The 72,089-nt window shown below is 39.1% G+C and overlaps 5 protein-coding genes across 5 annotated transcripts; 1 reads left to right on the top strand and 4 right to left on the bottom strand.

The window, feature by feature from the left end:
- Positions 1 to 15,138: 15,138 nt before the first annotated feature.
- Positions 15,139 to 16,908, top strand: ACRALDRAFT_1048768 (uncharacterized protein; the record flags this gene model as incomplete). Its single annotated transcript, XM_071015557.1, has 3 exons — positions 15,139 to 15,228; positions 15,319 to 16,242; positions 16,358 to 16,908. The coding sequence occupies exons 1-3, from the start codon at positions 15,159 to 15,161 to the stop codon at positions 16,906 to 16,908; spliced, it is 1,545 nt and encodes a 514-aa protein (XP_070878234.1). The 5' UTR covers positions 15,139 to 15,158.
- Positions 16,909 to 17,237: 329 nt separating this feature from the next.
- ACRALDRAFT_2047245 (uncharacterized protein) lies at positions 17,238 to 18,309 on the bottom strand (the record flags this gene model as incomplete). Its single annotated transcript, XM_071021531.1, has 8 exons — positions 17,238 to 17,257; positions 17,292 to 17,343; positions 17,399 to 17,537; positions 17,586 to 17,763; positions 17,817 to 17,943; positions 17,984 to 18,048; positions 18,088 to 18,175; positions 18,241 to 18,309. 8 exons carry the CDS (start codon positions 18,307 to 18,309, stop codon positions 17,238 to 17,240), a joined length of 738 nt encoding a protein of 245 aa, XP_070878235.1.
- An 87-nt stretch (positions 18,310 to 18,396) lies between these two features.
- Positions 18,397 to 18,661, bottom strand: ACRALDRAFT_2041173 (uncharacterized protein; the record flags this gene model as incomplete). The annotated part of the gene is made up of 2 exons (XM_071021132.1): positions 18,397 to 18,538; positions 18,612 to 18,661. The coding sequence occupies 2 exons, from the start codon at positions 18,659 to 18,661 to the stop codon at positions 18,397 to 18,399; spliced, it is 192 nt and encodes a 63-aa protein (XP_070878236.1).
- Positions 18,662 to 42,127: 23,466 nt separating this feature from the next.
- On the bottom strand, positions 42,128 to 45,058 carry ACRALDRAFT_1040994 (uncharacterized protein). Its single transcript, XM_071015205.1, has 4 exons — positions 44,630 to 45,058; positions 44,412 to 44,507; positions 44,276 to 44,352; positions 42,128 to 44,162 (listed from the first exon to the last, which is right to left on the bottom strand). The coding sequence occupies exons 1-4, from the start codon at positions 44,762 to 44,764 to the stop codon at positions 42,872 to 42,874; spliced, it is 1,599 nt and encodes a 532-aa protein (XP_070878237.1). The 5' UTR covers positions 44,765 to 45,058; the 3' UTR covers positions 42,128 to 42,871.
- Positions 42,231 to 42,817, bottom strand: ACRALDRAFT_2018067 (uncharacterized protein; the record flags this gene model as incomplete). The annotated part of the gene is made up of 6 exons (XM_071019918.1): positions 42,231 to 42,299; positions 42,335 to 42,397; positions 42,458 to 42,558; positions 42,625 to 42,682; positions 42,716 to 42,757; positions 42,797 to 42,817. 6 exons carry the CDS (start codon positions 42,815 to 42,817, stop codon positions 42,231 to 42,233), a joined length of 354 nt encoding a protein of 117 aa, XP_070878238.1.
- Positions 45,059 to 72,089: the final 27,031 nt, after the last annotated feature.

The raw sequence follows: 72,089 nt of genomic DNA on the forward strand, positions 1-72,089 counted from the left end.
CCCTTCTAATAGGTTTCCTAGTCCTTACGATCCTCTTTATACCGGCGGTAGTCTTTAGTGTAGGCTGCCTTGCCTATAACCGTTAGCTCGGAGATATTAATAGGTTACCTGTTAATGTTAGCGATGGGGGCGTAGGAGGCAAATTCCGGATAGGTGGCTTATAGCGGCCTTAGGACTGGATCGTTAGGGTATAAGAAGTCCTAGACTCTGTTGCTACGGGCCCTGACTTTATAAAGGCGTTGCTATAGCTCCTAATCTTCGTGGCTTATATAGATAGTCGTATTTAAGGTTATGGTTATAGCTATAGGTAGCTCGGCGTAAATAGCTTTAATGGGTTATTAAGTAAATAAGACTCTAAATTATTGTATATAGTGTATAACTTAATTGCGTAAAATAAGCGATCGATCTTTTTATTTAATTGACTCTATGGAAATCTCTGATCGTAGTGCTAAGTTTCTGCCCTTATTCCGGCGGCAGATCTACTCTTATTTTCGGGCCTGGAATAACCCGTTCCGGACCTGCTTTGGGCCAGCCTGTGCGATATCGAGACCTCGAGCCACTACGAGACGAAATCTGCCGTAGATACGAATAAGGTTGGACTAATTGGGCGCTATGCACCTTTATCTAAGAGTAAACAGGCTTACCTATTACGCGTTAAACGCTTTAGCATCGTTATAAAGCATAGGGCCTTCGAAGAGAGAGTCATATAGTTATTACCGACGTTCTTATTCGCCGTATCTACACTCCAACCCCTGTTTAATTGTTCAAAGTGTACTTGCGAAGCCTGAAGAAACCAATACTATCACGACAATCAGCGGAGTAGGGTATAACTAGATACATTAAGAGCAGGGCTTTATCTATGTAAAATACAGGGGTTTAGATATACCAAACCAGGGTAACTCAGTATTCTGTCAATCCACCTTATAGCTCCTTAACAAGCTGAAGTCGTTAAAGCAACAGCGTCAATATCTCTATAGGAACTAACGCAGTGTACGTTGTATTGTACGTTATACGGCTGCTTTAAAGCGTAAGGCCAGCGTTGTGGATAGTTACGTTGTACTATAGGTAGGTACGTTATACGTACGTTATAATCTTATCCAGACCCATACGTTCTTAATTAGATTATATAAGGGCTGGGTGGCTATTAGGGCAGGTACGTTTCCCGAACCTTTAAAACTTTCCTATTTAGGAAGGTTTAGAATGTACCCCATTGTACAATTAAAGAGGTGTTATAGTGTATAAGCTTTTCTTTGCCGTACTACACGACGATTAAATACTTCTTTAGCTATAAACTGAAGGATTTTAAGTAATAAAAAACGGCCTCGAGTATATTTAACGAAATCATCGCCTATAGAGGTGCTAAGATATAGCGTAAATTAAAGCTAAACGATCGCGTATCTAATAATTCGTTAAGCGATAGGACCTGAATTCCTTATTTATAAGAGGACTCGGGTAAGTCTAGCTCTATATATATATAAAATAGCAGGGCTTTATTATTAGTATAAGAGAACTATATCGCACGTTTTTAGAACTATTCCCGGAAGAGGTTACTGCACGGCATAAAGAGATACGCTACTATAGAAAGGGCTAGAGGACGCCGGGACCAAATTTTATCTAGTCAGTTAATACGTACGATAAGTTACTGCCGTTTGGATTTAAGGTTTACGCGGGAATCGATGCTTATTCTCGGTTTATAATATAGTTGTATATTAGCGTTTTAGCTTATATATCCATAAACGTTCTTATATAGTATATTAAGATTATACGACAGGTTAGCTTTATTCCTTGATTAATACGATCGGATCGGGGCAAAGAAACTATACTTATCGCCGGTATATACTAGTTCCTTTCTGCTGGGTCTTATACGAAAAAGAACGGCGCTGGAGAAGAGGTTCTAATTAAGTTTAAGGATTATTAGGTATTTAGTAAGAGTATATATAACTAAAGGATTAAATCCTGGTGGAATAGACTCTGTTAGTCTCGCGTAGCCTTTTGGCGTGTAAGTATAAAGCCTTTTTGTTTTTTATTTAATAATATACTAATTATATCTAGGAATTCTTTATTTATCTTTCCGAACACGACCTTTTCGACTCCCTACTTATAACTAATAGGATTACACTACTCTATATACATATACCTCTTATAGGTGAGGATTTTACTCGCTTTATATAAGTTTATAACGCCTATACTATTCGCGTATAACGATTAAGGCTCTATATTATTACCGGTAAACCATAGGCGCTTTATTACTAGATAAATCGCGACTTCTACGTACTGGTTAATACCATACGACTTTATATACTCAAGAATCTTCTTTTTAATAACCTTACGAACCTAGATATATATCTTTTATAAATAAGTATAGATATTTACGCTAGAATTAAAACGACTATAACTGGCCTTTAAGAGATCCTTATTATATAAGGAAAGGAATACCCTGGACTGCCTTTATATAAGTATATATAGAAGGGTCTGCACGTATATACTCGTGAAAAAAAGGAACCGCCTATTTTATTACTTCCTACGCTATAGGGTGGAATTACTTCGATTAAGGAATTCTTATAAAGGGAAGGAATAACTCCCGAGGAGTTATTTATAAAGACAGATAAAGATAGCATAAAGACAGGCTATCGGGATAGTGATTATAGTAAATAAGACGAATCTGAATTTAATCTTCTAAACTGCTCTTTTCCCTCTATTTTAACTTTCGAGATTATACGCTTTCGCCTAATAGTCTACGATATTAATCGGTCACAAAGATCTATTATTAGAGATAAAATAGTAATCTTCCGAGGTTACTATAGCTTTTTCTACACGGTTTCCTTCTCTTCCTTCTATTAGCCTAGCTAGCTATCTTCTACCGTATCAGAGCTATACTGCTTTATATCGCTAGTACTTATTCTATCGTTTTCCTTTTCCGTATAAGACTGCTTAATAATTTCTTTCTTTATCGTAATTAGAACTTCTTCGTCTACTTTAGTCTCTTTTTACGTATTTATTTTCCGCCCTATACGTTTTCGTGAATTATTTAGATTAGGCTGTTTAAAGTCGATTTTAGTTATACGAAAAAAGCTAAGGTAGTAATCTTTTAATAGCCTAATATCAGACTCGTGTAGAAGGGCTTAAAGGGTGATAGTCTTATGCGTCTTACTACGAAATTATAAAACTTTTTTCGGATTCCTATTATCATAAGGAAATACTATAAGTTCCTAGTCGAACTATTTAGGTTATATATTAAACTAGGAGACGATATATCGGACTAGATCTTAATACGTTTAGTAAGGTAGATTAAGTAAGATAGCGACTCGACCTATGATTTTTTACCTAAGCATATTCGTAAATTAGCGAAATAGAATCTCCCCGATTAATATTATATAGTATTCGCCGCTATATAAAACAATACTTATTTCCTATATAGGGCTTATATTATAGGTATAATTTATTAAAGCCAGGGATAGCCTGAATAGGAGGAAATAATACGTTTTAATAGTTATAAAGGGGATTGGATAGGGTGTGGTGTTCGGAGATAGGTGGTCGAGTCGGCTCCGGGACTAGTATTATCCGGGCCGGTCTAGTATAGTATGATAGGGAGGACTACCGGCGATAGATTATAGTCTTAGGAATAACTTTAAGGGGATTCTATAAGGTTCTAGGGAAAAGGCTCTGGTTATCTATAAAAGGGATAGGTAAGGCTAAACACCTAACTTAGAGGTTTAGCGAATAATTTAACTCTTAACTCGACCTATCTATTTATATTGCCTTTTAATTATCTTATAACGTTTCTTTACTCTTTATATAAAAACCCCTTAACATATTATTCTCTAAACCGTTTTAACGGGTATAACGACTATTAAGAGTTATAAGTATAATTCACCTTTACTAGTTAGCTAATAAATAACTATACCTCCTTATATACGCTTTAGTATTACTCCTCCTAAGGACGGAGATTATAAATCGGTTTATAAGCACACGCTATCTCCTAGTCCTAGAAGCGACACCACCACGCCTCTACCTAGCGAATAAGAGACTATTATCCCGTAGGGCCCTTTAGAGCCGTAGCCAGAATTATCTCTAATATAGCGTAAGCCTCCTATAGCCCCTTAGCGTGAAATACCCGCGGCTCCCCCGGTTAATACTATAGAGCCACCGTCTTACCCTTAGTCGGATATACGTTTTAATATTAAGGAACTAAAGAACTATCCTCCGGATTAACTACTTCCCGAGGAACTAGACTTTCTCCTAAACCACTATAAGGAACGTAAGCAGCAAGAGCGTAAGTTAGAGCGTCTAGAAGCTATTTATTATAGCGAGGACTCCGATACTACCCTATACCCTTACTCGGCAAACCACTATTATCCCCGAGGTAATCACGGCGATCTATTTAAGGTAAACCTTCTTACCCCGAAATAGGATAGTAAGTCGTATAACTAGTTTAGAACCTTTATAAAGGAGATTAAGGAACGCTTTTACCTTAATCTAGCTAGTTTTATAACGGAGGCGAAGAAAGTCTACTTTACTACTAGTTACCTTTAAAGGAATATAAAGTCCTATTAGTAAGCTTACTAGAAGAGGACCTATAGTTCTTTAATAAAGGCGATATAGGCTAAACTAAAGGCCTTACTGACTAAGTAATTAGTTAATAGTAAGACCCGCGAGTTATTAGTTACGGAATAAATCTTTTTAGACCGGACCTTTTAGTAACCCGGTTAGACCTATAATTAATTTCTTAATAAGTTAGATTCCTTATTTAACGAGGTGTCTATCCCCCTTCCCGATAAATAGCGTATATAGTTTATTATATCTAAACTAAATAAACCCTAAATAAACCTTTACGCGATTAGATTATTACTATAATTTTACTTAAGACCTTCTAGGAGCTAAACGTTACGGCTTACTAAGCTAAGGTTATATTATCTTATAAGGGTAAACCGTCTAATTAGGATCACGGCTATTACTTATATATATCTCGTGATTAGGGTTATAAGAGGAAGCGCAGAACTAGTAGTAAACCCTTATTATCCTAAGCTAGCGGTTCTTACGAAAGCTTACCTACGCCCCCTACTACTATAACCGCGGCTATTACTACTACTCCTACCTAACCGCGGGATAACCCTAACAGAACCTCGGAATTCTTAGGCCCTCGGAAATATTACGAATACGGAGAGGAGGGCTATATTCGACCTTTTTACCCTTATCTACGAAATAAGCGGGCCGGCTAAAGTTCTACCTCGGCTACTAACCCTAATCAGGAGGCCGTGGCTCCTAGTCAACCCACTTTAGGTTAGGTATAGGCCTTACCCTAAGCCTTATAGGGTTAGGCCTAGGATAACGCGCTATTAGAGTCGGACCCTCCCCCTAGTCTAATAAGGGCAAAGCTTAATATACGACTAAATAATAAATAGAACCGTTAAGTTATAATTTTAGATAGCGCTACCGACTTTAATATTATTAATAAACGCGTAGTGCCCCCTAATAAAATAATTACTAGACCCCCTAAGGAAGTTAAGTAATTAAATAAGGAATATATAACGTAGATACTCGGATCGATCTTATTTATAGTTCGGATTATAGATAGTTAGAATCGTACACGGATATAGTGTATAGAGTTATATATTATAGATTTAGGTAAAGATAGGTTAGAGGTTATCCTCGGGATCCCCTAGTTAACTAAGTATAATCTAATAGTTAACTAGTTAAAGAAGAGTTAGACGTTTTGGATTTGGAAGGAGGAGTTAAAGTTTATAAGTTTATAGAAGGAGTTAAAGAGGGCTACGAATAGGGCGAAGGTAACCGTTAGACTTATTAGGTCTTAGGTAGCGCGGGTTAGCTATATTTAAGCTTATATCTCGGAGGACACGACCACGCCTACTCCCCTATCTAAACCACTACCCGAACCCCCGGAGGACCCCTTACCCGCGGGTTAAGAAGAGTTATTAGTAGCCGTGCTAGAGCAGTATTATAAGTTCTTAGATATATTTAATATAAAGGAGGCCGGTAAGCTGCCTAGTTATTATTAGTAGAACCACGGAATCGAGTTAGAGGAAGGGAAGACGCCCCCGTTTAGGCCGATTTATTTATTAGCGGAGGAGGAGTTAGCGGCGTTACGGGAGTACCTCTAGGGCGCCCTCGCTAAAGGTTAGATCCGTTACTCTACTAGCCCTACGGGTACTCCTATTCTCTTTATACCGAAAAAGGGTAGGAAGTTAAGACTATATATAGATTATTAGGGGTTAAATAAGGTTACTTATAAAGACCGTACGCCGCTCCTATTAATATATAAGATTATAAACCGGCTTTTATTATTAAAGGTCTTTACTAAGCTAGACCTTAAGGACGCCTATTATTAACTTCGTATATAACCTAGCGATAAGTAGAAGATAGCTTTTAGGACTCGTTATAGATATTTCGAGTACTTAGTTATACCTTTTAGGCTTATTAATACCCTAGCTAGTTTTAAACGGTATATTAACTAGGTATTAAGTAGGATATTTAACACGATTTATATAGTTTATCTAGACGATATCTTTATTTATAGTAAGGACCTTAAGGTCTATTAAGTATATATTAAGGAGGTTTTAGAGAGGTTAAGGGAGTGGTCGTTATACGCGAATCTAGAGAAGTATGTATTTAAGACTTAAGACGTGGAGTTCCTAGGGTTTATTAGTAAAGTGGATAGGGTTTATATAGATTAGTCTAGGGTTAAGGCTATCCGCGATTAATAAGAGCCGAACTTAGTAAAGACTATCTAAATCTTCTTAGGTTTTATTAGGTTTTACTGGCGTTTTATTAAAAACTACTTAAAGATTACGGCGCCGCTCTCGGACTTAACGAAGAAGAGTAGAGTAAAGGGGGTGTTTATATTATCTATAAGGGATAAGGAGGCTTTTAATAAGTTACGCTAAAGGTTTTAGGAGGCTCCGGTTCTATAGTATTTTAATCCTAAGTTACCTATTCGACTAAAGCCGGATATATCGGGGTTTATTTTAGGGACGGTGATTAGTTAGTATATAGATCGGGTATAGTATCCTATCGCGTTCTTTTTAAGGAAGCTTAGGGGTATAGAGTTAAACTATTCGACTCCGGATACGGAGTTAATAGCTATTATTAAGGCATTCCGGTACTAAAGGTACTACCTAGCCTATAGCTAGACCCTAGTAGAAGTTCTAATAGACCACCTTAATTATTAGTACCTAATAGATAAGTTAAAGATTAAGCTATAGTATACGAGATAGCTAGATAAGCTATCGGTATTCGACTTTAAGATTAAGTATCGACTAGGAGCTTAGAATCCGGCTAATAGTTTATCGCGGAAGCTATAGTATATTTCCGATTAGGCGGACCTAGACGCGGAGCGTTAGAAGCCTATTAAGAGGTTTACCCGTAAGTTTATATTAAGAGTGGTAGAGAAGGCGGGTAGAGTACCTAGTATTTCCGAGGACTTATTACTAAGTTTAAAGGAAGAGGTAGCTAATACCTAAAAGGATAATCCCTTTTATATTTCTTTATCTAGGAAGGACCTATTATCCGACCCGTGGTTAAGGGATAAAAAGGGCCTAATCCTTTTTAAAGGTCGCCTCTTTATCCTAGATATATAGGGGTTAAGGAAGAAGATCCTATAGGCCTTCTATAATAAACCCACTACTAGATATTATAGTTCCGGTAAAACGATTAAGAGGATTTCGGACTCGTTTTATTAAGAGTATATATCCCGGGACGTAAAGGAGTTTGTGCCTACGTGTAGGGTTTATTAAAGGACTAAGGGGAGGTAGTATAAGCCTTATAGCCTACTAGCTAGTCTTCTAGTTCCGTCTTATCCGTTCTAGGAGATCTTAATTAATTTTATTATAGGTCTCCCTCCTATTAATTAGGGCGGAAAGAAGAAGGATACGATCCTTATAGTGGTTTACCGTTACACGAAGTATTCCCTTTATATCCCTTATAGTAATATACTAACCGCTAAAGGTTTAGCCGATATTATATAGTTAAGAGTTTTTAGTATTTACGGGTTACCGGATAGTATTATTTTAGATTAGGGTTCTTTATTTACGAGTAAGTTTTAAAGGACTCTATATAGTCTCTTAGGCGTTTACCGCCGGATATCTATTATATTCTATCCTTAAACCGATAAGCAGACTAAGTATTAAAATCAGAGTATTAAGCACTACCTTTATAGCTATTACTCGCGGGAGTAGACCGACTAGGTGTATAAGCTATCCCTTATATAATTCACCTATAATACCGCGTAGTACTCGGTAATTAAATAGACGCCTTCCGTGGCGTTAATAGGCTATAACCCTTATAGCCCTAATAACGTCCGGCTACCTAAGTTATTAGATATTAAGGCGATATCCGCTAAATAGCGGGTAAAATACCTAATCGCTAATCGTTAAGTAATAGAAACTTTTATTCGGAAGGCTTAAGAGTCTTATAAGAGGTTCTATAATATAGGGCGGACTTAATAGCGGTTTAAGGTAGGGGACTATATCTTAGTCTCCTCGAAAAATATTAAGTAGAAGCGGCCTAGTAAGAAACTCTTAGATAAGTACCTTAGGCTATACCGTATTATCTTAGTTATCGGTTACTATAGTCTCGCCTATAAGCTAGATCTCCCGTAGTCGATAAAGATTTATAATATTTTCCCGATCTCCTTATTAGAGCCCTGGCGGTCTCGCGATAGTTAGGCTCCTAAGCCTATAAAGGTGGATATAGAGCCGTAGGAGTCGGAGGAGTATAAGGTAAAGGAGATTTTAGCTTATCGGTTTAATAGGAAGAGGAGGCAGTATTTAGTTAAGTGGGCGGATTATAGGTATAAGGATAATACCTAGGAGCCGAGGCGTTATATCCCGGAGGAACTTCTTTAGGAATATTATAATCGGTAAGAGGAGAGGGCTCGGAAAGTGCAGAAACTGTTATAACCCTATAGGGCCCTTTATTAGCATTATTAATTTATCTTAGTATAACCCCGGAGGGTCTTACTATTATCTTTTTTAATTTATTATATTATATCCTAAACGCTAAATAAAAAAGGAAAATAGGAGGCGGTCGTATTATATATATACGGTGCCCTTTTAAATTAGATTATTAGATCCGCTTATATCTATAAGCCTATAAACTAGTAAAATATTCTTTATCGTTACTATCACTACTAACTTTAATACCGCTAGCTACCCGTAGTAGATTACGGATTTGACGGAGGGCTTTTATTTATTTTTAGGCCTCTTTGGCCCGGACCTTATAAGAGGCTATCCGAGCCTTTATAATTACGTTATTATAGCGACGACTATACTAAGTATTATTAAAATCACGGGAATTATAATACTGGTTATTAGCGTATACGCTGCGTAGCTCTCCCTAGAGCTTATAGGCAGCGCGCTGTTATAGAAGAGTTAGTATAGGGACGCGAAAGAAACTAAGGAGGGATAACTTATAAGCTTTTTATCGGTAAAACCACTATATCTTACCGTGTCCACGAGGGCCTTTTATATAGCGATAGTAGTATAAGTAGCCCGGAGATTTATCTATAACTAAGTTAGTATACCGGGGCGGTCTATAGCGGACAGGGAGTATAACTATACCTTTTTATACTTCTTACTATTCTGCTTATACTAATAGTAATAATACTTAAAAGACTATCGATTAGAGTTATAGTATAAATAAAAGATAATAGGGCCTTAACTATCTAAGATAATATTAAGGAACCCCGAGTAGCACCGCTAATAGGGAGGGTTATAGAGGTCGCCCCCTAAGACCACTTCCTGGACCGGGTAAAGGCCTAGGGGATCGCCGTTATTAGAAGGCGTAGTATCGCTATCGCCCTTATCGGCCACCGGACCTTTATAAGTAACGTTATTATTACCGAAGATATTATTATCTAGGGAGCTCTTATATTTACTAGGGATAAAGTTATTATCTTCGCTCTTATCGCTATTAATATAGAGGATACCGTCGGCGCTACCCGATATAGTTATATCCCTAGTATAGTCGATAATACTATCGTTAATATTATCGTTATTACTATTATAGTCGATTAGATATCCGACTAGAGTCTTCTGGTTAGCGGTAGACGGACTATTAGCTAAACCATTATCCGAGTCAAACGCTAAGAATAACTATTCTAGTACTTCCTTAGCCTTATGGCCAACCCTATTAAGGGTATTTTTATTAGGGAGGGTAAAGCGCCTCGCTTTAGTAGGAGTTATAAGTGACTCCGTACTAGGTGCGGTTAACCCCTTTATTTTAATAGGTATCTTAGATACCACGCTAGGCATGGCGGGCCCTTTATTATTTAGGCGCGCTTTAGTAGGAGTTATAAATAACTCCGTACTAGGCGCGGCCGGCCCTTTTATTTTAGTAGGCGTCTTAGATACCGTACTAGGTATAGTTAACCCGTTATTAGTGCCGCCTTTCTTAGTGGTCTTTTTAATAACGCCGTCCTTAATAACGGGAGACTTATTAGTGGCGGTGTTGAGGCTACCGCTAGCCTTTTTACTATTCTTTAGCGGAGTAACGGGCTTTTTAGCTAGGGAGTTATTAGCAGGCTTAAGTAGACGGGCTAACTTATTAGCCGTATATAACTAACGCTTTTAAGGGGCTATACTAGAACACGGGGGTTAGCTAAGCTTAGGGAGCCACGTATAATAATCACTTATATTATTATTCTATACGGGATTAAGGTATATTATTAGGAGCTATTATTATTTATATAAGAGATAATCATAATAAGCTGCTTTAAGTATTAGATTAATAGAATTAACGAACCGCTAGGAACCTTACGTAACGCGATAAGGAGACCTTTAAAGAAGTTAAGACGAACCACTAAGATAATGCCTTATAGCTAAGATACGGTAACAAGGATTAACTTATAGATACAAGCTTTAGATAAGGCTATTATTATAGTTACTTAAATAAGTAAAAAGAAGAAGAGGAAAATAATAATAAGCTAGGAGGACTAGCTAGGATATATTCTATAATAGTCACTAGACTTTAAGTAGAGCCTATATAGTTACTCCTGCCTACTCTACGATCTAGGTATACTTATTATATTAGGAGTATACCTATAGTTTATTATTTAGATAATAATAAAGCATCGTGTATACTCCTTTAAGTCTATAGGCTTTATATATAGCTAGGCGATCCGATTATTCACGGATTATTTACGAGGCCTTTAACGATAGTTTAAAGGCGGAGTATTAAAGGATCTACGAAGCTTTATTTAGGCTTTATTATAATAGTTAGAGATTTAGGGGGATTAGTCTTTATATTTATATTTAGTTCTGGCTTTAATAGGTTATTTATAAAAGGCCCTATAATAGGATAGCTATAACCTAGATACGAATAGTGGCTTACGAGCCAGAAGCCTAGTATAGGCTAACTTAAGCTATTCGTAGTCGGGTACTATCCCGGGCCGAGTCGTCTTTTTCGGGGCTATATCCGGAGGATATAGGGGACGGGAGAGGGTCCTTATAAGGATACCCGGTTAACTATATTACTCCTAGGGATATAAGCACTAGAGGAGGGGGCGTGATATTACGGGTATAATTTATTAAAGCCAGGGATAGCCTGAATAGGAGGAAGTAATACGTCTTAATAGTTATAAAGGGGATTAGATAGGGTATAGTGTTTAGAGATAGGTGGTCGAGTCGGCTCCGGGACTAGTACTATCCGGGCCGGTCTGGTATAGTGTGATAGGGAGGACCATCGGCGATAGATTATGGTCCTGGGAATAACTTTAAGGGGATTCTATAAGGTTCTAGGGAAGAGGCTCTGGCTGTCTATAAAAGGGATAGCTGAGGCTAAACACCTGACTTAGAGGTTCAGCGAATAATTTAACTCTTAACTCGACCCATCGGTTTACACTGCCTTTTAATTGTCCTACAACATCTCTTTACTCTTTACACGAAAACCCCTTAATAGCTTACTTACCTTTCCTTTTACGTTTATATAATACTCGCTTTATACTCTGCCTCGCTAACTCTAAGCGCACTAAATAGCGTATAACGTTAAGCCCTAGGAATCTATAAAGCCCCTGTTTCTTTTGCCTTTCCCTTTTAATTATTTTAAGGCGGCGTTATATCTATTAAATTAATAATAGATATATCGGAAAAGGTCGGACTTATCTCTTTTTGAATCTAGGCGGTATTATTTTAAAGTAACTAATAGCTTATATAACGTGCCTAATATAGATTAGCTTCGAAAAGAATTAAGTGATCGATATTTAATACTAGATAAATTAAAAAAACGTTGCCTGCTATTATATTATACTATAGGAAGTTATAAACTCTTTACGAGAAGCGTATATAACTTAGAAATTCTCATTAAAATCACTAAGTTATATATAATATTATACGCCAGCATATAATAAACTTTATTTATACGCGATATATATAGCAGTTATATAGTGCTGTTAAGTGTTTATTTTTTATATTATAATAAATTACAGTATACCGTATTATTAACTCTGCTATCGGCGTATATATAGTCACGCAGTGTTATTATTTTTAGAAGTTATTATAGTCCGTGCTGTGAATTGCCGTAAAAACGTCTAAGCCCGCTAAGATAATATACCGAGTACCGGTATTTATACGCCCCCGGTTCGGTATTTGCTATCCACTTAACCCTAAATAAGAAGGTAACGCGAGCGCGTGCATAAGTAAGATCTTAGCTATAGATATTATATACCTATACACGTTAAAGTAGGTAATCAGGATTACGTGGCGTGTATAATAAGGTTATATAACTAGGGTATTAGGATTATATAGTGTATAATAAGGTCACGTGACTAGGGTATTAGGATTATATAGTGTATATAATAGGGTTATATAACTAGGGTATTAGGATTACGTGCTATATAACACGGTACCTAGTATAAGGATATTATATATTCTTAATGCCTTAGGGTTAATAAATACAGAGGCAGAAACAGTAGTGATTTAGTGGCTTAAGATATCTGGTTTTAATTACAGAGATTGAGGTTTGTCGTGAGGTACAGGTACGCAGCATATACGGCCAAGATCTTACTTATGCACGCGGTCGCGTAACCTTCCAAAAATGGATTGAGTGGACAACAAATAGTGAACCGGGGGCGTACAAATACCGGTACTCTAACATACCTACCATAATTGCTACGAGATCGACATATGTCAGGACACTAATATCGTACGAAGTGTGACTTATGTTTATTATAGACTATAAAAGAGTATGAGTCCATGATATCAAATAGATAGGCAAAAGAGGGGAAAAAGCACTATGATTTATCTAATAGAAGTACCGCCGTATTCGGAGCAGTATATAACGTGGCTCTGCGAATATAACCTATCGGGCTTATCGGGCTTTTCGGGGACCTTGGGCATAAATGCCTGACAATATGATTTGCAGACTCCTCCGTCTATTCGTATAGTAATTGCGACTAATCCCGCCAACCCGATAGCCACCAAGCCCGACATCTTCTCGCCGACACGTCAGTAACAAGTGTATCGTGTTATTTCCATGAATAGAAGATAAACCCTTTCGACATATAGTGAGCAGGTTTGTGGTACGAAATACGTAAAGCGAGCGTGAGGAGAAGGGGCATAGCGGCACCGGAAATAAGGCAGGGGTGAGCTTTTCGGGACGGAGCTTTGATACGGTGCAATGCCCAGGTAGCTTGGGCAGTTCTAATACCGCAATGATATACGTTGACAGGAAGTTGCTGAGGATGGACGTCGACCAGTAAGAGTGCTCAGTAGCACACCTCCCCTTTTAAGGAAGACTTGAACAAGAGTTTTTACGAACATTTACGGTACGTACTTTGTGACTTTTGTACCTGACGGGGCGAGACACAGTGTCCTCACAAGAGTTCTGAGGCACTTTACACTACCAATGCGCACACATTTCTTCGCAACATTTGTGAAGTGACGAAGGTTCTAAGTGCCTGGCAATTACATACCGTACAACGTCGACGAACCCGAAACTCTCCTTATCTGTATCTGAATGTCCCGACCATACTTCGTATTTCTTCAGCTGCTTGCTTTCTGTCCTCCGCCCTCCCCCAACCCAAACGAAACGGGGGGAAAAATGATTTTGGCAGTGCTAAGCTGTTTGTGACACCACGACACAGAATACCAACTTTCATTTATGTACTTGCGTCTGGCCAGTTCATATCGCTTTGAATACCTAGGTAAGGTGGCTCGTGGTCGATCCTGCCAAGTTTCAGTCCGTGGACACCACCTGCATCCATCGACGGAACATTTTGAACCACACACGTGGAAAGGGACGACCCCAGGCAGGACCTTCTCCATGGAGTGAGTTATGATAAAGACTTGAGACACAAAACGAAGACGCGAAAGGCACAAAACGAGATACGGATACCTATGTACTTGAGTACGATTTGGAATTACATTAGTACTTCGTTTCTGTTTGCTTTTCGTTTCAGTTCAGTTCCCCTCCGTCTCTCACCCGGCTTTTTTTCTTCGCCGTCACACCTTGACATATCTCAAGGAACGGAACAACGAAACAACGGAAAACAACAGGAAGATACAAACAACCCAACAATCTCCACCTCCAAGTCCCCCAGTCCGTCATACTAGTACTTATTATCCTAGTGTTTTAGATCCCACTTCGCCCCCATTATAGTCCCTCGCGCATATCAGCCAGTCACAGCTGTTCCCGTCGCTATCTTTCTCTTGATCCCGGAGTGAACTCTATCACCATCCCCCCAACTACACCACTGACGACATACCCCTCCAACTCCTTATCATACAATTTGCTTGTAATTCGAAAAGTCAACGCCATCGAGGCTTCACCCGTCCCATCATCACTCATCTCGTTATCTTGGTCGCATCTATCACGGCGGCCCGGCGGCCCCATACCATGTCCATGGAGGATGACACCATTCGCGACAGAACTCGGCCATGAATATATATCTAATCTCTTCCCGTCTCTCTCTCCTTTGTCTGTGTTTGCGCACATTCGTTTTTTCTCTTCTCAAGACGCCAAGATTGGTACACTCCCATAAGACGTCTCTGATTCATGAGCTTCCTCTGCCTCCACTTCACTCCTGAGAAATAAAAAACGGGGTGGGGGTTTGACGTCGCCACACGATCTCTTCCTAATTGAATATTTTCCTGCATTGGACCTCGTTTCCTGAAGCTTCTGTACCACGCTGCAGGAGAGGACTCACCATGCCGTACAGTTGGATAGGGGCTCCCACGGTCTTCAATGGCACCGACCCGGACTTTGGTGGCAATTCTGGTAAGCCTCACTCGGGTCCTGGCGTGCTGTTCCTCGACATGGACCACAGGCCAGAGACGTCGGATTAACATGTCGTCGTTTCATCTATAGCCACCGAGAACCTCAACCAATGGTACCAGGCTGGTGACCAGGCCTACATTCTCCTTTCCGCCGGCATCGTCCTCATGATGGTCCCGGGCATCGCCTTCCTCTACTCGGGTCTCGCCCGCCGCAAGTCTGCCCTTTCTCAGCTCTGGGTCGCCATGATGACCTTCTCCGTCGTTGTCTTCCAGTGGTTTTTCTGGGGTTACTCCCTCGCCTTTAGTGAACGCGCTACCAACGGTTACATTGGCGACCTTAAACATTTCGCCCTCATCAAGACCCTCGCCGCCCCCTCCCCGGGCTCGCCGCTGATCCCCGCTCTCCTCTACGCTTTCTACCAGATGATGTTCCTCGCCGTCACTGCCGCTCTCACCGCCGGCGCCACCGCTGAACGTGGCCGAGTCATACCTTGCATGGTCTTCATCTTTTTCTGGGCCACTCTCGTCTACTGTCCCCTGGCATGCTGGGTGTGGAACGTCAACGGATGGGCCCTCAAATGGGGCGTCTTGGACTACGCCGGCGGTGGCCCCGTCGAGATAGGGTCTGGCCTTTCCGCCCTTGCTTACTCCTGGGTCCTCGGTCGCCGCAACGACAAGATGATGCTCAATTTCCGCCCCCACAACGTCGCTTTCATCACGCTCGGCACCATCTTCCTCTGGTTCGGCTGGCTCGGCTTTAACGGCGGTTCTGCTTTTGGTGCCAACTTGCGCGCTGTTGTGGCCTGCTGGAACTCGTGTCTCACTGCCATGTTCGCCGCTATGACTTGGTGCCTCCTCGACTTCCGGCTCGCCAGGAAGTGGTCCCTCGTGGGCTGGTGCTCTGGTACTATTTCCGGCCTCGTCGCGGCAACCCCTTGTTCCGGCTTGATCCCTCCCTGGGCCTCGGTCATCCTGGGTATCGTCGCGGGCATCGCCTGCAATTTTGGCACCAAAGGTCAGTTCTCCCCTACCGCTCCTTTGCTTTCCCCTCCGTTCTCTACAACACCCCATGTCACTCCGTCATCGCCCGAGGAGGTACACTGGCTGACATCGCTCTTCTCGCATGACAGTCAAGTTCATGCTCAAAATCGACGATTCACTGGACGTCTTCGCGGAACACGGTATCGGCGGCATGGTCGGCCTCATCTTCAACGCCTTCTTCGCTACTGCCGACATCATCGGTCTTGACGGGGTCAACACGGGAGCCCAGGGCGGCTGGCTCGACGCCAACTACCGCGCCATTTACATCCAGATCGCCTACATCGTGGTAACCTCAGCGTATGCCTTCATCATGTCAGCGATCATTGCAAAAGCCATTGACCTCGTACCGGGCCTCAAACTGCGTGCGTCGGAAGAGGCCGAGCTCCTCGGCATGGACGACGACCAGCACGGCGAGTTCTCGTACGATTACGTCGAGGTCCGTCGCGACTTCCTTGCCTGGACTCCGGCCCATGCCGATCCTGGCTCCGACGCTGGGCGCTTGGTCCCGCAGCACGGTATTGCGGGGCACCAGCACATGGCGGATGAACGTTGCGCGCAAAGTGTGATGACCGAGATGAAAGAAATGAAGGACACCCTACCCTACTCGGAAGCGGAAGTCGCGTCGAAGCCGACGGGGTAGGGAACAAGAACCGATACAGCCCCGTTGTTTTCGCATAATCAATACGTCACATGTATCGTTTTAAGCAAGGCGTTCAGGAGTATATAAAGGCTGAAGCGACGACTTAACGTAATTTGGTTGTTGTTAGGGCAGAACATACACCTACCCGGGTTTGGGGGTTTGTAGGTCAGAGCCCGATGGCTGGCCAGACTCTCAACAGTCTTAGAACATCATGTTGGCAGCTATATCTCTGACCTGGTTCTGGTCAGAGGAAATCCTCTGTTCGAGCTCTGACCTACACCTATCCCCTCCCGCGTAGGTAGGTTTAGAGCGAGATTATAGATTGCTGATTAAGAAGAGGGCCATACCCCTGAAACACCCGGTCCCGTGAACTATCCGTACACCCCAATCGCATATCCATTGCTGGATGGCATACCTTCGCGTCTCAGCACGGGCCTTCGCCCTCGTCCCGCATAAACCTATAATATAGGGCAGGGCGCCCGTCGTTCACATATCCATATGGAAGAGTTTTCAGTGCACCGAAGCAAGAGCGGTCGTAATCCGCCTGAGCCGACATGGCTTCCTGCACCTTCAGAAACGTTTCGAGCTCGCGCCACCCCTCAACTCGCTCGATGCCACACTCCGGGAAGCTGACTCAAAGCGGCAGCGTCCGCTGATTCAGTACAAAGTGGATGCACTTGGTCTCTCCTCCTACCTCGAGGTATCCGGGCCGGTCGGCCGCAAGGGTTTTCGGGGTACGAATGATCTCCAGATCAAGGCGGGCGCCGAAAAGTGTGACATGCGAAACGGTGAAGTCGTGAGGGCCTGGGTACGTATCGGGCTTGAGGAGTCCAGTGAATTGTTTAAAGCCGAAAGCTGTGAGGACAGACAATGTTAGTGTCGTGCAAAAAGTCGGAGTACATACAGACTCTGATTCAGAGGAAACGTCTCTTCGTTACCGTCGAGCGTAGCGTTGGTCTGAGAGTGCGAGTATCCGAGCGTGTGGTGCTTGATCCGATCGACGACTTCTTGCGGATATCCAATTCCTACGGTGCGCTGAACCCAGAACCCCCCACAAAACCACTACGACGTCCACAGCTCCTGAGTGGCAATGAAATGCGGGGTGGGCGAGAACCTCGTCCAGCATTCTCATGGTATTCTCTCAGCTTACCCCGGTAGAATTCTGGAAGGCGTTGTTACCAGCGAAGGCGAGGTCAATCGAGTGCGAGAAGCCGTTCCATTCTTCGTATGTAAAGAGTTTGCACCAGGAGCTGTAGCCATAGGCGATCTGTTTCGTTTGTCAGTAGGGCCATTACGCGTACGGTCTGCTAGTAGCATTCCTTGGAAAGGAACCGCAGCGTCTCGTATGGACATATGATCCGCGTACGTGTCCTCCAACGTCCAGTCGAGGCCGCCAATCATACCCTGTATGCGTGCCGTCGCTGCCGAAGAATCAGCTATGAGTCACCTGGATGCATTGGCTGTCTTATGGGGAAGGAAGTTGCACCATTATTTAAGTAGTTTCTGCCAGTCCTTGGAGGCTTCAGACCCGCCAGTCTGTCCCCGAGAATTGGGACAGTTGAGGTAATCGGCAAGCGAGTTATTGCCGTGGTGTTGGTCGATGATGACCTCGTTTGTGGCATTGTTCGTCCTTAACACTTGTCAGCTCACAAAGCTCCTGTTTTCCCAAAACTAGTGGCGACAGCAGTACGGGGGATACTCACCATTCTAGACCAAAGAATCCCGCAAGGAAGTACTCAGCGGATTTGAGCATTCGATCTTGCGTCTTGAACACCGCTCCCCGCCAGCTCCAGTCAGATGCGGCGAATCGTGTGTGCCGGCATTCCGCAGATTGCGCCACGAACAACGTACCGTCGTCCGAACGATCATCTTGGTACCCGGATCATATAGATGGGAATATATGTATGAAAGCAAGACACCTGTAACGTTGAGAATATGAGCCGAGACTGTGCGCACGAGTGGAGAATGAGGACTATGGGGCCAACTTGCCGGATTCGAAGAGTTCGGATCGGCCTGAAAATATGGAGTTAGCTCAGGGAGGGGAAGTGCGGCGTAAATGTAAGCTCACCCTTCAGGTCCAGAATCGTGTCCGAGCTCATACCTCTAATGGTTCAAAAAGTCCAAGGCTGCCTTAGAAGTGAATTTGCCGCCAGCGTTCTTGATCTTCTTGCCAAGTTGAGCACCCTACAGCCCAGCGTTGGGTATCGAGCTCCATGACGCGAGAGCATGTATTTGTGATGGTAAGCCGCCATCACACTCTGTGAAGCGGTATGCCTTACCGCTGCCGTCGAGTTGCATCCATCAGTCTGGAACCCACCTGACCTTCAACGAGCTCAGCGCCCTCGAGGAGGGAGTATTCCCCATCGCCGAAACCAGGAGCCGGTCCATACGGGGACAAGTAGCTTCAGGCAGGAAGTGAAAGCCAAGTCGTCAGCCACGCACAGAGGACCATTACGAAATACTACTGAACCAGAGAAAATAGCTCACCCCATAAGCCTGAAGATGCTGTCGTTGTGGCTCCACATCCCTTCGATCGGCGCTGACGTCTGCAACGGTACACTACATAGGTTCCAGTCGGCAATACTGCCGCCTAAGGAGTGTATAGTTTGTAAGGGCCTCGGGCTAGTTCGCAGGGGCCTCGAAAAAGTACCCACTTTAAGTTTGTAAGGGCCTCGAACTCGAAATGCTAAGGAAAAGTGACTTAGGTATATGTCTAAGCAGCCGTATATAATGTATCCTTTTTATCCATATAGTATACGCGACGCATAGACCATGCCTATATATAGTATATACTACGCTTAGTAAGTATTACTATATAAGTAATTTTTTCGTGGAGGCTATATATACGTAGGAGATATAGTGACCGCGTAAAATTTTTCTTTACGTACTAATATAGTATACGTATAGTATACGCATAACCTTATAGTATATAATCGCGATTAAGATATCTACGGAGCTGGATTAGCCTTTGCCCGGATCTATAGGATCCGGTTACTCTGATTCCGATATAATAGATCCTTTTCGCGATACTCCTACGCCTAATCGAGACCGATTAGGCTTTAGGGCTATAGACCTAATCTATCTAGTAAATCGATGGGTTACTGGTAGCTTGAAGACCTTCTAGCGGGATGCCGTTAACCGTATAGGTATTAACCTAGAGGAGGGTGGTCGCGAGGTGTTTCCTGTGTCCGGGTTCCTACGTATAGGACTATAGGTAAGTGATATATAGTGGGTATCTACGGCGTATATACGGGGCGTATACTAATAGGTATAGGCTAACCTCCCTACCACCTTTATTATTCTCTTAAGACAGGGGAAGAATATAGTTATAGCGACCGATTTCCTTAACTATTAAACGCCTCCGCTATATCCTATTACGAAGAATTCGGGTATATTATACTTTATTATAGCGGGGTACGGTTTTAGGGTGGTTAACTACGATTAGGCTCTTAATATATATTAAGACGTGATTAAAACGGTATTTAACGTATATACTATATTAGTATAACCTAAACTAATATCTTTTAGATCCAGTACTATACTCGGAGGGATCGTTCTGCGCGTAAGCTTTATCTCGAGATACTAAGGTGAGTATACTATATGCCCTGTACATGCCCCGTATAGGGTAGTATATATTACTAATAGTAATAGTCTAAATTATCGTTATAACGCTACCTAGTATTTTAGCTATACCTATCGCGGTATAAAGCATTGCGAGTATGTTAATAGGCGTATACTAAGCGTATGCCTAGAATAGAGTTATATCGACTATCGTGTCCTAGAATAGAGTCTATTAAATCCTAGGAATTAACCCTAGCGGTCTTATTCGCTTACCGAAGAACTAACCCAGGTAATAGAGGCGTAAGTTAGTAATATATCTAAAGGGAATATAACTAACCGAATCTAGATTCTATTAAGCGATTAAGGCATAATTCTAGCGTAAGCAGTGTATATGCCCTGCTTATAGATACTATAATAAAACGGTTACCTACGAGGATACCGAGCTTAAAGTGCACGAACCTTAACCTGGCGTAAGTGCGTCCTATCGTATAAGCCCGGTATATACTAACTATATATAGGTATACTTTATAGGCTGTATATATTAGTCTAAGGAAAATAACTAGTATCGAATTAATTCTATTCGCCCTATATAAGATCGTATCGACTTTAAGTATTTAAGGACTCTTATTATTTATAGTGGCGCTACTAGGCCTATTAAGGACTATGGTTTTATTAGCCGTGTCGAGGTAGCTCGACGGTTTTATAGTATATATATACTAGGTATATACCCCGTATATACCGAGTATATATCCTTTAAATTAATCGCTAATAAGTTAGGGTTTAACTATCTAACTAGGCTGGGGCGCGTCTAGTCATACCCCTATAGGGCGAAGATCGATATCTATATCCCGTTTAACCTGAAACGGTTCCCGTTTATTATATGCCTTACCCATGGCGAGTATACGTATACTCCTCCACCACCAAGCCACGTTCTATAGAGGTTATAGCAGCAGTTACTCCTTGGTCTTAGCGAAATCCCTAATATATCCGCTTTAATAGCGAGTAAATATATATATTTATATTAGGGGTATATATACTATATAACTAATATATATTTTAGATTATTTACTTTTAAATCCGGGACTAATTGCTATATATCGACGATTTAGTATTTAGTTACTTACCGATATTTACTAGGCCTTTAGCTCGTATAACCTGGTTTATAGCCAGATTTATAAGGCTCGGTTATTACGGTATCCGGCGGGCTATAATCTTTAAGGTAGGTAATATATAGGGTATATACCCCGTATATATATATATATCGTATACTAATATTCGATATTAGGAGTAACGCGGGAGTTTACTTACGAATAGGACTACCCTCCCGAAAAGCGCTGGATACGGGCTATTAAAGTAAAAGAGAATAGTATATTCTATATTATATACTTTGTATATACCCGGGTCTAGGAATTCTATAAAGCACGATGCCTCTAAATGGACCTTTCTTTTAAGATAGTCTATAGGAGGAATAATAACTGCTATGGTATTAGCTACTAGAGCAACGAAGTCGAGCGTGAGTCTAGTCTATATACCGTATATGCCCCGCGTATACTAATAATAATCTAGGTGTACGAACCCTTACCTATGTTTTTACTAATATCTTAAAGAAGAAGGGATATTAGCGTCTCTTTATACTTCTTTTTCGGTATATTAACGATATAGTGGAGACTCCTATTCGGTTTTGGTATATCGAACCTATAGTCGAGAATTCGATTTAGGTAATTACCTTAGATATATTAGACCCGTAGTGGAAGGGTGAGTTATATATATATATAGGGTATACGCGCGGTATATACGGGGCATAGGCTAATATATTTATAGGCTTTAGTGACTACCTATATTCTATCGATACTAGCCGAATATGCGACGCGTATCTCCTATACCTCCTAGCTTTCTACACTATCTATTTAAAACGGAATATTAGTAAAAGCACTAGGGATAATAACTATTAGCTTATAAAGCTTATCTTTAAGCTCTTCGAGGCCCTATCCTAGTTATAATATACTATGCACCTGCAGGCTATATACGACTAGTAGCCGGACCTAAAGGCGTGGGCTAAGTATAAGTCTAGGCCCTGGGTTACTGCCGCGATCTGCTTAGGCCTAAGTAAGATCCCTGCTAACGTATAGCGTATCCTTCGCCGCGATATAAACCTAGCAGAGGTATGTTATACGAAGGATAATTAGAACGTGGGCCGGAAAAAGACGCTTTTTACGGGTATCCTAGGGTAAATATATATCCTGTATATACGGGGTATATACCAGGTATAGGCTAAGACCTTTACTAATATTCTTTAGTGTTTAAGACCTTATTTTCGAAGAGCTAAAGCAGGATTATATAGAGCTCCGCTATAGTATATGTGCGTTTTATAAGGATAATAGTAAGATAGCGCGTGCGGGCAGGGTGCTACGTAAACAAGAGACGACTCTACGGCGATAGGCAGTTATAGCTAAGCGGAATACCGGAAGTCCGTATAACCCACGAAATCCATATACGTCGTATATACCGGGTATAAGCCCGGAGGATACGATTAGTATTACATCAGGTTCGGATACTAGTTATACCGACTACTCGAACAACGATAAAGATTACTCTGGCTTAGATCCGCCTAATAGGCCCGGAATATCGGAAAGCGACTTAAGCTTTAATTTACGACTATACTCCTTGCCCTCTTAGGGCACTATATCTCCCACGTATATACAGGGTATACGTCCCACGTAAACGCCGGCTAATACTCGATATATCTCGCCGGGCAACCTATCTACGGGTAATACCAGGCAATACCAGCTAAGTCTACCGGGGGGGCCTATACTAAAGGCTAAGCGCCGCCGTAGTTCTTCTATCGCGTCCCCCTTAGTAAGGGCAGCAAGAATACGATAGTAGGTATATACGGCGTATATAGAACGTATAAGCATAGTATATACGGAGGAGAGGTATAAGTTAGAGATTCGCGTACAGGAACTATAGTATTAGAGGACGGTATAGGCGTTAGAAAGGTAGATTAAGGAGCTTAAGAGATAACTAGGGCAGGGATAGTCGGTCGTTTAGTTATTTTATTATATATACCCCGTATATACAGGGTATAGTATAGTTAACTAGTCGTTATCTATAACCACCTTATTATCGTTATCGTCCTTATTATCTTCCTTATTATTAGCTAAGACGTCGGGTAGGATAATGGCCGGCGACTTAGGCTTATTACCTAGGGTATATTAGTAGACTATTATATATATGCATAGCATATATTATAAGGCAGGGGAAAACGTATAAGCCGATTAACGTAGGCCCTACGTGGCCTTACTAGCCCTTACCGCACCTCCCTTAGACACACCCTTAGTAGCCCCTTAGATAGTTAGTATCACCTATACGGGGCATATACTAGATATAGGGAATATACTTACCACCCTTTCCTTATTTAGAGGGCGTTAGCTGCTCTTTATAATCATCTACCTCGATAATCTATTAGTTATTAGTATATAGAGTCGGTATATACGTGGTATATATATAATATATATAGACTAATATCCTACTATTCGCTTAGTCGTGGCAGAGGCGGTGGTAATAGCCTAAAACTAGTTAGCGGAGTCCGTTTATATATATAAGGTATATGCATAGTCTAGCTATTCTTTTTACTAAATAGGATTTCTCTGGCGAGCTAAACGTCGTAGCTCTATTATCGGAGCGGAGACCTTTTAATAAGGTCTCCTAGTAGGCGGCTGCTTTAGACTAGGACTCGAAATAGGCGGTATTAGATTACCCTGGGTAGGGACTATAGACTAGTCAGATATATCCTGTATATGCTTAGAGATATCGGAGAGCTTGGTAAGATCGGAATTAGTTATATTATGATCGTTATATATATCCTGTATATACTATATAGGTGGGTCGATAAGGGGATCGTCTCGAGAATTAGGGCGTCTAGGGTCGTCGTACTGCATAGGGGCTATAGCTTTAGAGTCGTCCCTTTTCGCTTTCTTATATAAGTTAATAGTACGCGTGGAACCCGTAGTATATACTGGGTATATACCACGGTATAGGGGGATAGGGGTATATACTCCGAATATACCCCTTCTTATAGGGGAAGACTAAGGGTATACACCGAACTAGTATATATCCTTAGTTAAAAGAGATTACTGTATACCTAGTATAAAGTAAAAGGAAACTTATATCTTAATAGAACTATAATCTATATTAGCGGCGGAACTTAGTATTATTAGTATTATAGATATTAGCATATACCCTACTTATCCCGTATAAGGGTCACTTACGTAAGATACTCTTTTTCGTCTATAAACTTAGTAATAAGTCTATTAACAGGACTGCGGCTATACGCAAATCTTAGTATATATAGTATATATGCTATATTCGCGACTTACCCGGGCTCGTATCGATACTCGGTATCCCCCCACCCCCTAGACCGGACCTATAGCTTAATAGCATTAGATATATATTAGCTAGCACCGTATATACAGCGTATATACTTAACTTACTTAATTCTAGTAACCGACTCGGCCTCCGACATATTAGTTTGATTAGTGGCCTTTAAGGCCCCCGGATATATATTCCGAATATAACGGCATAACTAGTAATATAAGATATATGCATAGTATATACAGAGAGGATAGACTTACGCTAGGCTGGTCTTTAAACACTTTGCCGTATATTATAATATTTCTATCGATAATAATATTGTAACTTCTCTAGTTAGTTTATATATATACACCGTATATTCGAGTCGAATTACTTATATAAGGGTATTAGTCTTAGATATTATAACTATAGGATTAGGCGCTAGCTAGAATTAGTATATACCTAGTATATATAAGGATATATAGCGGGATTATACCTTAGCTATCGATATCCTCTTATAGGATAGTAGGACAAGCTAAAATACGTTAGCTAGGTATATATATAGTATATACTAGATATCACTTATATCCTTTAGTAAACCCCTATAATTAACTTAGGACCTAGTCGAAGTTATTATTTAGAATCGGCCCTAGACTTATTAGTATATAGACCTGGTATATGCTACGTATATATATACTAGAATAATAACCCTATCCTAAAGATAGATTCTTAGCGTTATTAACGCTATTACTAGTATAACTCTCTGCCTTCGGAGCCATATCTGCCTATATAAGCTTGGCGTATATATATTCTATTCTAATCTGCCCGATTTACCGCGATTAATTACTTACGTCTCTGTATTATTAATACTAGATATAGTATCAGGATATGCGTCGTATGTACTATATAGAACGGACTTACTATAAAAACGGCTCTAGCCACGGGTTAGTTTAATAATAACGATAAGCTTAAGCAGGGCATATACTAGCAGATTCAGAATAGCTAGGGTAGCTAGCTTACCTCGAAAATAGGGTGGTTATAGAAGAGAGGAAAGTTTTTTACTTATAGTGCTGGGGTAGAATCTAATTACCTACTAAGGGTATAAGTCATAGTACGATCCACTTTATTCTATAGTAGCTAATAATATCGAATAATCTAGTAGCTAATAGAAATCGATTATTGTTATACCGTAACTACGACCTTTCTAACTGTATAGAAACACTGTGTATAATCAGAGTATAGTCCGTGTAACGTATATGCTAAGCATATACCGTTCGAGGCCCCTGCAAACTTTAAAGTGGATACCGTTCGAGGCCCATGCAAACTCGCCCGAGGCCCCTGTAAACTGGTTCCTCCCGCCTAAGATAATCATCTGCTTCGGCGATAGATTTATTAGTTGATTAAGGAAAAACTCCCTAGGCTACGCTAACCGCGTAATTCCTATACCTTAAGTGGCCTACCTAGGGTAGGTCACGTGACCTACCTAATAACCTGCCGGACTTAATAATAGGCTCGACCCTAAGCCTAAATACTAACCACTATAACAAACATAACCCTTTTTCGAAGCCTTATTATAACCTATAGGATATAACCTTATATATCGCGAACTCGATCTTAAATATTCTTATCCTTCCTTTATTCCCCTTTCTCTAGCTTACATACATAGTAAGTTAGGGATGCCTTTAAATCCAGCATTTTCTTTCCTTCTCCGCTCACTACTTTTATTATCTTTAGGTCTAGCCCTTCCGACGTGATATCCTACGAATATTCGATTAAGTAAGGCGGTCTTAGGATCACCGGCTTTAGGTAGTTCGAATATATCTTTCTATATCGTTCTTTAGTTATTCCACTTAGCGGTCCGTCTAACTAAGTGGAAACCCACCATAAAGAGTCCGATACTCGTTAATATAGATGAAACGATCCTAACTATATCGGGAGAAACTTAGATATCGATTTTCCCTGCTTATCCGCGAGCTCCTAAATATAAGTTCCCTCCTATATCTGTACTCGGGTTCCTAAGAGGGGTATTTTATTATATTCTAAGAGTCTAGCGTTAAAACGGTAAATCCTTTTATATCTCTCTCCTCGACTTTCCGTTACTAAATCTAAGGCGGTATAGTAACGTAACCCGTCTAAATTCAGCGTAGATTCTAGTGGTTTATCTAGGTTAAGTACCGCGGGTAGTGGTCTTCCCTTATAATAATATCGGCGTAATATAGTCGTTATAATATCTTTACCGTTATCCCGGAGTTCCTAGGCTTATATAATATCCTTATCCTCTTCTGCTACGTTATCGCCGTATAATAGAACGAATCCTAATATTACCTCCGATAAAGACGTCCCTAATAACGCTATATTTCTCGCGTTTATCTTTTAAGCTATATTAGGGATTTCTATATACCACCTAGTTATATTTCCTCTACTCACGCCGTCTAGTAATATTACCACTACGTATTTTCTTATCTATGCCTTTACTAATTTTACCGCGCTCTTAGGGAGCCCCGTAGAGCCTAGGTAAGATACCGGGCCGAAAATTATATAAGTACTATAATACCGCGAAACGGCCTCTATAAAGGTATTCCGGAAGAACGAACTATTATCGGAATAGAAGAACTTTAGCTACCCGAAAACCGGGGCTATACGGTCTTATAAAGCTAAGTATACCGTTTAGGTATCCGCCTTTAATATCGGGTATAATAGTATAAATCTTATTATATAATCGATTAATACCAGGATATATTTATATCCTTCCGATAAGGATAGGTTAATCGGCCTTATAAAATCTATTCCGACTAACTTAAATAAGCGGGATATAACGATTTTCCCTAGTAGTAGCTTAGGGATCCTCGGTCCGGTCTACTAGCAGATTATATATAAACGCATATAACCTATTAAATCCTTAACACGATCAGGCTAAAAATATCTACCCTTAAGATTTACTAATACGATCTTAATACTATAATAACCTCTATTATCGTGAAATCGATATAGCACTTTAGGTATATCCTATACCGGGATATATAGTACTAATAGTTCGTCTTTCTTAATTTTATATAAATAAATACCGTAAATATAATACTTCTTACTTATATATCGTATTAGTCTCTTTTTAGCTCTCTTTTCGTTCTTATACCTTACTAGTTCTAGAATATATTAGTACTATACCCAGAAAATAAATATAACTGTATACGGTATAGTACGATATACGAAACCTCCTGTAAGTCAGAGACTTCCTAAGTCTGCCCGAGTCCCCTAGGGACCTCCTGAGTCCTCTAGAGTCCCCTAGGGACCTCCTGAGTCCTCTAGAGTCCCCTAGGGACTTCCTAAGTCCTCCAGGGACTTCCTAAGTCCTCCAGGGACTTCCTGAGTCCTCCAGGGTCCTCCCGAGTCCCCCGGGACCCTAGGTAGACCCACGGACCTCTAGGTAGGCCCACGGACCTTTAGATAGACCCATAGACCTCCAGATAGGCCCACGGACCTTTAGGTGGGCCTATAGACCTTTAGGACCTCCGGAATAACCCACGGACCTTTAGGACCTCTAGACACTAAATCAGTAGCTTAAATAAACTATAGGAAAGGACTATATATACCAGGCTACCCGCCTCCCTCTTCCTTTCCTTTTTCTCTCTCTCTCTATATCTTACTTCTATAGTCTTTATAGTCTCCTATAATTCAAACTGCCTCTTTTCCTTTAGATCTTCCTCTTCCGTTCTATCTTTTCGTGACCGTTATAAAGGTTATAAGCCCGGGAAAGCAAAGGAATTTCTAGATCCCCTCTTTCTTCCACCTTTAAAGTCCTTTTTAGGTAATCTCTACCCTAAAATCCACCTTAAAGCCCTTTTTAGGCCACCTCTAAAGCCCTCTTCAGGCCACCTCCAAAGCCCTTTTCAGGCTGTCCCTTTTCCCTTTTTCCCCTTTTCCTTTTTTCCTTCCAAAAAAACAGAAAAATATCATAGCGGGACCCCGTTCCGAATAGTTAAGTCTTAGCATCTATACCCCCTATATACCAGCCATACCGCCCTATTATACCCCTATAAAGGCTATGATATTACGTGGCTTATAAACCCTGGTCTCTAAAAAAGAAAAAAGCCAATCTCTCCTTCGTGATATACAAAAAACGGCTCCACTTTTTTAATATCCGTAAACTATACTATTATATAGCCCTACTTTTCCCCGCTTTAGACCCACTTTTCACCTCTATATCTAGCCCCTCGGGTAATCAGAACCAGAAATCGGGTATTTCCACTTTCCCCCTTTTAATACTAATAAAAAGACCGCCGTTTTAAAGCTAGGAAGATAACTAATAAGGATTTTATCCCTACGGTTAAGAAACTATAAGGCAGCACCGATTTTCCTTTCTAGAGGATATCTATATATACCTATTTTGCCTATAAAGGGAAATTCCTAAATAAAATAACTAAACCTCTATAGAATCCCTTTTAAAAGTAGAAGGAAGACTCTCTTAAGGCTGCTAGTAAAATACTCTCTACCCTTTTTAAAGGACCTCTCGCCTAGGTTTAAGGTCTAGATACGGCCTACGAAGTCTAGGAAAAGCTAAAAGGCCTATACAAAAAGAAAGGCTTCTAAGCTGATTTTAATGCCCTAGGAACCTTCTTTAATAATTCCCCCTTAGACTATAAAACCCTCGAATCCTTTTTATATAAGGTTTAAGAAAATCTGATAGCTCTAAAAGGAAGGGAGATTTCCTTTCCTAATGAGGTGATTTACGCGTAGATTCTTAACGCCCTCGATAAGATTTACGACTCTATCACTAACTAGATCACTTAGTCCCTTCGTCACGATATCCAGAGTTATATACTAGATAAAATCGTTACTAAATTAATAAACGCCTCCCGGAAAATAAAGCATTCCCTAGTAAATAACACTCTCCTTATTAAAGGGTCTAAAAAACCCTAGAAAAAGACTAAGGGACTGTTTTATAAGAACTGTAAGAAACCCGGCCACGTCTCCTCTAACTGCTATTTCCTCTACCTAGATAAGGCTCCTAAGGGCTAGGTTATAAAGGAAAATACCAGAAAAAAGCAGTAGAATCGGGTCTCTAAGAGCACTAAGTCCTCCTCCTCTTTTAGGGGCAGATCCAGGTCCCTAAATCCCTAGTATAAGAAAAAGGAGGACGCTATTATAGCTCTTTTAAAGAACTAACTGCTTTAGACGCTTATAAATAATAAGGATTCTATGAATATAATCCTTAAAAAGTAACCTAAAAAACCCGAAGAAGAAGAAGAAGAAGAAGAAGAAGAAGACGAATCAATTACGTTTAAAGATATCCTCCCGAATCCGGAAGCCGAGGATATAATAGATATTAAAGAAGTGAATATAATAACCTAAAATCCCCAGAATACTCTATATACTAACCTGAATATAGGTAGGATAGTCGAAAGGATTTTTAGGATTTAGGTAGAGAATAGGTTTAGTTTGGACTTAAACTTTTATATAGATAGCGGAGCTACCTCTTATATAATAATAAATAAATCTCTCTTCTCTATATATAAAACCACTACTAGGCTTACTAGTTAGGGTAAAGTAAATATAATAAAGATAATAAGCGTAGGAAACTATATTATAAAGTTTAAAGATACTAAAAAAACACTATTTCTAAAAGAATGCCTTTATATTCCTAAACTGGGAACTAATATAATAAGTCTCCTAAACCTCGATAGCAAAGTTAGAAGTTTATCTAGTAATAAACAGCTTATCCTTTTTAAAAACGAAATAGTAAAAGAGTCCCTTTATATATATATAAGAGCTAGACTCTTTAGAGGACTCTACTGGGCTATAGCTAGGCTAGTTATCCTAAAAGGTAGGAATAAAGAAATTAATATAATAAAGGGAATCCTATAAAGCCTAGGATAAAGAATAAGGAAATAAAGAAATTAGAAAAATCTAGACCCTTAGAAATAAAGAAATCAAAAAAATCTAGACCTTTAGAAATAAAGAGACTAAAATAATAAAAAAAGAACCGTAAAAATAAAAGAGACTATATAACTATAGTATAACAGAATAGGCTATATAAACCCTGTTACCTTAAAAAGTCTATATAATAATACCTCTCTTTTTAAGGACTTTAGAGTATTAGAATAAGAAATCACAGATATAAATAGCTATAATGCCTGCCGCCGTAGCAAGGCTATTATACTAGCTAATAAAGATTTAGTTAATAAATACAAAGACTTCTCTTACTTAGAAAAGGTATATATAGATCTCTGCGGTATAATAGAACTAATAACTTATAATAAGAAGCGCTGGATTCTACTAATTATAGACCGTTCTACCCGGTTCCTCTAGATAAAATTACTGCCTAATAAATCAGAAGTAACCGTCGTTTTAGATATAAAAGAGTGGAAAATACCAGTAGAAAATAATAACTATGATATAAGAATAAAAGAAGTAGATACTGATAGTGGAAAGGAGTTTATAAACGCCTCCTTTAAACGCCTCTTTTAAGGCGTAAAATATAATATAAAACCACTATATACCTATAAGACCCAAGGCTTAATCGAACGAGCTATTAGAACTATAATAGAAAAGGTTCGTAGCCTACTTTTCTACTTAAGACTACTTAGATACCTCTAGGGAGATACTGTATATTTAGCAGTATATATATATAACAGGACCCTAAATTCAGCTATAGGCTTTAAGACCCCTTTTAAGATAGTTAAAAAGAAGAAACCGAATATAAACCATATTCGGGTCTAGGGCTCTATAGCCTACTATAAAAATAACGACCCGAACCAGAAGAAACTAGATAGCAGAGCTATTCGTGGTGCCCTTATCGGTTTTAATAATTATAATTATAAGATATATAACCTAGTCTTAAGAAGGATCGGTTAGTTTAGAGACGTATATATACTTAAAAATTATTTTATACACTCTTCTTCTTTGGACCTACAGACTAGTAATATCTCTCTCTAAGAAGAACAGGTTTCTAACCTAGAGCCTTATTAGCTTCTAGAAAAAACTATATAATAATAACGGGTCTTAAAACGACCTTTTAAGTCTATCTAAACTAAAGAAGAAAATAATAATAACCTATAAAATAAATCGAGGAGTCTACGAGCAGTAATAGGCTACGATAACCTAGATAGACCTGTATATACCGGCTATTCTAGTATATAAGTTAAAATACCTTCGAAACCGAAGTTAGCTTTTAAAGACTATATATTAGTTAATAATAAAAATAATAAGCGCTTATTATACTTAATAGAAGATACTACTCTTAGAAACCTATAGTTTTAAATAGAGCCTTACTACCTCTTAACTATAAACTCTCTATCAGAACCAGCTACCTATAAAAAGGCTATATAAAGCTTAGATAAATCAGAATAGATAGACGCTATGGTAGCAGAAATAACAGAACTAGAAAAAAGAAAGACCTAGGATTTAATAACTATAAAAGATACGCCCCTTAATAAAATAAAGGAAAAATATAACGTCCTAGGTGGACGATAGGTCTATAAAATAAAACTAAATAATAAAGGAGAACTAATAAAATACAAAGTAAGATAGGTTATATAAGGCTTTAACTAAGTACTCGGAATCGACTACTTAGAAACCTTTTTTATAACCTATAGACCCGAAATATATAGACTTACCTTCCTATTAGGCGTTTTCTTAGGCTAGAAATTTAGGCAGTTCGACGTAATAAACGCTTTCGTATATACCGATATAGATACTCTGATATATATCGTTTAACTAATAGGTTTTAAAAAATAAGAAGGGAATAGTATAACTATCTATAAGCTAAATAAAGCTTTATACGGCCTGAAACAGAGCCCTAGACTCTGGTATAACATCCTAGTTAAAATCTTTACTAAACTAGGTTATAAAGTCTCCGAGTTTAATAAAGGACTCTTTATATATTATAATAAAGGAGACCAAGCCATATTCCTTTGCCACGTAGATAATATCGTGGTTATAAGTCCTTTAGATACTATAATAGATCACTTTTATAAAGAGATATCTAAAGATATTTCACTAAAAGACTTAGGTGAAGTATATACCTTTCTAGGCAACAAAATAAATATAAATATAACTAAAAAGACACTCTCTATAAGCTAACTACTATATACGAATAAAATACTAGAAAGGTATAATAAACGAGCTCTTAAAAAAGTAGATACCCCGTGTATTTATAAACAGGTCCTAATACTAAACCCTGAACAGGCGTTAAAAGAAGATATAAAGAAATATCAATAAGAAGTAGGAGCTTTACTATATCTAGCTCTTCACTCCAGGCCAGATATAACCTATGCTGTTAATAAGTGTGCCCGATATATAAGTAACCCCTTAAAGGAACACTTTATAGCACTAAATAGAGTCTGGGCCTATATAAACGCATATCCTAATATAGGTCTTCTATATAACTATAAAAGAGATAACCTATATATATACGGTTACTCTGATGCCAGCTTTTCAGATATTCTCGAAGATAGAACGTCTACCTTAGGATATATATACTGCGTAGGAATAAATAATCCTATTAGCTAGACCTCGTCGAAACAGAAAGTCGTTGCTTTATTAATAACAGAAGCCGAATATATAGCTCTAACCGAGGCTATAAAAGTAGGAATCTATATACATAATCTATATACTGAACTTATAGATAACCTTAATATAAGATTCAGTAATAATAAACCGAGGATTCCTACTATTCTTATAGATAGCGAGAGTCCTAAAAAGGTCGCTAAAAACCCGGAATTTTATAAAAGAGTAAAGCATATCGATAGATAGTTTCACTTCTATAGATAACAGCTATAGGAAAATAATATAAAGGTAGTGTATATAAACACTAAATACAATATATCCGATATAATAACTAAAGAGTTATTAAAAGAGACTTATAATACACTCTACGGCTATATAAACCTAGGTTATAAAGATAATACACTACCAGAATATAACCTACTACCTTATAAAGAAATAAAAGAATTTAAATACTAGGTTTTTTACCTATAAACAGGTTTTTCTAGAATAAAATTAAGAAAGGGGGTTTTAATTTTTTCCCTACACGATAATAAACATAGAGGTTTTCTTTTCTTTTTTTTCCTTACCTTAAAAATATATATAGACTAAGAAATAACTAGCTAAGCTGCACCTATTATATAGGAATCAGCTTACGGGGGGGTGCTAGTACTATACCCAGAAAATAAATATAACTATATACGGTATAGTACGATATACGAAACCTCCTATAAGTCAGAGACTTCCTAAGTCCGCCCGAGTCCCCTAGGGACCTCCTAAGTCCTCTAGAGTCCCCCAGGGACTTCCTAAGTCCTCCAGGGACTTCCTAAGTCCTCCAGGGACTTCCTAAGTCCTCCAGGGACTTCCTAAGTCCTCCAGGGTCCTCCCTAGTCCCCCGGGACCCTAGGTGGACCCACGGACCTCCAGGTAGGCCCACGGACCTTCAGATGGACCCATAGACCTCCAGGTAGGCCCACGGACCTTTAGGTGGGCCTATAGACCTTTAGGACCTCCGGAATAACCCACGGACCTTTAGGACCTCTGGACACCAAATCAGTAGCTTGAATAAACCGCAGGAAAGGACTATATATACCAGGCTGCCCGCCTCCCTCTTCCTTTCCTTTTTCTCTCTCTCTCTGCATCTTACTTCTGCAGTCTTCACAGTCTCCTATAATTCAAACTGCCTCTTTTCCTCTAGATCTTCCTTTTCCGTTCCATCTTTTCGTGACCGTTGTAAAGAATAATACAGCGCACTATCGTGCTATACTAGTCTTTTAGTTCCTGGTATTCTAAAAGGTTTCTTAGAAGCTCCTATCGTGCCCTTATAGAAACTTCGGTATATATCTCTATCGCCCTTAAAGGTATCGACTATCGTTTTAATTCTTTTACCGTTATCGGCGAGAGGTTATATAAAATTCCTAGGACAGGGTATTCCTCCGGTCTTAGTCTTATTATCCCTATCTCCCCGCCTGACTTTAAAAAAAGACGCTCGACTGGAGCGCGAACGAGGATATTTAGTTTTCCCTCGATAAGTAAGAACTCTGGGGCCTCTCGTCGCTATACTATCCGTGGTTCGTCTTATATATAAATCGGTATTCTATTTAGCCTATCTACCACTTTTATAATCTTTTGCGTATTTAGCCGGTAAAGATAATAGTAGTGAAATTCGGTTAGCTTCTCGATCTATTTTAAAAGCCTTCTATAGACTTCGGTGACCTTATTTATCGACTATATAATACTTAGGTAGTCCGAGTAGACTATAATAGCGTACGGACTTCCTAGAGTTAACTATTAGGTTTCCTGTAAAGCCCTTAGTACGGCTAAGGTCTCCTTTTTAGGTATTAAGTACCTGCGTTCCGTTTCCCTAAGCCTAAACGATATAAACTAGATAATGCGGACCGTATCCTATATCTTATCGGTAATTTCCGAGCCCGGCGGTCGGTCTTTTATTTATATTAGGATAGCGCTAAGGCTATAATTAGAAGTATCCGCCGATAAGTAAAATTATATACCGTCTATAGCTCTAAAAACGATATTCCTCTAAACCGCCCCGTATAAGTCCTATAATGCTTTTTCTTGCTCTGGTCCCTAAGCCGGGACTAGTCTTCGAACCGTCTCTTTACGAATACTCGGTTTTCCTAGTAGCGTTAGTATCGGTTTTATCTCCTAAAATACCGATTTAATAATATCCTCTAGACTAGCCTGTCTAGGAATATACTTACGAAATAGGGGGGGGGTGCACCAGAGTAAAGGTTATACCTCTTCCTATATAGTTAAAGGCGTCTATATAAATCTCCTAGCAAAATCTAAGAACTTATCCCTATATTTATAACCCGGTCGAATCTTTCCGTTATAAATATAAGTCCTTACCGGGTCTGGATAGTCTAGAAAGAAGTGATATTTCTTTAGGGCTAGCCCGATAGGTCCTTATATAATTCTAGGAAAGTAATATACCTAAAGGTATATAAAGTGAGTAAAGAAATCCTTGCTCCCTATATTATAGTCGTTTATATAGATAAAAAGGTTAGATTCTAGCTCCTTTATATAACCTAGGATCGACGGGTAGCAGTTTTTGTCTTCTATAATATCTCCGAATACTAAGTCTCTAAATCTGGCGTATATGCTAGGTGATCCCGAAAGGCCTTAAGGTATTCGATTATAATACTATGCTTTATTAGGTCCTATAACTATAAAGAGCTATCTTACTTTAGGATATAATTATATTCCCTAAAACCCGTTAAAGGCGTCGTAGCTTTAGTATACCGACGGCCGGCCCTAGTATACTAAATCCAGGTCGGTCTTAAGGTTATAATATAGGTATAAAGGTCGTTATAATACTAGGTTAAAAATTCTAAAGTCGTGAACCACTTTAAATATATCTCGGGTATAAGGCTTTAGCGGGCAAAGTATCTAGGTAACCCAAGGCGCTCGAATCGCCTTAAATAAAATCCCGGCCCTCTTTATTTACGGTATCGCTATTTTTACGAAATCTCTTTATCGTCTTCCGTATCTTTATTATCGTTATCGGGTAGGTGGTTTTATATCTTCTTTTAGAACGATTTCGTATTAAAGTCTCTCCGTGACCTTAATATTATCTAATATTATTATAAACGCGTCCCTATAAGTATATAAAAGATTTTTACTATATTTCTTTTCTTTATTACACTTACTATATTCCTAATTTCGATATTCAAGGCCTCAAACTATTCTTCTACTCTAGATAGCGGAATATCCGCTAATTTTCGAAATATATAAAGAAAATCGTATCGGTAGGGGGACCCCCTAATTTCTAAAAACCCTATATAAATCGGAATTTCCCTTTAAGGTGTTAGATTCATATAGTGATACTCGGGTAATAGTCCGGGTATGCTCGATATCGGTACTAGCAGAAGTACCTCTCCTTATTACCGCGATATTAAATATTCCTAACTTTTATCTTTATCGGATATTTCCTTATTCTGATTATTTATAGAAACCTATAGTAGGTAATCCTTTATCGTAAAAGCTCGGGTATACTTAGCTATAGATATATAGTCTATTTCTCCTCCCGCGATCGCTGAAATTAGCTGCTCGCGCGATAATATCGGAGGGTGTTCTAATAGGTCTGTTTCCCGTTATTCCCGTATTTTGCCCTGTTTTCCTGCTCCTATAGCAGCTAAAATAGTCTGTTTTCGTCTTTCTCCTTGGCTCTATAATAGTCGGGAGCCCGGTTTTTTTATCGAGGAGTCTTATTCCGCTTTAGAAGCGGCGTTTACCTATACTAATACCGTTATGTTTCGGAGATCATTAATCTATTCGTTTAGCAAGCGTGTTAGGTATATAAGGTCTATGTCTAGGGAATAATTATTTATTTCTTAATAAGATTCCTTATTACCCGAGGCTTTAGCTACGGCGTCCGCTAACTTTATCCTACGATAGGAGTGTTTATCTCGGTTTATCCGAGTTATCACGATATCTAATATTATATCTTCTAAAAGGAAAGTATATCGTTAATACTTATAGTGTCTTTAATAAGCGTCTTTACGGTGAAATCTCTTATAAAAAAAAGAATAATAATTCTCTACTCTAATAATAATGATTTTTTTCTTAAGTTAAGCTCGAGTCCTTTCTAGAGCTCCTAAGTATATTCTCCTCCTTAAACTCTATTAGGTTACTTAGTCCTTTCTACCATTCTTTCCTAAAACACTTATAAGTTAGGTGCCTCCTCCCCCCCTTTCTTTTTTCTTCTTCTTTTTCCGACCACTTATACCCGATTTTTCTTACCCGACTCGTTCCTAGAAATATTCCGGGCCTGTTTCTCTATACTCTCTATATAAGCCTATATTTCTCCTTCTTATTAGTTAATAATCTATAGGCTCTTCTGTTTCGCTAGCAGCCCTTTATATCCCGCTATTAATATTTCCTCTAATCGTCTTAAGATCTTATTATCCTATTCGTTACTAGAGTCTTTGTCTTTTATATTATCCTATTCCTATCGGTCCTTAGTCTCCTTTAGTATATTCCGATCGTGTTTAGTTAGGTGGTTTTCGGTTCTTTTTAACTAGGTATAGTCGGGTTTTGCGTAGTAGTACTTTAGGCTTAGATAAATAGGAACTTCCTCGCTATATCCGTTTATGCCCCTTATTATTAAACTTTTATTATAGTAATTAACGATTACCTATATTCTTTAGTGCTATTATTTTCTTAATAGAATATCCTATTCCTCTGCGTCCCTAAGAATAAAAGCTTATATTAAACTAAGCACTCCGCTAATAATTAATCTAAGGAAATAGAAATCTCTAATAGGGAGCACCTTATTATCTACTAATCTTACTATATATAGGGTCTTTAGTTTTCGAATTAGGAACCTATTCTTCGTAATAAATAAACGGCTAGCTGCTTTTATTATAAAGCCGGAATCCAGAAATAGTATATCCGAGTAAGTATATTCTACCTAGATAAAAATATAGGCTAGTGTGTTTAGAATACCCTCGTCTATACCGAATATATTATCTTTAGGTTTTACTATGTATCGTAGTGCTTTATCCTCCCCGTATCCTAAGCGTTATACCGTTATATAAGAAATCCTTTTATAAAGTTATATACTCGGGTCCTTAATTACCTACACGGCTATAATTATATTCGTCGCTCTTTTCTTCGCCCGGGTTCTATTTACTTCTCTCTAACCGTCCCAGGGTCCTATCTTAGTCTAAATTATATAATATACCTCCGCCCTTATTAACGGGGAGACCTAAAAAAGTTATATTATATTTATAGACACTTATTAGTTCGAGAGAAAATCCGTTATTAAGAATAGAGTCGTTCCTAAAACTTTTATTCCACGAATAGGTTTTAGTCCTCGACATATATCCTTATCGGTACGTTATAGTGTATTCTTATCCGTTACTAAGATATATCTATATCTATTCGCTACATCGAATTCCCTCTTAGTATACCTTTATTATATTTAGGTACGCTCTTATCCCTAAAACGTGGGATCGATTTCCTTATTTCCGATATACCCGTAGGTAAAGGTAGTTAATTCTCCTTATTTACCGGGGAATCGTATTCTATAAGAAGGAGACGGGGTAGCAGGGCTTAAGTAGGTTTAGCCCTTAGATCGATATCGCCGTGACTTTCCCCCTCTTCCCGTTATCTCTTACTCGCTAAAATATCCTAGATTTCCGGGTGATTTTCGATACCCGGGAATATCGCTAAAAGTTTATCTTCCCGTCTATATATATTTATAAGTTATTCCCGGCTTCCCTTACTAACTATTTTTTAATTATATCCGGCTAAAGGAATCTCGTATAGCCTGTTTATTGATATCGTATAGTATATTCCACCTATATCCTTATAGTGTTTTAGTTCCTTTACCCGCGATTATTCGCTATATATTTAGTTAATATTCCGTAAAAGGACGTGTACTAGAATTAGTCGTTAAGTGTTTTAAGGTTATATCGCTTTATATTCTAGTTATCGGTTTCTTTATTCCCTTAGTTCTTTTTCCCGAGTTACTAATATTTCGTTTTTTCTTGCCTCCTAGGTATCCCGGCGTTATTATTATTATTCTCTGGATCCTATATTCTAATAGTCTCTAAGGAAGTATCCTTAGTTACCGTATCTAAAACAGAAAATACAGTCCGTGTTCTAAGGAAAAGCTTATCCTGGTTTTATCTTCGATAATAATACTAGAGTATTTAGGTTAAATAATCTCCTTATAGGCTATTATACTAACAGCCCCTCTAACTTATATACCAGGGCTTCTAGAACCTTTTCCTGTGTTTCTCTAAGTTTCTTTAGAACTTCCTAGCTCGATCTCCTATTCTTAGCTTCCTCGGTCTCTTTATCTAATAATTCCGATATATTATAATACCGTCTTAAGACTCTTATAATTAAGTATTTAACTTCCTCGAATATAACTATCTCTCTAAGGGTCCTATTATATATTTTTCCTTTTACGTCTAATTTATCTTCTACGCGGTCTTATAGATAGGAGTCGATCTTATTATCCATTATTAATTTATAAAAACGGCGGATAAACAGGTATCGGATTTCTAGCGATATTAATCTGGTATTTAGCCTAATCGCCCTTTTTACGTAATCCTTTAATTATTCTCCGGACTTCTACCCGAAATTTAAAGCCTTAATCGCCCCCTATCCGTTATAGCCTAACTTCTTATCGCTAAACTCCTCCTTAAACTTTTTTTTAGCCACTGTCTAACTGCTTCTGTTTTTAATATCTATTAATAGCTACTAGGATTTCGCCTTCCTAACTAGATTAGTATATAGTAGGCGTAACTTATAGCGATATCGAATATCCTTACTTAAACGGTCTACGCACGCGTCCACTATATCCTTAATATCGTATAGGAATTCCAAAGTAAGGTACGCGTATCTAGTACCGCTAAATTTAGAAACTATATTTCCTGATATACTAAGAATACTATCTATAATACTAAATCGAAAACTTAGGACCTATAGAATACTTTATACGAATATTCTCTTACCTAGGGTCTGTGTCTCGCTATTCGATATAAGTAATTTAGCGGGTAACTAAATATATAGGGGTTTTTCTAATAAAATAATATAAATAAGGATAATAGTAAGATTAATAGGGGCGTTAGTTATCTCTAAGTAAAAAGATTAAGTATAAAGGGGTTAGTTTAATATTCGCATAAATAAATATACTTCATCGTGTAGGAATTTATATCTGCGTCGGGGGATATATAAGTCTTTCTAAATACTCCCGACGATAAGTACTTCCCGCTTTTTCCTGGATATCCAGGAAGGTAGCGTTCTAAGAATAGGCAGAAAATATATATATTATTTCGATAATCTTTTAGAATCCTTTTCTTTTCGTCTTATCCTTTCTTTTAGTATATTATCGTTATTCTATCTTCCTCTCCCCCTCTCCTCGGAAGAATAGCAACCTCTTTTTACCGCCCTGCGTTTTATCCGTGTCACCTACTAAGGAAGTTTTCTTACCGTACACGTTATTACTTTCCCCTCTCCTAAGGATTTAACTTTCCACGCCTTAATTAATAGCTTCTTTTTTTATATACCTTTTTTATCTATCCGAGTCTTTCCGCTATTTTATATATATATTTTTATATCACTTCTCTATATTAGTCTCTTTAGCTTTTCCCGTATCTAGGTGATTCGCCTAATATTTTTCTTCTTCTCCGTGGACGTGCCTATATCCTAATATCTGACTCTCGGTTTTAGGTCGGTTTTCTATTTAGGTCCTTTCGTCTAGGATATACGTTTCTTTTCTTAATATTTCCTTCGTGTTTTTCCTTCCGACTACGGCTTTGTAGTTAAGGTATCTTTCCCCGTGTATATCGTTCTTATATATATAACTTCTCCCGGGGATTCCACGGGATTATAATAGGGACTCTCTGGGGAGACCTTATATTTCTATAGAGGGACCTCATATATGACATTTTTATAGGGCCATAATAGCCGCTTAAGTACCGTACCTCTTTTTATATACACGCCTAACTATACGTTATACTATACTAGTCTTACACACTACTCGATATTCCCTAAAGTCAGTGATTCTTTAAGGCATAAGCAGCCTAAAACTGGCCCTTAAGTTATCTAGTACAGGGAAGAAAAGGGGTATAGGAATAGTAGTACTTACTAGATTCGAAATCGTAGCCACTAAAGTACTTCGTACTACCTAGGTATAGCGGCAGCGCGGGAATAATCTAAAAAATATCCCTGTATATAAATAGAAATGTTAAGTACAGGTATCTACTTAAACTGTACATATAAATTGTATAGGATACTTAGGGAGCTTCACGGCTTTTTTATAGCCCTATATAATTCTATAAAAACATCACGTATAAGGTCCCTCTATGGAAATATAAGGTCTCCCTAGAGAGTCCCTTATAATATTATATTCTTTATTTATCGATCTTTTCTTTCCTTATCTATCGGTTCTTATCTTATATTATTATTTTCTTTCGGAATTATATCGTTATTATATCCGCTCTCTATTCTATAATTCAGGTCGCTCTCCTTTACTTTTTTTTAGTTTCGTTTCTTCGTTCTATTAATTCGTCTCGCGTATCACGAATAACTTACGCTTTATATTCTTATCTCTATACTCTCTGGTCGGTTTATATTATAGGCGTCGTCGCCCTTAATATTAGTAATGTTTTTCTGTGTCGTGCTAATAATACCAAGCTTAAGCTTTTCGTTTTATTTCTTTTTAACGGTAAATAAAGAAGCCGATCTCTCGCTTATCTAAATAAAGGAAAAAAAAAAAGGATAGAGCTTAACCAGAATAGAATAGTTAAACCCTTGTACTAACCACTATTTAAAATAATCGTCTACTTCGGTAATAGATTTATTAGTTAATTAAGGAAAAACTCCCTAGGCTACGCTAACCGCGTAATTCCTATACCTTAAGTGGCCTACCTAGGGTAGGTCACGTGACCTACCTAATACGCCTGAGCCATCAACGGTTCCTTTCCGGCGGCTGTCGGGCCAGCCCACATTTGCGGGCTCGTCTGAAAATATTGTGGGTCATTTGGTTTTCCAGAACTGTTGTCACGACAGGGACAATCTTCGACGGGGGTAGACGGCGGCGGACGAGTTCTCCGCCACGCTAACTCAAGCACATCTCGCACCCGGCTAGGGCGTATACTTCGTATATACTCCATTTTACAGTCTGCAATAAACCCAAGTCTCTTTTCGTATCATATTCGTGTTGTGACAGCAACGAAGCGTCAAAGACGTCCCTAGGTTCGGAGGAATAAAGTCGTGTAACTATAGCATGTCAATGAAGACTTTATTGAATTTAGCCTCTCGCCCAGGGTTACTGATAGCCGTGACGGTGTATTATCATAATATTATCTAGATGTAGAGCGCTGGAGTTGGCTACCTGAACTTCCTACCGATCAAAAAAAGTTGGCATGCAGAAGACTCCGTTCCCGGTGGAACCTGGAAGTGGATGGAACTTGGGCTCCTTTATCCGCCGCATGGTCCTGTCTGGTCAGGCCAGTACTTCGGAGTCGACCATCCACATGTTTGCTTAAAGACTCGAAACACCTAAGCCGCTCCTTCGACCGCGCAGACCCGCCTAATGCTCCAGGAGGCGCAGACTGCCCTGCACGACGACGTTTTCGAGGATGGAGCCCTGGGGGATGTCGATCGTACTGCCCTCCGTGGCGACAATGATGACAGTGCCCTTCAAAGTCACGCCGCGACCGAGATTTACAGCACCCGTGATGGTCAGATGGTCCAGTTCGATGATCTTCGGAATGGAGGGAATGCGCTTCTGGAAGTCAGAAACCTTCTTGAAGTCGCTGCCGAGTTTGATGAGGGGTGCGTCGCCAAAGCGGGAGGTGCTCATCTGCAGCTGGCCATGCTTGACCTGGTAAAGGTCCGATTTCACAAGCATCAGGTCAGAGCACGTCTTGACGGGCAAGAAACGCCGACGGGGCACATTGACTCCATGGGCGTTGCGGAAGTGGCGTATGGCAGCGCCAACCGCCGTCTCGAGCTGGATGATGGAAATATCTGACTCGCCCTTCTTATCACCAGGTATGGTTTTGCCGTTCGGGATGATTTCCATTTCGAGTTCATCATTCTCCACAACACGTTTAATGGCCTTAAGATTCAGCCAAATGTTGTTCGTGTTGAAGTACTTAAATTTCTTGATGGATTTGAATTCGTTGACATGCTCCTTGGGCACCTGGGCGATTTCGAGGAGGCGCACAGACCCCTCGTAGTCGATGATGGTACCGCCCTTCACATCGGCTTTAGTCTTGTTGGTCAGCTCCATGATATACTCGGCTTCAGTCTCGACCATGTGCTGAAGGATACGGAGATCAACCACGGCTCCAAGATTATCGACGTTGGAGAGGAAAATGATCTCGATGCCGCGATCGAGGAGTTTATCGAGTATGCCTGAGTTGTAGAGCGACTCGAACACGTCGCCGTGGCCAGGTGGGTACCACTCAGAAATGGGAGATTTGAAAGTTTTGGGCACAGGCAGAAGAGAATCCTTAAGAATTCTGGGGTACCGCGACTGGTTGAAGGTGAGAATATCAACGTTATGGCCCTCGTACTTCTTGATGATGGACGCCGTGTCATCATTGGTGTTGAACGAGTTCATGAGAATGAAAGGCACGTTCACGTTGTATGTTCGATTCAGGTACTCGACCTGGCGCACGGACAGGTCCAGGAAGGACATGCCATCTCGAACTTCAATTACAGACTTAGGACCGACGCAGCCCATGGACGTGCCCAGACCGCCATTCAGCTTGAGGACCGCGAGCTTGCCGAGAAATTGGACAGCCTCCGAATTCGCGAGGTCTTCGTAGTCGACAACCTGTCCCTGGGCCGGCGGGGCAATGCGGTCCCAGTCCCTGCCGCTGCATTAGTGATTGGCCTCTCTTGCTTGAAAATGGGAAACGGAAAATGGAACCAGAGGAGAAAAAAACGGAGAGAGACGGAAGAGAGCTCGGGCTTGTGAACTTACACAGCGTTGCCTTTGGCTTTATCATTCAAATAACGGCGAAAGAGAGCGAAGAAGTTATCCATTTCGGTCTCAAATAGCTGTGAAGAAATTTGTTAGCCATCACGGTTCAACAAAAGAGAGATTGGAAGAGACTCGCCTTTTTTTCCTGGGGGTCATCGACAGTCTCAGCGAGCTGCGTAAGGGCGTTCCGCATCTGAGCAGCAGCAACATTGGTCGAAGTGTTCTCAAAGGCCTAAATGAGAACGATTAGTGACTCGAATATCGATGCGCAACGGCGATAGATTCAATTCGCCGACGCGGGATACGGTGAACGGGCTGACGGAACGTGTTTTTGCGATCATGGATCAGGCTCACCATGTGCGATCTCGTCTTGCCATGATGACGCGAAGCAAATTCTGCGTCATTGTCCTTGCTGTTGCCGCTGCCGCCGCCCAGGGGAGACGATTGCTTTAGGTGCGAGGGCAAAGCGCTTTTGATCGCAGAAGTCATGTTGGGAAGTAGGCGTAGGGTGGAGTAGGAAGTGGTTGCCGACGGGAGGTATGCGGAGGCGTATGATCAACAATTCTCGAAGCCTTCTTTGCGGACGCCTTGGGGCAAGGTAGGTGGGTGATCGAGGGAAGATAGGATTGGGACTGGACTGAACACGGAGGAAAGGGGCGGGGAAAGAGCTCTCCAGGGGGCGGCGATGGGCAAACGCAATGAAGTGAGTGGATGGGTGCCTTCTCTGACGTAATTGGGTAATGAGCTTCTGGGCTTCATTGTATTTTGCCCTCTGGTGCGTGCTGTAATTCTGTAATTACAACCCAACCGGCGTTATTACGTTGCACAGACTGTCGCAAAGGCTGGCCCGCACAGGGGACGGAACTCGTTATTCCGGACCGGAAAGTAGAGGCTCGCCGGAGGACTTGTTCGGCGGGTCACGTGACCGTCCGAGCCTGGCCGCTAGATAGGCGTTTTACGCCCAGACCTTAGAGCCGGATTTTCCCATCTATATAGCAAAATGTTATAGCCGCGATTAGTATAGCTTTTCTTAATAGTGACTCGGCGAGGCTGTAGCTATTTTATTCTAACTAATTCCGATATATATTATTAGACTTAAGGTATTCCGATTATACCCTTTAGTTATTCCGACTTTAACTTTAATTAGATTCTTATCTTCTTCTTTATTTTCTTAGTAATCTTATCATAAATATATATTCTTAATATACATTATTAACTTATAAATAGAAACATAATATAGACTTATACCTTTCTTTTAGAATTAATAATAGTTAATAGCCTGAATTAGTTACGTGAAACTCTCTATAGTTAGGGATATAATATTTAATAAATAAGTATATAACTTATTTCTTAAGTCTTTTTATAACAGGACTCATAATATTATAGGCAGCTTTACTTTAGACGAGACTATATTTACTGGAATACTAGGAATTTTCTAAGCGCTGTATGCTAGTGATACAGGCTCTTACAAGCCAAATAATATTTTATTTTTTAGCCTATAATAAGAGCTTAAAATCTTATGGACAGTTATAGAAACTATTAGGCTATATAGATAATTAAATATCTACTTTAGGATATATATACAACATAGTCTATATTAGCTACTCTGCGTATACTCGTTGTTTCAGTCTATAACAGATTATAGCTATATAGTATCTAAACGAGATAAACTCGAAGGATATACATTAATTCATAGCGATATACTTTATGGGTAATTAATTATAGTTCTAAGGCACTAAAGTGTCCGTTTTTAAAACTATATATAACTCACCGGGCCTTATATCGGCTTTGCGGTATAAACATATTTAATATATCATTTAGACCTGCCACCATCTTTTAGGTATATAGGCAGCGTTATATCCTCCTTAGGAGACATTATTGTATAGTTAATATACGTGATATTCCAGGCGTGAATCTCTGCTTATATAGCCTTTGTGATTTATAATTTATTCAAGCTTTTATAGGCTTTACCTTAGATAGCTAATTCGTACATAATTCTTAGTTAAGAATAAATACTCTATATATACTACTAAAGACTTATTTATAGGGTATCTTGTGATTCATATAATAATATCTTACTTTTAGATCGTTCTGATAAATTAGTCTATAAGTAGTAGGCTGTTCTAGCGGAAGACCGGAAAATCAAGTCAAAGCTATTGGATTCGTAGAATCGTAGGATTACTGCTTATTGCGCGAGTGTGTAAAGAACTGACTTCTGAGATTTCTTCTTGGATCCGGGGCTGGCAAAAGACCTTGAAAGATTGGGTGGCGACTCTTACTTCAACAGCCTACGCGACGGTTATCACGCCACGTTATTAGCTTAAGTAATAACCAAGATATCGTATTTACGATACCTAGTGTATTTATATAATATATATTATAAGCCAAGTATATATACACGTATAATATATATAGTATTATAGTATAGGTTGACCTGGTTATAAAGTAGACGTCTAGTTATATAGCTATAACCATATACAATTTATTATAACTTAGATATTATACTTATTATTATTATAATTCTTACTTATTATAAGTATAATATCAACACCCCCCCGTACGCTGACTCTTATATAACAAGTGCAGCTTAGTCAGGTTATAGTTATAGTTATGTTATGTTATAGCGCAGTAATCCTAGTCTATCTAAGACTAGAATATATAGAGGAAAAATTTGAAAAACCTCTTCTTTTTATTTCAAGGGAAAATTCAAAACAACCCTTGTTATTATTATAGTTTATTATTTAAAGGAAGATTAAGAAAAGCCTTTGATATCTGGGAAAACCCGAAGGTAAAAAACCTGGTTATACCCCCTTATAAAGAACTAAGAATACTAAGTATTAAAACCTAGTATTTTAATTCTTTAATATTATTATAAGACGGCAAATCATACTCAGGCAACGTATCGTCTTTATAAGCTAGGTTTATATAACCACAAAGAGTATTATAAGTCTCTTTTACTAAACCTTTAGTTATTATATTAGCTATATTAAATTTTATATTTATATATATGATTTATATATTATTATTATATAGCTATTGCCTATAGTAGTGATACTATATCACGGCCATAATTCATCGAAGTCAGGGATAGCCTGAATAGGAGGAAATAATGTGTCTTAATAGTCACGAAGGGGATTTGATAGGGTATAGCGTTCGGAGATAGACGGTCGAGTCGGCTCCGGGACTAGTATTATCCGGACCGACCTGGTATAGTATGATAGAGAGGACTACCAGTGGATAGATCGCGGTCCTAGGAATACTTTTAAGGGCATTCTCTAAGGTTCCTGGGAAGAGGCTCTGGCTATCTATAAAAGGGATAGGTAAAGCTAAACTCCTGACTTAGAGGTTTAGCGAATAATTTAACTCTTAATTTAACCTATTAGTTTATATTACCCTTTTAATTATCTTATAATATCTCTTTACTCTTTACACGAAAACCCCTAATATATTATTCGCTAAACCGTTTTAACGGGTATAATAACCGTTAAGAGTAATAAGTATAATTCACTTCTACTAGTTAGCTAACGTATAATTATATCTCCTTATACGCGCTTTAGTACTGCTCCCTCTAAGGATAGAGATCACTAATCGGTTTTCAAGTATACGCTATCTCCTGCTTCTAGAGGCGATATCACCGCGCCTCTGCCTAATGAATAAGAGACTATTATCCTGTAGGGCCCTCTAGAGCCGTAACCGGAACCGTCTCTAGTACCCTAGCGTAAGCCTCCTATAATCCCTTAGCGTAAGATACCTGCGGCTGCTTTATCTAATACTATAAAGCCCTAGCCCGATCCTTAGTTAAGTATATATTATAATATTAAGGAACTAAAGAATTATCCCACGGATTAGCTGCTTCCCGAAATGCTAGACTTCCTTCCAAACCACTATAAGAAATATAAGGAATATAAGCGTAAGTTAAAGCGTCTAAAAGCTATCTGTTATAGCGAAGACCCGGATATTACCCTGCCCCCCTATAGACCCTTAGCGAACTATTATCATCTTTAAGGAGGTTATAGTAATCTATTTAAGGTAAACCTCCCGAACCTAAAGTAGCATAATAAGTTATATACTTAATTTAGGACCTTTATAACAAAGATTAAGGAACGCTTTTACCTTAATCCCGCTAGCTTTATAATAAAGGTAAAGAAGGTTTATTTTACCTCTAGCTACCTTAAGAGGAATATAAAGTCCTGTTAGCGTGTCTACTAGAGGAGGACCTATAGTTCCGTAATAAAGGCGATATAAGCTAAGCTAAAGACCTTCCTAACCGAGTAGTTAGTCGATAATAAGACCCGCGAGTTATTAGTTACGGAATAGATCTTTTCGGAACGGACTTCTTGGTAACCCGGTTAAACCTATAATTAATTTTATAATAAATTAAATTCCTTATTCAATAAGATATTTATTCCCCTTCCCGATAAGTGGCGTATATAGTTTAGGGACTCTCTAGGGAGACCTTATATTTCCATACAGAGACCTCATATATAACATTTTTATGGGGCTATGACAAAGCCATAAAGCCGCTTAAGTACCATACCTCTTTTTATATACACGCCTAGCTATACGTTATGCTATACTAGGTAGTCCTACACCACTACTCGATATTCCCTAAAGTCAGTGATTTTTTCAAGGCATAAGCAGCCTAAAACTAGTCCTTAAGTTATCTGGTACAGGGAAGGAAAGGGGCACAGGAATAATAGTACTTACTAGTAGATTCGAAATCGTAGCCACTAAAGTACCTAACGCAAATGGAAATGTCAAGTACAGGTATTAAGCTGTATATATAAATTGTATATGATACTTAGGGAGCTTAACAGCTTTGTCATGGCCCCATAAAATTCCACGAAGAAGTCACGTGTAAGGTCTCTCTATGGAAATGTGAGGTCTCCCTAGAGAGTCTTATAGTTTATTATATCTAAACTAAATAGACCTCTACGCGATTAGATTATTATTAGAATTTTACCTAAGACGTTTTAGGAGTTAAATATTATAGCCCGTTAAGTAAAGGTTATATTATTACGTAAGAGTAAACTATCTAATCGGGATCGCGGCTATTACTTATATATACCCTATAATCAGAGTTATAAGAGGAAGCGCGGAACTGGTAGTAAACCCTTATCGTCCTAAGCTAACGGTTCTTATAAAGACGCGCCTACGCACCCTGCTATAATAACGGCGGCTATTACTATTACCCCTGCCTAATAGCGGGATAACGCTAGTATAACCTCGGAACTCTTAGGCCCTCGGGGATTACGAATACAGAGATAAGGGCTATATTTAACCTTTTTACCCTTACTTATAGAATAGGCGGGCCGGCTAAAGTTCTACCTTAGCTACTAACTCTAATTAAGAGGCCATAGCCCCTAGTTAACCCACTTTAGGTTAGGTACAGGCCCTACCCTAAGCCTTATAGGATTAGGCCTAGGATAACGCACCGGCCGGTCTAGTAAGGGTAAAGCTTAATACACGACTAAACGGTACATAGGACTATCAAGTTATAATTCTGGATAATATTACCGACGTCGATCTTATTAATAAACGCGTAGTGCCCCTTAATAAGGTAATCACCAGACTTCCTAAGGAAGTTAGATAGTTAAATAAAGAATATATAACGTAGATACTGAGATCGATCTTATCTATAGTTCGGATTACAGATACTTAGAATTATACGCGAATATAGTATATAAAGTTATATATTATGGATTTAGGTAAAGATAGGTCGGAGGTTATCCCCGGGATCCCCTAGTTAACTAAATATAATCTAATAGTTAAATAGGTAGAGAAGAGTTAAATATATTGGATTTAGAAGGAGGAGTTAAAGTATATGGGTTTATAGAAAGAGTTAAAGAGGGCTATAAACAGGGCGAAGGTAATTCTTCGGCTTATTAGGGCCTAGGTAGCGCGGGTTAGCCGTGTTTAAGCTTATATCTTAGAGGACACGACTATACCTGCTCCCCTGCCTAAACCACTACCCTAACTCTTAGAGGACCCTTTACCCGCGGGTTAAGGAGAGTTATTAGTAGCTATGCCGGAGTAGTATTATAAGTTCTTAGATATATTTAACGTAGAGGAGGCTGGTAAACTGCCCGGATATTATTAATAGGACCACGGAATTAAGTTAGAGGAAAGAAAGACGCCTGTGTTTAGGCCGATTTATTACTTTACTAGCTCTATAAGTGCTCCTATTCTGTTTATACTAAAAAAGGGTAGGAGGTTAAGACTATATATAGACTATTAGAGATTAAATAAAGTTACTTATAAGGACCGCACGCCCCTCCTATTAATATATAAGGTTATAGACCGGGTTTTATTATTAAAGGTTTTTACTAAGCTAGACCTTAAGGACGCCTATTATCCACCTTATATATAACACGGTAATAAGTAGAAGATAGCTTTTAGGACCCGCTATAGTTATTTCAAGTATATAGTTATACTCTTTAGGCTTACTAATACCCTAACTAGCTTTGAACGGTATATTAACTAGGTCTTAAGTGGGTTAGTCGATATAATTTATATAGTTTATTTAGATAATATCTTAATTTATAGTAAGGACCTTAAGGCTTATCGGGTATATATTAAGGAGGTTTTAGGGAGGTTAAGAGAGTAGTCGTTATACGCGAATCCCGAGAAGTATATATTCGAGACTTAAGAGGTGGAGTTCCTAGGGTTTATTATTAGAGTAGACGGGGTTTATATAGATTAGTCTAAAGTTAAGGCTATCCGTGGTTAGTAAAAGCCGAACTTAGTAAAGACTATATAAATCTTCCTGGGTTTTACTAGGTTTTATCGGCGTTCTATTAAGAATTATTCGAAGATTATAGCGCCGCCTTTAGACTTAATAAAGAAGAGTGGAGTAAAGGGGGTGTTTATATTATCCGCGAGAGAGAAGGAGGCTTTTAACGAGTTATACTAGAGGTTTTAGGAGGCTCCGGTTCTATAATATTTTAATCCTAAGTTATCTATTAGACTAAAGGCGGATATATCGGGGTTTACTTTAGGGGCGGTGATTAGCTAGTATATAGATCGGGTATAGTACCCTATTATATTCTTTTTAAGCAAGCTTAGGGGTATAGAGTTAAACTATTCGACTCTGGACACGGAGGTAATAGCTATTATTAAGGTATTCCGGTATTAGAGGTATTACCTAGCCTATAGCTAGACCCTAGTAGAAGTTCTAATAGACTACCTTAATTATCGGTACCTAATAGATAAGCTAAAAATTAAGTTATAGTATATATAATAGCTAGAGGAATTATCGGTATTTAACTTCGAGATTAAGTACCGGCCAGGAGCTTAGAATCCGGCTAATAGTCTATCGCGGAAGCCATAGTATACTTTTAGTTCGGCGGACCTAGATACGGAGCGTTAAAAGCCTATTAAAAGGTTTACCTATAAATTTATCTTAAGGGTAATAGAAAACGCGGGCAGAGTACCTAGGGTTTCTAAGGACTTATTACTAAGTTTAAAGGAAGAGGTGGCCGATACCTAGAAGGATAATCCCTTTTATGTTGCTTTATCCAGGAAGGACCGGTTATCCGTCCCGTGGTCGAGGGATAAAGAGGGCCTAATCCTTTTTAGAGGTCGCCTCTTTATCCCGAATATATAAATGTTAAGGAAGAAGACCCTATAGGCCTTCTATAATAAACCTATTACTAGATATTATAGCTTCGGTGGAACGATTAAAAGGATTTCGGACTTATTTTCTTAAGAGTATATATCCCGGGATATAAAATAGTTTATACCTACCTATAGGGTTTATTAGAGGACTAAGGGGAGGCAGTATAAGCCTTATAGCCTATTAGCCAGTCTTCCAGTTCCGTCTTATCCGTTCTAGGAGATCTTAATTGATTTTATTACGGGTCTTATCCTTATTAATTAGGGCGGAAAAAAAAGAATATGATCCTTATAATAGTTTACCATTATATAAAGTATTCCCTTTATATCTCTTATAATAATATACTAACCGCTAAAGGTTTAGCTGATATCCTATAGTTAAAAGTCTTTAGTATCTACGGGTTACCGGATAATATTAGTTCGGATCAGGGTTCTTTATTTACAAGTAAGTTTTAAAGGACCCTATATAGTCTCTTAGGCGTTCACTATAGGATATCTATTACGTTTTATCCCTAGACCGACGGGCAAACTAAGCATTGGAATCAGAGTATTAAGCACTAGCTTCGTAGCTATTACTCACGGGACCAGACTAACTAGGTGGATAAGCTATCCCTTATATAATTTACCTGTAATACCGCGTAGCACTCGGTAATTAAGTAAACGCCCTCTATAGCGTTAAAAGGTTATAACTCTTATAGCTCTAATAACGTCCGGTTACCTAAATCGTTAGACGTTAAGGCGGTATCCGCTAAATAACGGGTAAAGCACCTGATTACGAATTATTAAGTAATAAAAACTGTTATTCGGAAAGCCTAGGAGTCTTATAAAATATTCTATAACACCGGGCAGACTTAATAGTAGTTTAAGGTAGGGGACTACGTTTTAGTCCCCTAAAAAACATTAAGTAAAAACGGCCTAGTAAGAAACTCTTAGATAAGTACCTCGGACTATACCATATCACCTTAGTTATTAGTCACTATAGCCTTACCTATAAGCTAGATCTTCTATAGTCGGTAAAGATTTATAATATTTTCCCGATCTCTTTATTAGAGCCCTGGCGGTCTCGCGATAGTTAGCCCCCTAAGCCGATAAACGTGGATATAGAGCTATAGAACTTAGAGGAGTATAAGGTGGAGGGGATTTTAGCTTGCCGGTTTACTAGGAAAAGAAGGCAGTATTTAGTTAAGTAGGCGGACTATAGGCACGAGGACAACACCTAGGAACTAAGGCGTTATATTCCAGAAAGGCTCCTTTAAGAATATTATAATCGGTAAGAGGAGAGGGCTCGAAAAGTGCAGAAACTATTATAACCCTATAGAGTCCTTTCTTATCTTTCTTAAATTTATTATACCATAACCCCGGAGGGTCTCGTCATTATGAAACATTCGTTATATATCCTAAACGCCCGAAATCATAACTATAGATCTATTAGCGTACCGACGGCGCCCCCCGCATAAGCCACCACTATACCTTACTTATTCTGCTAGCTATTAGCGGCCCGACCCCAATATTAACGAAGCCCATTATCGTTAATATCTCTAGTCTTTAGAAAATTATAGAAACCCTCTAGGAACTTATTAGCCTTCCTTATCTTATTTATAACAGACTGCTTATACTATATACGATAATCCGCTAGTTTAGTATAAAGGCGATAATCGTACTTTTCTTTATTAAAGCTATCGGCGTTATAGCGTTAGCTACTAGCTAGAGCCTGGCGTAGCTATCCCTGCATATACCGTATATACTATAGCTTATTATCCCTTAACCCACCGAGCTTAATAGCATCAAGCAAAAACCTCTAGAAGGTCCGGGCAGTTTTGGTGGTGGTCTAGTTTAACTACGGTTTTATTAGTGACCCGGACCAGAGCTGTTCATAGTAGAGAGGGGGCATAACTTATAGTCTTATAATTAGTACTGTTACGAATAGCCTGATAGTAGAAATACTTAGTAGAAGCTATAGACTCGCTTAAGTCCCTGTATAAATAAGAAATAGTAGGACCCTCGTTATCTAGGATAATATTAAGGAATCTATAATAGCACTGCTAACAGGGATTATCGCGGAGGTTACCCGCCTTAATAACCTTTATTACCGGGTATAGGTTAATAGGATTATTGCTATCTAGAGGTATAGTATCGCCGCTACCCCTATTAGCCCCCGGACTAATATTAGTAACGTTTTTATTACCTAAGATATCGTTACCCTAGGAGCTCTTACCTTTACTAGGGACGAAGTTATTATTATTATCCTTATCGCTACTAATATAGATAGGACTTCCGGCGCTACCTGATATAGTTATATTATTATTATAAATAATAACACTACCTTTATCGTCGGCACTATTATTATTATCGTAGTTAACCAGGCGTCCGACTAGAGCCCTCTGGTTAGTGGTAGACGGGCTACTAACCGAACTATTATCCTAGTCGAACGCTAGGAATAGCTTCTCTAGCGCCTTTTTAGCCTTACGGCCGACCTTATCGAGGGTATCTTTATTAGGGAGGGTAAAGCCCCTTGCTTTAGTCGGAGTTATAAGCGACTCCGTACCGGGTATGGCTAACCTATTATCGTTATTACCACCTTTCTTAGTACTCTTCTTAATAACGCCGTCTTAAATAACGATTGACTTCTTTTTAGTGGTGTTAAGGCCACCACCGGCCTTTTCAGGACTCTACTAGGCCATAGCCGCTTTCTTGTTAGGGGTCCTATTAGGAGAGGTATTAGTAACGCTAACTAAGTTAACCCGCTTAGCGAGTTTCTTAGCTACACGTAACTATTTCTTCTAGGAGACTATAATACTATAAGACACGGGGATTAGTATAGGTCTAGGAATAGGCACACGATCACTTATATTACTATTCTATAGGAAGAGTAGGTATATTATTATTAAGAGTTATTATTAATCGACTAATAGATGCCTATAATAAGCTGCTCCTAGATATTAAAACTACTAGAACTAAGGGACTACCGGGAACCTCGTATAACGCGATAGAAAGACCTATAGAGAACTCGAGATACACTACTAAGATAATACCCTACGAGTGGTTAAGATACGATATTAAGGATTAACTTATAGATAAAGCTTTGGAATAAGGCTATTAGAATAATTACTTAAATAGGTAAAAAGGAGAAGGGAAGAAATAATAATAACCTAGGAGGACTAGTTAGAATATCTTTTATAATAGATACCGGACCTTAAGTGGAGCCTACGTGGTTACTCCTGCCTACTCTACAATCTAGGTGCGCCTGGTATATTAGGAGCACAACTAGGGTGTATTATTGATATAATAATAAAGCGTCGTGTGCACTCCTTTAAGTCCACAGGCTTTATATTTAGCTAGGCGATACAATGATTCACGGGTTATTCACGAGACCCTTAATGATAACTTAAAGGCGGAGTATTAAAGGATTTACAAAGCTTTATTTAGGCTTTATTATAATCGAGTTTAAGGAAGGTTAAGCTTTATATTTATATTTAGCTCTGGCTTTAGTAAGGTATTTATAAAAGGCCTTATAGTAGGATATCTATGACCTAGATACGAATAGTGGCTTATAAGCTAGAAGCCTAGTATAGACTAACTTAAGCTATTTATAGTTAGGTGCCGTCCCGGGCCGAGTCGTCTTTTTCTAGGAGCTATACCCGGAGGATAAGGGTTAGATAAGAGAGGGTCCTTATAAGGGCACCCGGTTAACTATATTACTCGTAGGGATATAAGCACCAGAAAAGAGGGCGTGATATTATAGACATAATTTATCGAGGTTAGGGATTGCCTAAATAGAAGGAAATAATATATCTTAATAGTTATAAAGGGGATTAGATAGGGTATAGTGTTCGGAGATAGACAGTCAAGTCGGCTCCGGGACTAGTACTATCCGGACTAACCTGATATAGTGTGATAGAGAGGATTACTAGTAGATAGATCGCGGTCCTAGGAATACTTTCGAGTGGATTCTCTAAGGTTCCCGGGGAAAAGGCTCTGGTTATCTATAAAAGGGATAGGTAAAGCTAAACTCCTGACTTAGAGGTTCAGCGAATAATTTAACTCTTAATTCGACTTATTAGTTTATATTGCCCTTTTAATTGTCTTGCAACGTCTCCTTACTCTTTACACGAAAACCCCTGATATACTGTCTGTTAATATGCTTTACCCGTTTATAATATTCAGGGTTTTCGGCGAGCTTCTTTGCACTCTTACTATCTATTAAGAAGTAGGAATCTCGGCAGTTTTATTATTATTGTTTTTATTATTGTTGCCTCTTAAATTAGAATCTAGTCCTGGATTCTATAGTATATCTTTACATAGATTATAAAGATAGATACCCTCTTTAGAAGCTTCTATAAGAGCTATATATTCGGCCTCGGTTATTAATAAAGCAACGACTTTTTGTTTAGTTAAGGTCTAAATAACGGAGTTATTTACTCCCACATAGTAAATATATCCTAAAGTAGAGGTTCTATCTTCGATTATATCTGAAAAGGTACTATTAGAATAACCGTAAATACTAAGGTCTCCTTTATTATAGTTATATAAAAACCGATATTAGGGTATATATTTATATACGCCTAGATTCGATTTAACGCAGTAAAGTGGTCTTACGAGGGATTACTTCTATAACAAGAACACTAGTCAACTGCGTACGTTATATCTGGTCTTGAATGCAAGGCTAAATATAATAAAGCCCCGATTTCCTGTTAGTATCTATTTATATTATTAATTATTACTTGTTTAGGATTTGGTACTAGGACCTTCTTATGTATATAAGAGATATTAACCCTTTTTAGAATTTGTTTATTATATCTTTTACGTAGTTTATGAGTATAAGGCAACTGGCTTATAGAAAGAGTCTTGTTTTCTTTATTTATATTTATTATATAGCTTAAAAAGGTATTTATTTTACCTAAGTCTTTAAGTGTAATATCTTTAGATATCTCTTTAAAGAAATGGTCTAAAGTGTTCTCAGAAGAGTTTAGAGCCACTATACGTTAACGTGACATAAAAGAATACCTTATTCTTTTATTCTTTTAATTTTATTATATTTATAAAAGGTTGAATATCCGTTATTATACTTAGAGACCCGGTAACCTAGCTTAGATAATATCTTAACCAGGTAATTATACCAGAGTAAAATAAGATAATCGTAGACCCATCGGTATATAGTCGGACCGATGGCCGCGCACGGACTATCGATCTGAACCTATCTCTGTACGCACGTTAAGGGATTGGTTTAATCCCTTAAGTTAAAGTCTTGGTTTAAAGTCAGCGCTTAGTTAACGAATATGCTATGAATACTCTACGATACTAAGCTATTAAGCCTTTTCTATAATATCTTTTCCTTAGCTAAAGCCTATAGACTTTCCTTTTATTATAATTCTTTAACTTCTATACCTTTAAAGTAGTTAGGCCGAAGATATCACCGAGAAGGACTTAAGGAACAAGCGTCTCCCCGGGGGGAGCTAGCGAAGCGGACGCTAGGTAGGAGGCGCCTACCATACCGAAGCTAATAATAACGGTGCCTAAGCAGGGACCAGATAAAAATAAGGTGTTAATAGATACGCCGGTTACGCTTAGTCCTAAGGATAGTGGTTTATAGGTTAATCGGCGATCCGTCGCCGGCCCCTCCACGCTAACGTATAAGACGTTAATTATAATATTTTCGTAGTATCTTTAGTAATAGAGCGAGATTAATCGAGTAATTATCAAGAAACTTACTAAATAACTGGCGCTCTGGCGCGATTACGAAAGACCGCCGCTCTATAATTATAAGCTAATTAAAGAGTTATTTATAGTTATAGAAATTAAGGATTAGTTAGTAGCGATTAAGACTAGGAACTAGTTTAGACCTAGTGCCTTAATACTATAGTAGATCGAGTAGGCTTTAACGGAGCTCGAATATATCTTCTAGACGTCCTAGAGGTATTATACTAGGAAGATTGCTAGCCCGAATTGGGACGGCCTTATAGCGTTTATTCGGCGAGAGTATCTATCCCGGGATATATAACGGTACTATTACTATAAGGAACTTCGTAAGCTACGAATACCCGGCAATATAACAACTATTCGAATAATAGGATAACGTATATAGGCTATTAGGCTAGGAGATACGCGGAAGCAAAGAGCGTGCCTATAACTATTTTAGTAAGCTACCTTTACGTATTAAGCATAAGATATAAGAGCGGAGAACCGAGTTAAATACGGTTATAACGCTAGTCTAAAAGGCATAGCTATTCTAGGATATAAGCCCTATTAAGAAGGCGATTAGCCAGCGATCGGATACTAGTTATAAAAGGACCCTATCGAACTTTTAGTATTTGGACGGTTACTTAAGCCGGGGAAGTACTCCGGCGACTAGTCGGCATACGCCCACTAAACTAGGTAAGGCAGACTTAAAGGGGGCACCTTAACGGGTTAAAAGGCAGCGGGCTCGGGCCTAGAGCCTTTATAAACGTAGCCTAGCACGCGTGCCTTTATAGGCGAGTATTATAACTATAGTAATAAGGGTTATTGTTTTAAGAACTATTATAGCAATAAGGAACGATAAATAACCGATAATAGGGCGGTGAAGGGTCGCGCCCGTGTTAGTAACGTTTACGCTATATATAACGGCCTTAATAATAATATTTAAGTTAAAAAACTCCATTTATTAGGAAACGAGTTAGCGTAGATAATAAGGGGGCCGAACCTATACCCGATAACCGGCCGGCGATTATAATAGGCGAGGTGGCGAGGTTAATAGTGATTATAATCCGCTATAGAAAGGAGATTAAGTTTAGCGTGGACTTAGATACCTATGCATAGGTAGGTATTATTAGTCCGGCGTTAATAGAACGCCTAGGATTAAAACCACTCCCAGAGGTCGAGACTCTAGAGATTAAAGACTTTAATAGTAGCCCGGCAAGGGTTCGTAGAGCGTATAGCTTAGTCTTTTATCTACTAAACGTAGAAGGGCGGCTACACCTATTAAACAGGGTCTTCTTATATACGGATCGACCTAAGGGTACCGGATAATTACTACTCCTGAACGATAGTATAGGTTAAGAACATATTATAATTAGTATAGCTCGCCGAATATCCGTTTACGGGCCGATCTCTATTATAGACCCCGAGCTGTAGGCTCGCGAGGTTATCGAGAAGCGGGCGAAGGCGAATATTATATATATTACTACCGCTACTACTATTATACCGGCGGCGCCGAATGTAATTATTCTGTTTATAGATAATAGTAAGGTGATATACGGGCTAGTAGTTAGGCTACCGCGGGAAATTATGATAAACAGCGTATAACTTAATTATATAAAAATAAACGATCGATCTATTAATTTAATTAACTATATAGAAATCTCTAATTATAGTGCTAAAATCCTGCCCTTATTCCTACGGTAGATTCACTCCCACTTTCGGGCCTAGAATAACTCGTTCCGGGCCTGCTTTAGGCCAGCCTATACAACACCCCCCCTAACTAAACACCTCTTTAACAGTTACTTAGTTAAAGTTATTCATAGGCTTCTTCTATCAATATATCTCCTTCTATAACATCCACGCAGCTTCTATTAAACTTCTCTTGGAGCTCTTCTAAATACTCCCGTAAGAACTCCTCCAGCTTATTTATATAAAGACGTCCCTATGTATCCATTACTCCTACTTATTTGCTAAAGCTTATAAACTTTTCCTAAGATAGCACCTTCGTTAGCCTATTAGCGATTATATTAGCGCTTATAATATAGCTAACTTTAATTCTTCTATACTATTACGCCTCTCGTAACTAACTATTATATATATCCATATACCGTAATCGTGTATTTAATTAAGGGATCTCTGCTATTAATAGGCGTATCGTTTAGCTATTATCGTATTATATCTTTAGTCGTGGATCGTCGCATATTATACCTATCGCCTCTAATAACCTTTTTATCAATATCTCCTCCTTTGCACCTTTTATAAGCAAGAGCAGCTCCGCCTCTATTATTAACGTTATAACCGTTATTTACTTATTAGCTCGCTAGGCTACTATACCTCCGAATAGGCGTATAACGAATACCTAACTACTTTGTGGATTAATTAAGTTATCCGTAAAGGACGCGTCGGTAAACACCTTAATAGAGTCGCATCTACCTAATTCTAAGGCGTACGTCCATATAGCCAGCAGATACTGGATTAAATAATCGGCTACTTTATAATACTAACGGCTCGGGTTTATATTAAATCTATAGAGTCGAGATACTATAAAGGCGATATCGGGGTGTAAGATCACTATAGCGTATAGAACGGATCCTATCTTTTGTTAACAGCTCTTAACGGTAGTAGACTTCCCTGCGTCCGGCAGTAGCTTTACCGGCTTTATAGGACTCGTGGGCTTATAGTTAGATACCGTTAATAATAGATATCCTACTTTCACGATATAAGCGTGTTATAATAGCTATATCTTCCTCGAGGGACGGTCCCGAATAACCTTAATCCTAAGGAACTACTATAGTGGCTACCCGTCTTATAGTACGTGGTGCTCTCGGGGGCTCGTAACAGCTTATTCTACCTCTTCCTTAAAGTCTCCCTTAAAGCCAATCACGATATCGTCTATATAAAAGAATAAGACTAGCCCACGGCGTATAAAGCAGCAGGGCTCTTACGGCACTATCTTAAACCAGTCTCTTTTTAGCACTTCTATAATATATTCTTACTATAGTATTAGAGACTCCCGTAGCCCGTATAGCGCCTTCTTTAATAATAATAATTAACCAGGCACCGCGGTCCCGGGTAGGAACCGTATATATATATCGTAAGGCATAGGGGCGCGTATAAAAGCGTTAACGATATTATACTATATTAAGGATAGATTAAAGCAGGCGGCGATCGCTATTAACAATCTAAAGAAATAACCGATAAGCGTGGCTATATATATATCTTCTAACGAATCGTAATACTATTAATCTCCGCGGCCTATTAATTTAGCCTTATACTTTTATAAAAAGCCGTGCTTATTAAACTTATAGGTTATCACCTATATATAGCTAAGCACCTAATACCACTTTGCCCTATCTTTCGCCACCGTGATCTATAAGCCTATCTCTTTATAACTCTTTAGGTAATCCCTTTAGGCCTATCGGAATAGGATTTTGGATAGGTAGTTTTTAAGGTCTTATTAATCTTTTAAGTGCCTTTTTAATTTTTAACTTTATTAGCGGCTTACTATTTAAATTACGGACGAATAGGGTATATCTTGCTGCGTTAAACATAGAGATCTAGACGCGGTTACTACTATAGCTTCGAAATTTAGCTCCCCCCTACTCTATAGGTATATAGCCTATAAAAGCAGCCGCCGTAAGCCCTGCCTAAAAAGGGGTTTCTAGTAGAGTTACAAGGTGACTATCCAGGCGTTAGTAACTAATCGCGGCTATAAAAAAGTCTTTTTCTAGCTCCGGCCTCGCAGGCTCTATAAGCTCCTCCTACCGTTCCGGCCTCTTAGGCTCTATAAGCGGTTATTCCGGCTACTCGGACTCTATAAACAGTTCCACCCCCCAAGCCTTAAGGCCGGCAGGCGTAGCCCTTAGAAGAGGTTCGTTAACCTCGCTACCCGACTAGAGAATAGGCTCGAAGTATACTATTATATATATCTCGGGTAATAGAGGCTCGTCTTACTTAATTACGTATATATCCACTAGGTGGATCTAATTAATAATATCCACTAGCTCTTCTTCCGTTAATTAACGTAAGTCGTCCCATAAGGCTTCAAGACTACTATTAAAATACTCTTATTTATTGAAGAGAACGTTATATATATAAATAATCCCGTTCCTTCTAAGGCCAGGAACTCAGATATAGTAGATATTATTTAAGTCGTATTCTATAAGATAGCCGATACAGGCCTGTGGCGCCAGTCAATTTTAAAGCTTTCTAGACCTTATCAGGGCTACTCTTGTTATAGGAAAAGCCTTATAACCAAAGGCCCGAAGGTGGCCTAGCTACGGCTTACGTTAATAAAGGACCTTAAACGGGGTCTTCTAGCTAAGGTGCTATTTTAGTATTCTGTTTTAAACGTAAGCGGCGAATACAATAACCTTAACCTATAAGAAGTCAGGTGATCAGGTATAGATTCGTATAGCTTATACCTTTAGTATAATAACGGCCCTGGATCTTTCGGCACTATTATTCTAAGCTTGGGTCTCTACTAAAGAGGACTCTAATTAGATACTAAAGCCCTTAGCTAAGCCCTGTATTTCGAGCGATCATATCAGTTCGTTAGTATACTTAAAGACCCGTACCTAGCGGTTAAATTAACTTTAAACCTATCGAATGTATTAGTTTATAACTGTATAGATATCGGAGGCCCTCTTTGATATTATAACGTAGTAAGTAACGAATCAGCTATATCGATCTGTGAAGAATATAATCTATATGTAACCCTCGGGGGTTAGTTAGAAATCCGTGAAGTCGATCGCCTACCTCTCGCCGGCGTAACTTAGAGCTATACGGGTCCGCCGGCTAATTTAATGCTGGATCTTAGATTAGGCGTAGGCGTCGTAGTCTACCGTACCTAGTCCCTTTAGTTTAACGCCCTATAAATACTCTTCTAGTTACTTTATTATATCAGGGCCAGCGTGCTCTAAACGGAGATACTATAGGTTACCGTCGGCTTAGCGGGCTATTCTCTTAATCGGCTTTCGAAGAGGCTTCTTACTAGTCCACGAATAGACTATTAAGATAGAATACTATTAACCTAGAGAAGCAGCGGCTAGGGCGTTAGTAGCTAGAAAAAGCTTAATAACGGTTTAATCGTAGTGGACACTTAGCTTATAAAGGATTAATCGATTGTAGCGGCGTATAAAAATATTCGGCGGCTCCTAATCCTACTAGGAACCGTTCTAATATATCTTCATATTAGAGACTAGGTTATAAATAAATTCTTCGTAGTAGGCTATATCTTTCAACCGGAACTTTATCGGGCCGGCTATTCCTTCTATTATACTGATAACGTCTTGATATCCTTAAATCGGCACCGTCATAATACCGGCGATTATAACGTTACTAAGGCGGGCCGATCTATAATGTATAAATCTGCGTCTATTATAGAAAACGTGAGAGGTAGCACCCAAGTCTAATATAGCAGACTACTATAAAGGATATACGGCGGCTAAGAGGGTGGCCGCCGGGGCTTCTAGCCGGCGTAATTCTTACCGGCGTGGCTCTACGCCGTTACTGCCGCCGCCAGCGACTTTATTATTATTATCGGTAGCTTTACTATTACCACCGACTTCGTTATTATTATCGGTAACGGCGGTCCTTTTAGCTATATATAGTCACGCCTCCTTAAAGACTTCGTTATTTTTACCGCCACGGACTTTATTATTATTATCTATCGCTTTATTACCGCCACGGAATTCGTTATTATTATCTATAACAGCGGTCCTTTTCTTTTTATTTTAGGACCTAATCTTCTCTATAGCGCCTTATAGATCCCGGTCTATCCTAAGAGACTTCTCTAGAACCCTCCTAACTAAGTTATTAGCTTAAAGACCCTCTAGTGCTAACTCTAGGAATAGTATGTAGTAGCCCTATAGATTATAGCCGCGCCGGAAGCACGCGGGGCACTTATCCTTATTAAAAAGAGATTATCTGCGCTTAGAGCTTATACAGTTAGTTAAGTTGCCTTTAGGGTAGGTGGTGCGGCCCCGCTATACTCCACTCCGGTTAGCCCTCCCGGCCCGTTATAGCCCGTTATTATTATTACCTTTACCTAGGTTTAGGGCCAGGAAGCCTAGGTTCTATAGCTTCGAGTAGGGTGCGTATTAAGTTATTCCGCCCCCTTCTTCCCTTCCGCGATACAGGTTATCGCCGTTACTATTTTAAGGTCTAGGACTACTTCCTTAATATCCACCTAGTTACCTAGGGCTGGTCGTATAGCGTTAAAGAATTTATTAATCTATATCTCTCGGGGGCTATTATATATACCAACGTTATAATAGTTCTAAAGCAGGTCCTACTAATCGTCTAGCTAGGCGGCCACCTTCCTTAGGTTTATAGGCGGCTTATTCTTATAAAGGTCGTAGTTCTTCTAGGAGTCTTTTATACGGGCCGCGATATAGGGTATAGCATCGGCTTATACTACTATATAAATCTTTTCCGGGGTCGTCCCCTTTATTAGGGCCTTCCGTCTCTTTGCTACGATAAACTCTTCTACCCACTTAAGTATACCGTTAAGGCCCTTCTAATAAGTCTTATAGTCCTTACGATCCTGTTTATATCGGCGGTAATCTTCGGTATAGGCGGTATTGCCTATAGCCGTTAGCTCAAAGACATTAGTACGTTACTCGTTAACGTTAGCGATAAAGGCGTAGCAGGCAAATTCGGGACGGGTGGCTGGCTACGGCCTAGGGACTGGATCGTTAAGGCGTAGGAAGTCCTAGACTCTATTACCACGGGCCCTGACTTTATAAAGGCGTTACTATAGCTCCTAGTCTTCGTGGCTTATATAGATAGTCGTATTATAAGTTATAGTTATAGCTATAGGCAGATGGGCGTAAATAGCTTTAATAGGTTATTAAGCGTAATGCAAGACTCTTAATTATTATAAATAGTATATAACTTATTTATATAAAAACAAGCGATTAATCTATTAATTTAGTTAACTCGATAAAAATCTCTAATCGTAGTGCTAGAATTCTGCCCTTGTTCCTCCGGCAGATCCACTCCCACTTTCGGGCCCGGAAAAACCCGTTCCGGACCTGCTCTAGGCCAGCCTATATAACAGAAATCGCCAACTACTAGGACGTGTTTTCGGAGCAGGCTATAAAGAAGCTGTCCTTACTAAAGGATACCGAATATATAATTCACTTATAAGACAGGAAGGAACCGCTATTTAGGCCGTTATATCCTTTATCTTAAGCCTAGCTAGAGGAGCTAAAAAGGTATATCGCTAAAGGGATAATAAGCGGTCGTATCTAATAGTCGATAAGCCTTATAGGCTTACCAGTGCTATTCTTGCCTCAGACGGACAGTAGCTTATAACTCTATATCGATTATTAAGGCTTAAAGGCTATAACGATTAAGAATAGGTACCCTTTACCCCTAGTCGGTAAGCTATTAGATAGGCTCGCCGGGGTAAAGTACTTTTCTAGGGTGGATATCCAAGATACCTATTATAGGATCCGGATTAAGAAAGAGGACCGCTAGAAGATAGTGTTTAGAACGCGATACGGCTACTATAAGTATACGGTTATGCTATTCGGGCTAATAAATATCCTGGCTATATTCTAGGTATACGTTTACTAAGCGCTCGCCGGTTTATAAGATATATATTATATCCCTTACCTTAATAATCTTCTTATATACTCTATATTAAAGTAATAGTGTATAGAGAATCTAAAAAAGGTTTTAGATCGGCTTTATAGGGCCTAGCTATATGCGAAACTATTAAAGTACGAGTTTTATTATAACCGAGCAGACTTTTTAGGGTACGTAGTAACCCGCGAGGGTATCGTGATAGATCCGGAATATGTATATACGGTCGCCGAATAGCTAGCGCCCGAGTTATTCCGCGATATCTAAGTTCTCCTTAGTTTTACTAATTTTTATAAAAGTTTTATTAAGGGATACTCTATAGTAATAACGCTATTAACTACGCTACTAAAAGGGAGTTAAGCGGGTAAGAAGAAAGGACCTTCTAAGTCCCTAGATAGCGCTAAGTAGGCGTTCAAGTTACTAAAGGTTGCCTTCGGGTCGGCGACTATTCTACGGCACTAGAATCTAGCACTAGATATAAAGGTTAAGATAGACGCCTTAAATAAGGCTATTTCCGGGATCCTGAGTTAGAAGTACGAGACTGGATAGTAACCAATCGCCTACTTCTCGTAGAAGCTTTCCGAAACCGAGTAACGATAGGGTATAGGGTAGTAGGAGCTATTAGCTATAATAAAGAGCCTTAAGTATTGGCGCTACTATCTTAAAGGCATGGGATAGGCGTTTACGGTACTAATAAACTATTAGGCGCTTAAGGGCGTACTAAACGCGCTAGCGCGGGACCTTCGCTGAAGGCTTACTATATAGGTATACTAATTATCGTTATTCGATTTTAAGGTTTAATACCGCCTAGGTAAGACGAACCCGGTAAACGGCTTACCGAGATAGCCGGATTATATAGTGGATAAGATACCGTATAATAACCTGCTTCCTACCTTATTATAAAGATTACGACTAGTTATCTTACTTTAATAAGTAACGCGGTAAAGATCGTATACGTTTAAGCTACTCGGGTAATACTACCCGAATATAAGCCTAGTAACTATAAGCGGGTATAAATTTTATAAGAGGAGACCCTGCCTAGCTTAAGAGATAAGAACGGAAAAGCGCTACGACCCTTATATCCTACCGATAATACCCGGCGTGTTATTATCGCTGCTATTACCCGCTCCCGAATATAAGATATAGCGTATAAGGCGACTACTTAGCGAAGGGTCGCTAATAAAATATCGCTAACGCCCGAGGCTAAGGCTAGGGTTACTATAATACCGGATTAGTATCTTCTATATCCTATAGCTAGAGAGCTAGCTAGAAACAGAACGGTAGGTTAGGATATTATTAGCGAGGAACTAAAAGATCTGGTTAGAGGGTTATAAACCACTAACCCGGATCATATATCCTTAATTAAGAATATTTACCGAGGGCTTAAAAAGAGAACGGGGTACTTTCTTAGAGAAAAGGATATGCTACTATTTAAGGGATAGTTTATACTACCTATATAGGGCGCCCCAAGGGCGGAGGTCCTACGATAGCACTACCATAACCCTAGGGCTAGGCATATAAGAGCGAATAAAACACTTAAGCTGATTTTAAGAAGGTTTTACTAGGTAGACTTAGCGGCGGATATTCATAATAATATCGGCGTATATTTAGCGTGTGAAGGGGTATACTAGTAAGACCCTTAGCTATTAAAGAGCTGCTATAGGGGATATAGATCGCGTACTTAGTATATTAATATACTATAACCAGGATAAAATCCCTTTTCTTTCCCTATAAGGTTATAGAGGGAAGGCCTATTATCAAGTCTATTAAGATCTCTTAGAATAGCCGTTCGGGTATAGGCAGAGGTGCTAGGTACCTAAAGGGCTTATATTAACGCGGCTTAGTCCTTTAATAATACTATACGTAGGCACGAACTTCTTAATATCTTATAAAAGGTATTCCTAGTAGTAAGACTCGGAAATCCTCTTAATCGTCTAACCTGACCTATAATAGCCTGTAGTAGGTACGTTATAAAATGCCTAACGGACCTTATCGCGTAAACCTAACTAGTTTAGTATAAAGAGACGGTCCCTAAAGTAGACCGTACCCTAACCGTTATAGGACTATAGGTCCGCTAAGTAATCTTTTAATGCTAAGGAGATATAAAAGGGATCGTCCTTTTAGGTAAAGATAATCTTATCCTTTAGGCTAAATAGACCCGAGGGTTTAGGTACACCTCGGGCTTTTATAAGGCTAATAACGAACTTTTTAGTAAATCTCTTAACAGCCTTTTACCGCTCCGCTTTAAGATCTGCCTAATCTATAGCGAGCTACGGCCTCTATAAGAGCCTATATACAGGGTTCTAAACGCCCAGATAATAACGAATCTTAACATCAAAGCTTAATAGCTCCTTTAGCTAATAGGCGTATTAAGGTTTAATTTAAGGCTTATTTAGTAAATACCGGTGGTTTAAGTGGTTAGTTAGTACCTTTACTAAGGTCTAACTATACGCTAAATAGTAGCGCTATTACCGGAATACTTCGATTATCGCTATTAACTCGGTATCTAGCGTCGGATAGTTTAGTTCGGGTCCTCTTAGCTTTCTTAATAAGAACGCTACGGGTCGCTAGGTTCGGTCCTTATACTAGCTAATTATAGCGCCTAGTACGAAGTTAGACGTATCGGGTTCTATATAAATAGGCAGGGCTAGGTTAAAATACCGTAGTACAGGTACCGATTAGAATAATAATCGTAACTTCTTAAAAACGGCCCTCTTTATATCCCCTAACTAGAATATACCTAGTCTACTCCCTAACCTTAATAGGTCCGTAAAAGGGGTAGCGACCTCAGAGTAGCCTTTAATAAAATATTAGTAAAAACCAGTAAAACCCAAGAAGACCTAAATCTTCTTAATAGAAGTGGGTTCCTCTTAATCCTTAATAGCCTTAACCCTTTTAGGGTCTATAAAAACGCTATTAGAGCTATATATAAAGCCTAAGAACTCGACCTTTTATATCTCGAATACGCACTTCTAAGGATTTACGAATAGGGACTATTCTCTTAGGCGTATAAGGATCTCCTTAACGTGCACGTGATAAGTACCAAGGTCCTTACTATAGATCAGGATATCGTCTAGGTATATAATATAGATAGTATCGATAAGACCCTTTAAGGCTTTATTCATATAGCGCTAGAAACTAGCGGGGGTATTATATAGACTAAAGGGTATTACTAAGTACTTAAAGTGTCCGTACTTAGTTTTAAAAGCCGTCTTCTACTCGTCCCCTTCTCGAATTCTTAAATAATAGTAGGCGTCCTTAAGATCTAACTTAGTATAAACCGTGGAGGATATAAGGCGGTTAAGGATCTTATATATTAGGGGGAGCGGGGTATAGTCCTTATAGGTAATATTATTAAGACTTTAATAGTTTATATATAGATATAGCTATCTACTCTTTTTTAGTATAAATAGGATCGGGGCGCCTATAAAGCTTATCGATAAGCGAATTCACCCTTTAGCTATAGCCTCCTTAATATAGTCTTATAGGACGGCTAGTTCTTACTTAGCTAAGGGGTAGATAGGGCCGAATAGGGGTAACTTACCTTCCTTTATGTTAATTATATAATCCTAATACTAATAAGCGGGTAGATAGCCGGCCTTTATGATATCGAAAACGTTTAAAAACTCTTAATAATGCTCGGGGATAATATTCCTTAACTTATCCTTATCTAGTAACTCTTAATACGGCCCGGGATTAAGATATTCCAGGATCCCTTTATTTAGTTAGGTTGGGTTAGGGGGCATAGAGGGTATAGATTACGACGGGTCCGATTAGATAATAGGGATTAAAGGACTATTAGGTAATATATCCTCTTTTTCCTCGGTAGCGTTCCACTTTATACTAATAACTTAGCCGATATAGGGGGCACCGGACTTTATAAGACGGATAATAAGCTATATATACTCCTTTACCTTCTTTAATTCTTTTTAACCCAGGACGGCTTAAAGGTCATTTTACTAGAGTCGATATATCTATTCGCTAAACCGGAAAAAGGTAACGGGGTTATATTCCACTAACTAGGGTATACTAAGGATAACTTAGGACCTATTAGGGTCTATATCCAGCACCTGGAACTTAATCGGATATATCCGGGTCCGGTCCTAACTATCTATAACCTTAATATACGTCTTAAAGGACCTGATAAACTATATATCGACCCTAGGGATAACCTGTCCTAGTCGCTTCAGTGGTCCTAGGGGACTATAGTCGGGAGGCAGGGCGTTTTAGTTAATTAGGTTACTCTCGGCGCCTCTATTAAGCTTAGCGCTCCGGCGGCCCTATACGCCGCTTAACTATAACTCTAAAATCGCCTTAATTAAGCCCTTACTAATTAAGAATAGCTAAGATAGCGGCCCTTGCTAGGCCTAAGCCTATCTAATAACAGGGTGCCTCGTGTTAACCGGTAGGTTATTTGGGTTTTAACTAATAGAGTATCCTAATAACTAACCTAACTTAAGTGGTTTTTTCGGGTATTTATTCCGGTAATAACCCTTTTTATTATAGCTAAAGCATATAACGCTGCTATTATTACGCCTTTTAGGGGCTTTTATATTATCTACTTTAATTAATTCCACGAAACCTTAGGGAGGTATAAAGGGCCGAATAGTTATAGTACGGGCCCTATTAGGGGCCCTATTACGCCCACGCTTCTTACTACGGGGCTACCTTAGGCGATTATTCTAGGGCGTCTTTTCTTTATTCTTATATAAAAGTGTAATCTCTGCTTAGTGGGCTATAGTACCTAACGCCTTATTATCGATAAGGATACTAGCGGCTATAATCTAGTTATATAGCGGCTTATTAAGCTTTATTAAGATTAACTATATACGCTACTTATCGTGGAAGGGTAGGGATATCTTATTAAATAACGAGTTTAGCCTATTAATAAACTTAGTATAGGTCTAATTAGGTTTATATATAGTCTAATCTAAGAATAGCTTTTTAGTTATAAATATCTTATAGGTTTTATTATTAACTAACTACTTAGTTAGGAAGGTCTTAAGGTCCTCCTAGGTAGCACCTTTAGTCTTTTTATAAACACGCCTATAATAGGCAGGCTATCGGGATTTTATAATCTTCGGTAATAGGGTAAAGGTAAGATAGATCTTCTCTGCTTTAGACGGCTTAACCTTATCGAGTATAAAGCGCTCCTTGATATTTCCGGTAAACATTTAGAACTGGTTATAGGACTGCCTATCCTATTTAGGGAGCTTTTACGGGACCTTATACTAACTTTTATAGGAGTCCCCTCGGGGAACACGCTTAAAGGTATCGGGGTCCTTCCCTTATTAAAGGGTAAGGAGGCGCTTCTCCTTCTTTTTATAGGCTTAGCGGTCTTTATAATACCTAATTAGGAAATCGAGTTCCGCGGATAATAAAGTGCTAGGGGGGCGGCTCTTAAAATCTTTAATATCGAATTAGGGTCCTATTCGGATAACTTAGGGGGTCCCTTAGTCGAGTAATAGTCCTATTATAGGATTATAAGCGTCCGGGTTAGCTTATCCGCGAATCTTAAATTCGGGGTTACTATCTTTACCCTCTAACTCCGGCGTAAGGGATTAGTCGCGATTAGCGCCTAATAGCCCGGCTTTAGCTCCTTTAGTAGCGGGGGAAGTATTCCGGGTATAAATAATAGTAGTACGCTTAGGGGGTATCTTAGGTATTAGCTAGGGTAAGGGTAGGATTTATAAAATAACTAGTCTTTTAAACTCTTAACGGTTATTATACCCGTAAACGGTTAGAACGAATAAAATATTATAGGTTCTATATAAGGAGTAAAGACAGTTATTAAGACTATAATAAGAATAGGTTACGAAGCTAACCTTAGGGGGGGAATAATTATAAGATTATTCGTTAAGCCCCTTTAACTCAGGACTTAACGGGAAACACCCTACTTAAGGACTAATAACTATCCTCCTTAGGAACGGTATATAATAACCTAAGGCTCTAAGACTATAGGTCTTAGGCCAGCTTAATAATCCTAAAACATAATCGGTCCTAAATATCCCTAGGGTTAACCTTAGGACCGGTTCCGGGTTCTTAATATATTCTTTAACGCCTCTAAGTCCTATCCGATTCCCTCGAATAGAATATCCCTGACACTTATTCTAAGGCTCTATCTATAAGTTAATTCTTATTACCGTATCTTAGCTATAAGGCATTATCTTAGTGGTTTATCTCGAGTTCTTTAGAGGTCTTCTTATCGCGTTACGTGAGGTCCCCGGCTATCCCTTAGTTCTAGTAGTTCTAATATCTAGGAGCAGCTTATTATAAGCATCCATTACTTAACTAATAATAATTCTCGATAATAATATACCCTAATCCCTTATAGAATAATAATATAAGTAATTATTATATATACTTCCTAAGCTTAACTAACCCCCGCGTTTTAGTATAGCTCCTTAGAAGCGTTAGTTACGTGTAACTAAAAGGTTAGCCCGTATACTTAAGCCCGCTAGTACTTCCCCCGCTAAGAAATCTATTACCTTTATAAAAAACAGTAAAAAGGCTAGCGGTGGCCTTAATACTATTACTAATAAGCCCCTTATTATTAAGGGCGGCGTTATTAATAAGACCACTAAGAAAGGTAGGACTTATAACGGGTTAACTATACCCGGTACGGCGTTTAAGGCGCCTACTAAAGTATAGGGGCCGGCCGCGCCTAGTACGGAGTTACTTATAACTCCTACTAAAGCGCGCCTAAATAATAAGGGGTCCGCCGTGCCTAGTATAGTATCTAAGATACCCGTTAAAATAAAGGGGTAGCCGTACCTAGTATAGGGTCGCTTATAACTCCTATAAAAGTAAGGGGCCTAGCCCTCGCTACTAAGGAGACCTTTATAGTTCCTAGTTATAAGACTAAAAAGGTTCTTACTCGGATATTCCCCGTGTTTAAGTCGGATAATGGTTTATTTAGTAGTTAGTCCGC

This window comes from Sodiomyces alcalophilus, assembly GCF_042370955.1.
Source record: "Sodiomyces alcalophilus JCM 7366 unplaced genomic scaffold ACRALscaffold_2, whole genome shotgun sequence".
NCBI classification, from domain to species: Eukaryota; Fungi; Ascomycota; class Sordariomycetes; order Glomerellales; family Plectosphaerellaceae; genus Sodiomyces; species Sodiomyces alcalophilus.

What these genes read in the sequence shown, in the direction of transcription:
- ACRALDRAFT_1040994 (XM_071015205.1), bottom strand. Translation starts at nt 44,764, where the DNA reads ATGACTTCTGCGATCAAAAGCGCTTTGCCCTCGCACCTAAAGCAATCG. An exon ending in GCAAGACGAGATCGCACATG is followed by an intron (nt 44,508 to 44,629) that starts GTGAGCCTGATC and finishes GTTCTCATTTAG; the next exon opens with GCCTTTGAGAACACTTCGAC. An exon ending in ATGACCCCCAGGAAAAAAAG is followed by an intron (nt 44,353 to 44,411) that starts GCGAGTCTCTTC and finishes ATTTCTTCACAG; the next exon opens with CTATTTGAGACCGAAATGGA.